General features: G+C 42.2%; 4 protein-coding genes across 7 annotated transcripts in view; 3 read left to right on the plus strand and 1 right to left on the minus strand.

The window, feature by feature from the left end:
• The first annotated feature begins 3,610 nt into the window (after positions 1 to 3,610).
• CNBP (CCHC-type zinc finger nucleic acid binding protein) lies at positions 3,611 to 13,013 on the plus strand. 4 transcript variants are annotated; one of them, XM_086469716.1, is made up of 5 exons: positions 3,611 to 3,727; positions 10,263 to 10,378; positions 10,641 to 10,736; positions 10,924 to 11,122; positions 12,041 to 13,013. In XM_086469716.1, the coding sequence occupies exons 2-5, from the start codon at positions 10,276 to 10,278 to the stop codon at positions 12,156 to 12,158; spliced, it is 516 nt and encodes a 171-aa protein (XP_086325842.1). In that variant the 5' UTR covers positions 3,611 to 3,727; positions 10,263 to 10,275; the 3' UTR covers positions 12,159 to 13,013. The 4 variants fall into 4 exon arrangements, with proteins under 4 accessions (XP_086325842.1, XP_086325841.1, XP_086325844.1 ...); XM_086469715.1 differs by having other exon boundaries at positions 10,641 to 10,735; positions 10,920 to 11,122; XM_086469718.1 differs by having other exon boundaries at positions 10,644 to 10,736.
• A 3,430-nt stretch (positions 13,014 to 16,443) lies between these two features.
• On the plus strand, positions 16,444 to 29,201 carry ISY1 (ISY1 spliceosome associated protein). The gene is made up of 11 exons (XM_086470457.1): positions 16,444 to 16,531; positions 16,987 to 17,009; positions 18,513 to 18,564; positions 20,318 to 20,383; positions 21,106 to 21,148; positions 21,317 to 21,429; positions 22,137 to 22,254; positions 23,047 to 23,169; positions 25,566 to 25,675; positions 26,815 to 26,901; positions 28,407 to 29,201. Exons 1-11 carry the CDS (start codon positions 16,529 to 16,531, stop codon positions 28,512 to 28,514), a joined length of 846 nt encoding a protein of 281 aa, XP_086326583.1. The 5' UTR covers positions 16,444 to 16,528; the 3' UTR covers positions 28,515 to 29,201.
• A 7,201-nt stretch (positions 29,202 to 36,402) lies between these two features.
• On the plus strand, positions 36,403 to 49,892 carry LOC104351722 (haloacid dehalogenase-like hydrolase domain-containing 5). The gene is made up of 8 exons (XM_086470456.1): positions 36,403 to 36,531; positions 38,999 to 39,208; positions 40,270 to 40,382; positions 42,014 to 42,107; positions 43,304 to 43,337; positions 44,237 to 44,411; positions 46,632 to 46,820; positions 47,613 to 49,892. The coding sequence occupies exons 1-8, from the start codon at positions 36,403 to 36,405 to the stop codon at positions 48,007 to 48,009; spliced, it is 1,341 nt and encodes a 446-aa protein (XP_086326582.1). The 3' UTR covers positions 48,010 to 49,892.
• A 12,027-nt stretch (positions 49,893 to 61,919) lies between these two features.
• The window catches only part of RAB43 (RAB43, member RAS oncogene family), an 11,252-nt gene continuing 2,965 nt past the window's right edge, over positions 61,920 to 70,206 (minus strand). The window contains exons 2-3 of the mRNA XM_086470537.1: positions 63,131 to 63,314; positions 61,920 to 62,238 (exon numbers count right to left, since the gene is read on the minus strand). Of these exons, the coding sequence (XP_086326663.1) occupies positions 61,985 to 62,238; positions 63,131 to 63,314 (438 nt within the window). The 3' untranslated portion in view covers positions 61,920 to 61,984. The remainder of the gene's footprint in view (positions 62,239 to 63,130; positions 63,315 to 70,206) is intronic.

Raw genomic sequence — 70,206 nt, forward strand, 5'->3', positions numbered from 1 at the left:
GCAAAGGCGGATGTGTATTCCTGCTCTGCTGTGGACTTCTGTCAGGGAAAATGAGTGGTTGGGGATGGGTGACAGCTACCACTTTGTTCTGAAACTGCTGCTGACAAGTTGTTTTCAACTAAACCATAATCCAAAAGCAGTTTCTCTTTTGAACACTTATGATCCATAATGATTATTTTAGCTCTCCTTGCTTTTTAAAAATCCCACATACAAAATGAAGATTTACTTTAACAACAAAAATACATGGCTGAGAAGCAATGACAATTGCCCAGCAACTGAAATAGTTTTCTGCCCACACGTCCAACCAGTCAGAGGAAAACAATGCAAGAACATCGGTTGCAAAAATGTGATTTATTGTTTTATTTGGTCTTAAAACGATTTGGCTCTTCATCCAACACTTCTAAGAACTGCCTGCATCAGGAAAGATGCATTGCTGAAACAATAGATTACCTTCAACTGTTACTGTAATTGAGCTCCTTCGAGCACAGCTATTCATAAATTGTTCTGGAGGTTTGGGATTTTTGGGGCAGAGCTAACACAACTGAGAAGTCTGGAACCGATGCAAAATTGTCTTTTCCTTGTGCGTAAGAAATTTAAAGACTTTGTATCTAGCTTGTTTTCTGTCTACTTTGTTTTCTATAGGAAGTACTAACTGAGCCAGGAACAGATGTCATGACTCTGACTTTTGTTCTTTAACTGCAAGACTATCCTTTCCCTAGATATCAAAGAGAAACCTGCAAAACAAGAATTGCAAGCCTTATTAAGATACACATCAAATTAATTCTTGAGGTAAGTACACAAACCAAAGACTCTCTTCTTACCTGCTAGGGGAAATATCATCCATTGTAATGAAACATAGTTTAAAATATCCTATAAGAACACTGGAACTGTATTTGAGGCAGTACTCAGAGGGGATGATTAATTGATTTCTCACCAGCAGTAACACTTCTTGAATAACACATTTTCACTCACAGTTGCACCCTATTTCCATTACAACTAAGGGAGAGTCCAGGATATGATTTGAAGTTTCCTCAAATAAACTAAACAGTTTTGATTTGTTCAGGGGAATTTACTGGCTGCATCAGTCACAAAAACTTTTGATGACAAGTCTACAGATCGTCACCAAGATTAAGCTTAGAGTTTCATAGTTTCATGGACAGTACCAGAAGTGCAACCAGCAAAATGCAAGAGAAAGCTAGGAAAGTTGTATTACAACTTGCTGTTGTGTTTTGTCAGTTTGAAATACAGAAGACAAGTTCTAGTACTTTAAAAAAAAAAAAAGTAAAGATTTGATGGAAAAAAAATGAGGATATATGACTTTCTTTCTGCATTCTTTCTTAGTGACGTGGATCTGTTTGGTTGTTTTTTTCAATGCAGTGTAGGCACACTCACGATTTAGAAGCTCTCAGCACTTCCTTAGCTACGCACATTATTTTTCTTCCCTTTACCACTTGGAAAAAAGTAGTAACTAAAACCAAAAGTATAACTACTTGTGAACAGGCCTGTAATGTATCTGAGGCAACCAAAGGCCAGGAAAATTATCCTGAACTATGACGGTAGAGATGAGAAAAGTAATTAATGGGAAGAAAAGTCTTTATGAGTTCAAAGCTTGTTGGCAATGTTGATGTTTTGACATCACTGAAAAACAAATACCCGAATGAGAGTTGGCAAAAGTTTTAGTAAGATGCTATAGCGTAACATGCAGAGATAGGCCTGAAAGGCCGGTCCCTTTTTGAACCTTGATGTTGATGCAATCCAGCCTGGTTTAGTTCTGTAGAAAATAAGGCGTATCACAAAACACACAACACAGATGTGCAAATACAGCACACAAAATCCAAATAAAACCAAGTCAAGACCATCTTAAACGAACTGCACTTAACAACACGGAGGAAATGACATACGTTGTTACTCATATTCTAATAAAAGAAACCTAACTATAGTCCTATAATATTAGATTTACAGCTTGAGGAAAGTTCAATCCAAAGCATCTCCATGGTCAACCTTGCATCGACAGTGTACCCCTGAGCCCAGGGCCCGGTAGGGCTCTCTTGCTCTTGTAAACCACAGGCAGGAAGGGACAGACATGAAGCTGAAATGGCAGAATTTTAAACAAAACGATGATGACCAAACGACTGGAGTAATTGTGGATATTGCCAGTGTTCCTAGGACATTCACACAGAAGTGGTTTTGGTGCAATACTTAGCCGCTAATTCTTTACGAAGTTCCTAGGCAAGGGGTTTATGTAAAAATTCTCATAGTGGAGTACTAAACTAAGTAGTAACATTGTGAAATTTGTGTAAGACACAGATTCTAAGAAACTAAATCTTGTTCGGTAATTCAATTAAAAAAAAACATTTTCCTTCTCGTGTCTTTTGGCTGTAATACGTGAAAATATCAGAAGCCTTGTTAACTGGTGTCATCAGCACTACCGAAGTTAGAGGAGTCTGGTAAAAATGGACGGTTATTTCGTGAGAGCCGCCACCAAATCCCAGCTTACCCGAATTCCGCGTCCACCATTTCCTAGTGCTACCGGCAGGACGGGAGCCAAGCCCTCCTGTCAAGATGGCTGCCGCTCCTCCGGGCCGCTGCCGCAGCCGGTTAGCGCGGGCCCCGGGCCCCCTGCCTGCTTCCCCTCAGCGCCTCAGGGCTGTCCCGGCAGCCCGAACAGCACTTCCGTGCTGTGTCGAGAGCGTCAGCGCAGTGCCGACGGCACAGGTGGCTGCCACGGCGTCCGCGGCAGGGCGACGTGGGGAGCGGGAAGGAGGCCAGGGAAGCCGGCTGCTCGGGGACGGGGGGCGGCGGCAATCCCGACACAAGTTTCGCTGGGCCTTGCGGAGACACGCGGGCTACCGAGGCAAACCCGAGGCCAGGGGCAGGCGGGATGCCCGGTGCGGCGTCGTGAGCAAAGGCTCCGCGGGGAGCGGGGTACGAGCTTATCTCCTCGAACTGACACGGCGGAGGCTGCGCGGGGCAGGCAGAGCAACGAGACGGGTAGGAGAGGCGGGCGGGCAGCTCCCCGCGCAGCGCCCGCCGGTCAGCCTGTCGAAGGGCGCGCCGTTATTTTGCGTGGGGCCAAGCTGCTCCAAGGCGGCGAACCCAGGGCAGCAGCCGTCCGACGTGTCTCATCCATGGCGGGATGTCAGCCCAGATCGCGGAACGGGTGGGGGAAGGCGGTCGGCGCTGCCCTCCCCTGCCGCCCCGTCCCGCTGTATCGCCGGGGCAGGCGGGCGTCCCCTCTGCCATGAGGCGTCAGGCGGGCACCGGAGCTCGCTGCGCCTTTCGTCAGGAAGCTGGAGCTGCCTGGGTGGTGAGTCACCGTGCGAAGGGCAAGGAGGTGCCGCGGCGCCTGCGGCGCGCTGCGAACAGCCAGCACCGGCGGCAGCGCCGCCCTACCCGCCCCGGAGTAGGCAGCCGGGCGAACTGAGAGGCCCGGTAGGCGGGCCCCTCCCACCGTTCGACTGCGATGGTTGGGTGGCCCCGTCTGCAACTCTGATTGGCTATCCGGAAAAGCGGTTTGCGCCCATTGGCTGAGAGGCGGACTCCGGTGAGCCGTGTGCAGAGTAGTAGGGAGGGGCGGGGTGATCCTGAGGGGAGAGCGTGTGGGTCGTGTGCAAACCGCGTGTGGCGCAGCCAGGAGGGACCCGGTAGCAAGGCGGGCAGAGCCGGAGCGAGCGGGGCCTACGGTCGTCGGGCGGGCCACTGCCGCAGAGGGGTCGAGAGTCCGCAGGTAACTGCTGGGCCGGCCTCGGCGGTGAGGGGAGCTGCTGGGGCCGAGGGTGGGGAATGAAGTCATAGCGTGGAGGGATGATGGCGCTGGCGCACTTCGGCTTAGTGCGCGGGAAAGTGGCGCCGAGCGGCCCGCCCGGGCTCGGCCGCGATTCCCTGGCCCGGGTGCCGCGAGGAGGGCGGAGGGAGGTGGGTGGGGAGCGCTGAGGAGGGAGCGGGGCGCTGCAGGCCCTGTGAGGGCGGGCGGTGGCGGCGGGTGAGTCAGGCTCTGGCGGATTCCGGGAGGCGCGGAGGGAGCCTGCGCTGTTTGGTGGAAGGGAGGCTGGGGCGGAGGCAGGTGAGCCTAGTCAGTTCGGTCAGGCTGGCCGCTACCCGGGAGCAGTCTATTGCTGAGCCCGCGGGCCGGTGGCGGTCCTGGGCCTATTGGCCGGGGTCCGGCGGCGGCTGCTACGCCGGGTGGTGCTTGCTGGGCCTGCAGCGCGGGGGCGGAGGGCGGCGTGGTGCTGGGGGGTGACGCTTCACGTGGCCGGCCCCGCGGCGTGGGGGGGGGGGGGGGGGGGCGACGGCTAGTCTGGCCTTACTGCGCGGGTTGGGCTGCGTGACTGACTTCCCCAGGGGTGAACGGCTGTAGCGAGTTTGGGGAAAAGGTCTGGTGAGAACGGGAACTGGGTGGAAGGTGGCTGAAATAAAACTGTTTGTTCTTCTCTTTCTTTTTTTGAATCTGCTGAACTGCGCTTGCTATGACTGAGTGGGGAGGCTGGCGGCGCGGTGGCGGCGGGGCCCGGGCCCTGGCCAGCGCGTGGCTCCCCGTGTGCGGGGCGCTGCCGGGGACCGGAGGGGCGAGGTGTTGCAACTGCTCGTCTCGGACCACAGGCATGGGTGGTGGCCTGCTCCAAATCCAAACGTGACCTATAAATGGACAGGAAAAATAGCCTGTGTTGTCTACAGATCGCAGGCTAGCGGAGCAGCCTTTTATTTAAGTTCTTGTCAGACGTAGTTCTCAAGTAACTGCTGTTACTCATTTAGTATCCTGCATTGTCATAAGGAATTATTAAACTTAATACTGGGTTTTATTTTTATTTCTGCACTTAACAAGATCCCACTGCCATGCAGCATTAGGGTGGCCTAGTCCATCTTTTCTTCCTTAATGCAAGCTTGCTTAAAGAAGCAATTCTGCATGTCTTCAAAGTGAGGAGGTTAAATGAGTTCACCGGGGCTTTGCAACAGCCCTGCGAGTTACCGGTGTAACCTACTGGTTTTTTGAACTGACTTTGTTGAATGTCTGGAGTGAATTTTGTATTGAAAAGTTCCTGTGTTGTTGAGGTTGCTTATTTCTCTTTAGGTTTAGAACTTTGCACAGATAGCAGTAAAAAATAAGAGGGGAAGATGCTAGAATGTGCATATTTGGAGATAATCTGTAGTTCCTCCCACTCTATATTAACTAGTATGGGTAGGCAGGAAGTGCTACAGAGTCACTTCTTTGAACTTTTGCTCTCTTGATTTGTGTCAAAGCTATCCAAGAATTACTAGTCTAACCAAAGTCATGATGTCTGTTTGACCTGGCTTCTGGCCCCTTGGTAGGGATCCATGTTCTTGAGTTTTATGGAGCGTAGGGCTTGGCTTTCCATGTTTGCAGGTTTTGAAGTTTCAAACTACTTCCTCTCAGAATTGGGATATTGTTACGTGGTGGTCAGAATACTTAATTTTTTTTTATCTTTTCTAGTGAAGACAAAAGCCGGAGTTGGGAGCATCTAGACTAACTCGTCTCTGTAGCGTGTTTTCAGGTTACAGATATGGAAATTCAGCCAGCTGAGTACTGAGTAGCTTTGCTGACAGTCACATGTCCTCTGTTCAAGAATTCTTAACACATGCTTATTGGGAAATAAAAACTCCTTACGGGTAGCATTTCTTTTTAAGTGAATAACGTTTTGACTTTTCTTTTGAAACTAAATGCTAATATTTCTGTTAGCTGTCTTTTCTGCCTTTCCATTTCTTGATCTCACAGGAAAGCAAAGCTGTGCTTCTGATTACAGAGGGGTTTTGCCATGTTTGGGCTGGCTCTGGGGTGGCTTGTCAAATCCAGGTGTAGGTTGGTCACCAACAGCCTGGAAAGAAACTTCTGACTTCTCAGCGTTTGCCTCTTTGATGTAACTGACTTGCCAAGGAACCCTCAAGTATGCTGGCTTTAGCAGTGGTTTTTATCTATTGTGTCCTCTGATTGAAGAAGGGAAGCCCTATTAATATTGAATGGGGGTGATACTTGTAGATCAAAAGAAGCACCTGGTAAGTATAATGAAGATAATTGCCCCTGTTTTGTTGGGTGGTTGAATTCTAAGGAACTGCTAGTAGCTGAGGAATTTTGAGTAATCTCAGAGGTGAAGTGCAGCCTCCTTTCTACTATGAGGAGCCCAAGTTTTACTTCTGTTTGTTAAAACCAGCTTCCTTCTCAGAGGGAATCTAGGCTGAAAGCTGTAAAATAAAGAGCATTACAGTGGAGCTTAGTGGTAGCTCTTTCCGTCATCAGGTCTGGATGGGCTACTAAAACAGGCTTGGGTTGAATTGCTGAATCTTGTGTGTGAAGACTGGAGATTAATAGCACCTCTCCCATTTTAAAAGTTCTGAATGTGTATTAAGTCTAAAGCCGCAGAAAGACATGATCTTCCGCTTCAATGTTTGATATAAGAAACTTCACAGTTTCTCATATCACTAGAAGAATCACAAAGAAACTTTGTTGCTTTGAAGTCTGGTGTTAAAGTTGCACTCAGAAGCTTCAAATCTGACTGGGGAAACCACTGTGGTGGCACCTCTCACTTGGGTCTTTGAGCTGTTCTCAGCCCATGATCCTTAGCAGTAGGGTGATCATACAGAACAGTCTAAAATTCATTTTTCATAATGTCTTGCCGAATAGTTGCAAGGCAATTTCTTTCAGCTTCAGACTACAGTTTGGAGCTCTGTAGGAGTTCAGGTAAATGACTGACATCTCCCTTTAGTAGAAAGGTAAGGTTTGAGGCAACTAGACTCGTGTTTCTTCACAAGTTTTGGAATCTAGTCTGAGGCTGTGGCTTAGTATATCTTGCAGAGTTTTACCTGGCTCAGAAATGCCAGATGAGGCCGTAGTTGTAATTTGTTTTCCATTATTACTTTTTCTGTCCCAGTGAGGTAAATATCTACTACTGGGATGCGAGGTGGGGGAGGCAGGCTGCTTTGTATAATGCACTTGAGCTGCAGGAAACACTGATGTTGCTGAGTGAAAACTTTCCAAGAAGACTTAAACAAGTGACCTTTGGTAGATAAAGGGAGCTGCTGGAAACTTGCCTGTGATATCAATATGCCTCTATTTTGTCTTAACAGAGGAGAACTTGAACTTGGGTGGTTTTACTGTGTTATTTTTTTTTTGTCTTGAAGTAACTGAAAAATGTAATGGTGTTCAAACTGCTTGGAGGCTGTCCATTTAAGGACTTGTCTTCTGAACCAGCCTTTTCTGGTTATTGCTCCTTAAAGGTGGCTGTTGGCTTTATCTGAAAATGAAATCCTTATATTGTTTTTTAAAACACTTATACTGGTGGGGAATGTTGTCCTGTGTAAGGCTTCTTAGATTGTGGGGTAAGTAAAACTAGTGTCAGCTGCGTCCACATCTAGCTGGTGAACTTGGATTCAGTTTCAGATCCTTTACAAGAAGAATGCAGAAATTAAACATCAAAATATTGAAAGAGACATTCCAGACAAGCTGTTTGGTACTTGCATACACTTAGAATATCTGAAGATGGAGCATTATGGCTGCAACTGCCATAGAAGTCTTCAAATATCTTTATGTTCAGACATCCTTTTTCCCCCTGAACTCAGAGATATTTAAATCAATCTCAGTCTTGAAGGACAGTTGTGCAGAGACTGTTGCTTGACTTTAGATTTCTTAGCTCAGTGTGTGTAATCTTACCCTGCTGACTTGCTGTGTACCAGAGGAAAAGAAACTTCAGTGTTTTCCTCTTGAAGGAGCAGTTAAAAAGGAGGCAACTTTGAATCAGATGTAAAACTTCTCTTTTCATGTTCCTTTGGGGCAGTGAGCTTTTGTCCATCACGCAGATCCTGACCCTGACTGTCAGTTTGGCAGACTAGATACCGGCTGACAGATCAATCTTTGTTTAAAAACTTTTCCACTGTGTATCTAAAGCAGGTCTAGCTCACCTACTAAACATTTGTCTCCTGCCACATGTTAACCTAACTGGTTACGTTAGGTTCTTCTTATGAGTAACTGCTGGCAATATTCCATCCTGTCACTTCATGCTGTGGTCTCAAGTTTGTGGTTTGGAATGAAAGTCTGGTAGCCGTTAGTCTCTGTAAAGATTTATTTCACTTCTGTTACAGCTGTTGGCGTACTATTTTGTTCTTTTTAACAGGTCTTATGTTGTTGTTCTGTAATATTTTAATGTGAAGACTTTTAAGAGAGTTGCAAGTTGAGTGAGGAATCTCTCACCCATGTTGTCTCTCTTGGAATTAGAAGCAGCATCAACTATTGTGCCCCAGCCCAGCTCCTGCAGCTGGCTTTGCTCGTGTTTTCCCTGTTCTGCAGTGTCAACACGGTTGCTATGAAAACAGCATCAACAGTGGCACACTGAGTGCCAGCTGCTGCCACCACCACAGCAGATGGCTCTTCACCCTTGGGTGTCCTAATAAGATAGTTTGACATCTTGAATTGACGTCTGAATTGAAGCAGAGGAGGCAGGATTATGTATAAAATCCAAGCATACCTCTTAAGTGCTCAGACAACCAGTTATTTTTATCCTTGTTAACATCTAGTTTAAGATCTTCTTGCATTCTTTCATTGAAGAATTTCATTTTAAGAGCAAATACCGTCACCTGGTCCATCCGGAAGGTAGATGTGGAATTACAGAAGTAGCATGCTAAAGTTTGTATCTCTTGTACTTTGCATTCCCAGGCTTCTGCTGTGGTTGAAAGGATGGGTGGTCACTTCTATGCTGAGGATAATTGGAGAGGGGGATACTGTTTTGAGGGAAGAGTGGCTAAAAAGCCATAGTACATTTGTTTGACATTGGAGTACTTTAAGAATAACCCCAAAAATTAAGTTTAGATACATGCTCTCTCTTTAAGAGCTAAATGTCAGGATGCTAATTCTGGTTCCTTCTTGAGGTCATGTGTTGTTCTTCCTGCTTCTGTAGTGGCTTTCTTCAAGACACAACTCATGAATGTTCCTGGTAATCTGGAATGTGGGATGGTTTGGAGGGGAGGGAAGCATTCTGTAATGTAGATAAATTGTAGGGTTACAGGAGGATTGTCTTGATTTGGGGGATCAGGTAAACTGACCAAACATACCAGATAATGATTCTACTTCTGTTGAGTTAAGAATAAGGAATTGGGAGAGAGCATGTGAGTATTTAAACTTAGGGAGACTTGATCAAAATGAAGGTTGACATGCGTATTTTTAAACTAGTGTACTTTAAACTTGTCTTCAGGCACACTTTAAAACAAGTCTCCAATTTAAATGTTTAACTTCCCTGTTCTTTCTAGTTCTAGAAGTCTTGTGTAACTGTTACAGCTTAGGGGAGGCATGGTGCTATCACTGCAATCTGTTTAACCTACCCCATCTTGACCACTGCTTTGGCAGTGGGTGGCAGACTGACTGACTTCTGCTCAGTGAAACACATACCTCCATTCCCCGATATGGGCAAAAGAAGTGATTTATGCTGTCTGGGACAGGCATGCCTGTCTGGTATTTCCCTAGCATTCTAAGGATGTTTTCCAAGTTAGCCTTCTAGGTATCTGGCAAGTGTCTGGTGTCTTTTAGGGAGGCCAAGTGTCTTAAAACATTTTCTTGCACGTAAACCTGGGAGTGAAGTATGCATCCTGAGCTATAGGTTAATGTATTGAAGTTGTAATTTTTATTTCTTGGAGTTTAACTATTTAGGTCATAAAAGAACTTAAGTCTTCAAATTTTAAGCTAATATGCTCTTTAAGGCTTTAGGTTTAATAGTGCCTGTTCTTACGGTTAGCTTCCAGAATGAAGCTTGCTTAGTAAATAAGTGTAGTAGTTGCCAACCAGACGGTTCAAGAGAAAGTATAACTACTAGGAAGAAATAATTTGTAGAGATAAGTAGCTGGCTTTTGAGTTTGAGGAATAAGGAAGAAGGTATGTTGCTGGAAGAGAACACTAAGGCTAATAAGACTATAGTTAAAGGAGTCATCTTTTTTTTTTCCCCCCACTCCTAAGCATTTTGTAAGTTTTTGAAGTGAAGTCTGGCTGCAAAAACTAATTAGAGGAAAAGTTATATAGCACACTATTTCTTTGGCTGTTCAAAGCTGCCTTGCTCCCAAGCAAAGCAAATACAAATTTTTATCCTCTGCAGAGGTTTTAGTAGTCATGATCAGATATTATACAAGGAAGTGTTGCGTTAGCCAGAAGTCTTGCTTGGTTGTCATTACCTTTGCCTGGAGGGTGGGAAACCTCTAAATCTCTTATTTTAATGTAGCCTTTGGTTGGTGGAGGGGAAGGTGCGCTAAAAATATCTTTCTTCCTCGGGCAGGTAATCTGCAGCCATGAGCAGCAACGAGTGCTTCAAGTGTGGACGTACTGGCCACTGGGCTCGGGAGTGCCCCACTGGAATTGGCCGTGGTCGTGGGATGAGAAGCCGTGGCAGAGGTGATTGGTGGCTGTGCTTTTCAGTTATTTGTACAGTAACATCTTTAGCTGCCTGTTCTGAATAGTATGTAAAACTGTCTTTGTTAGTCTGAAGAAGCTGGGAGACAAATTGGCTGGTTCTTACTCTGAATATAAGAATTTTGCCAGGGGCCTCTGAGAGTGAAGTTAACTTGTCAGTTCAGTTGACAGTGTCCTCGATTAACTCTTAAGAATACTCCGAACTTAGTTCTTAAGCCTTTTTTCTCTTGTTACCCGTTTCAAGCAGGCTTCCAGTTCATGTCTTCATCTCTTCCGGATATCTGTTACCGCTGTGGTGAGTCCGGCCATCTTGCCAAGGACTGTGATCTTCAGGAGGATGGTAAGTATCACTAAATATTCTGTCTCTTCAATTGATGGATGGAGATCTGTGGTTGGAGAGAAGGATACAGTACACTGGCCATAATTCACTGGCAACAAGCTGTACATGTCCTTCATTAGAAGCGTGCTACATCACAGTCTACCAAGGTTTTATAGTCTTGTTTGGTATGTTTTTCTTATTGTGGAAGCCTGCTATAACTGCGGTAGAGGTGGCCACATTGCGAAGGACTGCAAGGAGCCGAAGAGGGAGAGAGAGCAGTGCTGCTACAACTGTGGCAAACCCGGCCATCTGGCTCGTGACTGTGACCATGCCGATGAGCAGAAGTGCTATTCTTGTGGAGAGTTTGGACACATTCAAAAAGACTGCACCAAAGTGAAATGCTATAGGTAAGAAGTGACAAGGGACAACTGCAAAGTGTACCTTAAGTGATAGATGTGTTCTGTATCTAATTTTGATTAGGAAATGAGGCCTAAGGTTTGAGCAGGTAGCTTGTTTCTTTTAAATGGTTGCCTACTATTGTTCAAAATGAAGTTAGCAAAGTCAAGTGATAGATTCACTGGTCAGCCAGAGCAGTGCAGGCATTAAGTCACTGGAGCTGTACAGGAGAAAAAAACCCCATGTTTTTGTAGAAGGTAACACGAAGTACTGGTCTATAGCACAAACTTTAAAACTAGTGTCAGGTGCCTTGTGTCTTAAGCTGGAACTAACAAAGTTGATCTGTGCAAATCTGCTGACTGGCACAGTCAGCCCCAGCAGGAATATAAGCAGGTCTTGCTTATAGGAACCGCATGTGGAAGTGGATGTTGAATCAGTTTGAAGTGCCAGCTTAAAAATGCTGTGTAGTTTTTCAAAAGCAGGCTGATACCAGAAACAGCGTGTTTCTGAGTGCAGTATTCTTCACCCCCACCAAGGTTGCCTCCTGTGGAGGCAGGAGAGAGAACATGGTGCATTTGAGTTAAAACCATTTACTGTCAAAACAAGGTTAAACTGCAGACAGGAGCATTGGAGCAGGCAAAATCTGATGCAGTAAAAAAGCCAAAACAACCAACTTCCATATTTGATGTATGGTGGTTTTGGCATCTATGTTGATTAATGCGAGTTGGTCACTTGGGGAGCAGTTTCTGGCTGTGGTGAATACAGAAACTTGCCTCATGTCAAAGAATTCTGGAACACTGAAGCAGAAGTCTTGAATGCGGAGCTAGTGTTGCATGAAATTTAAGTAGATGAGGTACTTGACAGAACAGGATTGCTTTTCTGAGTAACTGTTCTGGATGGTTTTGATAGAATTGTTTGCTTTTTTCCAGGTGTGGTGAAACTGGCCACGTAGCCATCAACTGCAGCAAGACCAGTGAAGTCAACTGCTATCGCTGCGGCGAGTCAGGGCACCTTGCACGGGAATGCACAATTGAAGCTACAGCCTAATTATTTTCCTTTGTCGCCCCTCCTTTTTCTGATTGATGGTTGTATTATTTTTCTCTGAATCCTCTTCACTGGCCAAAGGTTGGCAGATAGAGGCTACTCCCAGGCCAGTGAGCTTTACTTGCCGTGTAAAAGGAGGAAAGGGGTGGAAAAATCAACTTTCTGCATTTAACTACAAAAATGTTTATGTTTAGTTTGGTAGAGGTGTTATGTATAATGCTTTGTTAAAGAACCCCCTTTCCGTGCCACTGGTGAATAGGGATTGATGAGTGGGAAGAGTTGAGTCAGACCAGCAAACCCTCTCTGGGTTACATGGATGTGAATCTATGCAGGAGGAAAGAAATTCTGGAAGTGTCTAAACTTCCTCATAACTTTAATTTTATTACAATGGCCTTGGATTGTCTGACCTCAGTAGCTGTTAACACCAAGTAATACTTGTATCGGGCCCTACCTAGAGCATATAGCCAAGTGGGAGTAAACAAACAAGATGCACATGCCTGTTAATGGCCATGAGAGAGAGAGAGAGAAATCAGGAATAAACTTTAACAGTAATTCAGTTAATGAATGTTCATGTTGGAGATAGAGGTTAATGGGAAGCTTTTGAATGAATATTTCAAAGTAAATCTGAAGCCCAGACATCAGTGCTCATAGCATATACAATTTGGAGCTATTCAGGAGTTGCAAATAAATGCATTTTCACAGAAATCAAGATGTTATTTTTGTATACTATATCACTTAGACAACTGAGTTTCATTTGCTTGTAATCAGTTTTTAAAGTAAGATGGTAAAAGCAATTGAAGTCCTAGAACATAGAAAATGTAATTTTAAACTATCAATAAAGCTGGAGGAGGAAGGGGAGTTTGGCTAAAGTTCCTTTTGTTTATTTTTGGTTTTCATGTACACAGTGCAAAATAACATATTAAAAAGGGGTATGTGGAGGTGTAAAAAGCTTAGTTTGGACTATTCTTTTCTACTGTCTTAAGTTTCTATGTGGTAGCATCACACTGTGAATCCATGGAGTGTGTAGTCCTTCCTCCAGACTGTTGTGTTCCTGCAGGTATTCACATGAATGGATTGTGTGGTCTTGGAGTGGGCTTGTTTTGTCTGTGCTGATGCAGCTAAAGCCTTTCTTTAAAAAATATTGTTGAAGAATGCACAAAAGTTGTTGGAGGTACAGGCAGTTCCAAACCTGGAGTAGTTTGGTGGCCTGCCAGCAGCACTGCAGCCTTCACAGATGCCACTGCACCACAAACTGTCCTATAAAACATCCAGTGTTAGGGGCACTTCCAGTACCTCGTGCTGGCTACAGGCTAGTAAACGGTTTCAAAGTCACAGGGGTGAGAAGGAAGCTGATGCTGCCTGTGTCTTGGGCACATCTATTCAAAAGTGTATTAACGTCCTGCAAGAAAAGCAGGGGGGATAGTTCCTGACTGACTGGTGCTTTGCTGGGAGGGACAGCTGTGGCAGGCGTGTCCTTAACTTCTGATGTTAGAGGCAGCTAAGGGCAACTCCCACTGGAGTGCCTCCTCTGCTTTGGAGAGATAGCTCACTAGTCACGGCACCTTCACGCACAAGCTAAAGGCTTCCCCTACTTTGAAGTCCCGGAGTGCTTTTTGCAGGCAGTGTGTGCTGTGGTGGTGAAGAGATTGCCTCTGGTGTTGGGGTGGTTGTGCGTGGATCTCTCTTCAGAGAGAAAGAAGGACCAGACATAATCTGCAGCTATGCTGGAGTAAAACTAAACTGGCCCTGTTATGTGTCTTCTAGACCTGTGTTATCAACCAGTGAAGGATCCCATTAGCACTTTTAGTTATTTTGGAAGCAAGGCTGTTAAACGTGGTGCAGGTGTGCAGTAATGCCCCTGAAGGCTGTGGCTTTCAGCAGACCATAGCACATGGGTGAGGCTTGCAGAGAGCAGTGCGAACTCCTCAGTTGGTGAACTGGAAGATCCCAATGAGCAGTCTTACCTGTGAGTGTTAGAAAAGCAGGCGCATTGCCTGATAATCTTCAGGTTGTTTTGGGAAATCTGATACCTAAAATGTGCATGTCCAAGAAAATGGTGACAGTCGTAGCTGTGGTGTCACATCAGGCGAACTCTGATCAGATTGTTGCTGTTCTGCTGTGGGCTGCCATAGCGATTCGGAGTTCCTTAACATTTAATGAAATAAAGATTTGTAAAGAACTAAAGCTTTCAGCCAGGGTTTGATGTTCGAAGCCTGTGGAAAGCATTGACCCATAGTTCAGGGAGAAAAATGAGATGACTCGTGAGAATAGTGAGTACACGGTGGCTGGAGCCCAGATCATCTGGCTGGCAGCAGCCAGCCTGAGCAGGTTTGAGACCGGCTGCGGTGGTACTGCTGTAGTGTCGGACGGAAACAGACTATTGGCAGAAGCCTGAAGCACTGAAAGAGGTAATGTTCTTGTACTGCTGTGCCTCAGCAGAAGGAAATCACAAGCTTCTGCCTGCTCGGGGTGATATAAAGAGGTAGAAGGCAGGTTCTGCAGTGTAAAACCAAGTGAGGTGGTGGCTGCCGTCGCAGTTTGTCCTGGTTCTTTGTCAGGATGCGTTTTGTCCAGCGTGTTTGCTGAGGAACAAAGCCTTTCAGCCCTGTTGCAGCCAAGGGGTGGGGAAGAGGTTCCTGCCTGACTAGTGTGGGGTTTTGAGTGTGTGTTTATTTCTGGTTTTGGGGTGTGGTTTCTTTTTTTTTTTTTAGTAGCTGCTGTTGGAGCATGAATGTACTTTTGCGCCTTACCCTCGAGGGTTGTCAAAACCCTCGCCAAATCCACAGCTGAAATCACAGAATCACAGATTGGTTTGGGTTGGAAGGGGCCTTAAAGATCATCTAGTTCCAAGCCCCTGCTGTGGGCAGTGGCATGAGTGGGTTGTCCTGGGGTAGTAGAGGTAGCCTGGTGCTTAACTGCTTTATTATTACTGATTAACTTTTGTGTGTCTGAAAAGCAGGATTGTTCTCTGAGGATTTTTTTTTTTTTTTAACAAAATGGGATTTGAAGGCTGAGAAATGCAAACCAGGATGTAACTTCAAAAAGGAGAAAATTATTCCAGCTGAGGTATCACTTCCTAGTCATCTTTATGCAGAGAACAGTCTGGAATACTGATGCTGCTACTTCAAGTGTCAGTTGCCTCAAAGTTAATGAGATGAACGAGCAAATAGTGATCTCAGAAATTGTGGGGATTTGGAAAAATCGAACCTATTATTTGTTCCATGTTAATCTTTCCCACTAATGCTGAAGCATCTACCCATTTGTTTTGAAGAGCAGTCCCACGAAAAATTCCAGTGTGGTAGTTTTCATGGATCTGGGGAATTACGTGGATCAGGAAGGTGAAGAGATAGTTTTCTACAACCAGGGCCTTGTAGGGCTGGCATTTTCTGGTAAAGGGAAATTTTATTTTATTAAAATTATCAGGAGTCATCGAATAAATTCTCACTGAAAACCAGGCTTCCCAGTTTGGCTTTTGGCCCAGCTGCAAAGGGCTGATGCAGTTGCTGTGCTGGCAGTGAGGTGCATGGTCTGCACGTGGTGAAGAGCTGCTGGCGTTGGGAAGCGGCAAGGCCCATGGCGGGGGCCGTGGGAGCTTGGCGGTCAGTGTTGCCAGTAAAAGCAGTGGGCTACACTGGGGGAGCAAAGGGGAGGCTGGTCTGTTCTGAATCCGTCTGGTAATGCTGTGGCTGTGCTGCACGTCTGGAGTGTGGTGTGAAATGCCTGCCAAAAAGTGCATTTCTGTTTGTCAGTGGAGAAACTAAGCAGGTGGGAGAATACAAAAGCGATTTTTACTGCCTTTTATTGTTCTTTTTTTTTTGTGTATTTTGTGAACATAAAAGAGCTGCAGCACCACCACAGGAAAGGAGCTTTTCCAGGATGGCTGGATACTGTTGGAGGAGAGCCCTGCACAGAGGTACCAGGTTGCAGGAGCAATACTTGGAGGTTCTGAACCATGAGCAGGAGAAACGGCTACTGGTTGACGTCAGGCCGATAAAGTTACCCTGCGACACAAAATCGCGTAGCTGGGCATTCACCATTTTGTATGTCACCTGCTTGGAGCACGGGTCAGGGCCGGTGACCCCGGCCGGGCCGGCGGCGCCCGGAACCCCCGCGTCCTGCCCCGCTTCCCGCCGGCCGCTCCAAGCAGCAGTCCGCCCTGCGCATGCGCGCCGGGGGAGAGCCTGCCCCTTGCTCGGCGGCGCGGCGAGGGGATGGCACATGCACAGTAGGGCGAGGTGGGGAGCTGCACGTCCCTCTGAGGCGCGTGCGCAGTTCGGGGAAGTTCCAGTTCAGGGGGGACGGCGCGTCTCCTTCCGGGTCCTCTCTGGCGCGCTCAGCAGTGGTCTGCAAGGCCGAGAGGGCCGTTTGGCGCCATGGTGAGTGCGGGGCTGCTGTAGGGCTGCGGCCGGTGGGCCCTTGCGCCCGCTCGCGCTTTTGCTCGGCGATGGGGGCTCCATGGATAGCTGTCCCGCCGTGCGGCCGGTCGCTGCCCTGCCAGGTGTCCCTCTGCTGCCCCGGCCGGGCTGGCGGCTGGTGCTGGTGAGGGCCAGGAGCGAGGTGGGGGCCTGGTGTCCGTTCCCACCTTCCAGGTGCTGAGAAGCGAGGGGAGAGGTTGTGGAGTCTCCTTCCCTGGAGATATTCAAAATCCGCCTGGGCGCGGTCCTGGGCAACCTGCTGTAGGTGAACCTGCTCTAGGAGGGGGGTTGCACTGGATGATCTCCAGAGGTCCTTTCCAACCCCTGCCATTCTGTGATGCGGGGGGGGGTGGGTGGGTGGGGTGAGGCGCTGCCGAGCGCCGTCAGTAACAACGTGTCTGTTTTCTCTCTTCCAGGCTCGAAATGCGGAAAAGGCCATGTAAGTACGGCCGGGAGTGCCGGCGGGGGCTCCCCAGCTGGGGTGGAGCGCTGCCCGTGCTCGTACCCTGTGGGTGGGCACTTCAGTACAGGCAGCACTTGCTTTGCCCTTAGGGCAGAGACCTTCCAGCCCTGCAGGTTCCAAAGAGCGATCCGTGTTATCTCATGTTACTTCCAAAGCAGCATGATCGTGCTGGTGTGTTACCCTGACCCAGAGACTCTGGCTGTATTTGGTTTTGGAGACATCTGTGCCCCCTGTGCTGTGGCTCACACCTGTAGAGCCATGCTTGCCTAGTGGGGCTCACTGTGCAGCGTTTTTTTGAAGCACTAGGAGTTTGACAGTGCTTTTTGGTACTTAGTTGCATGTGTTACTCTGGATTAGAGACAAGGTGAGTAGGAGGGATGCGAGGCATTGTGTAGCTGGTGCTGTGGAATGCGTGGAGCTGCGCTGGGTGGTGCAACACTGATCATGGCAGGAGGAGCAGTGGAAAGAGCTGGATGATAAATGTGGTGGAATATGTTACATGTCCTGTTATGATTTCAGGCAGTTCCCAGTTTTGGAACAGGCTAGATGGGAGTCTGTCAGCATTGGTTTAAGCGTAATTCTTCCTGCTTGGGAGTGGCTTGGCCTAAACCAGTGGTTTTTAAGAGATTTATTTTTATATTGACTTTCTTGAGTACTTTTCAAAAAGGTTTGCAGGCCAGATATCTAGAACTAATAGATTAGAGGCTCTTTAGTATATTTGTCTCATGTTCTTTTTTCCTAAAACATTTTCTGAGCTTGTAATAGTAACTTGGAGAGAGACTTAAGCAACTTCAGGTGTCTGGGCCTTTGCGAGGTGCTCTCCTGCTGTGATCCCCCTCAGTGCGCCTGGGACACTGGGTTGGACTGGGTGATTTTCCTTCTGGAAGTGCCTCTTACCCGCAGGTGGAGCCTAGATAATGGGTATAGGTATGCTGTTGAAGGGTATTAAATACTCTCTCAATTGTTTTGTGCTTTTTAATGGAACTGTTAAATGTGTAGTAAATAAATAAAATGGTGTATTAAAAGCCCGTAATCTGTGTAGTCTCCCCTCAGCTGCGAAAAAAAAGATTTTGGTAATATTAGTAAGCTTGGTTACTGACTGCTTGCCTTACTGAGACTTTTTTTCTCTTGAGATTTTTGTTTGCTTTTTGATGTATCACGGGCTAAGATATGTGAACTTAATGCTTGTGCTTATAACTTGTTGGTGTCCTTTTGCTGCTAGTATCTAACATGTTGGCATATGCTAAACAGAAAAAATAATTAGCTGCTTACCAGGATTTATATTTATCTCAGAAGTTAACCACTGAGGATTTCTAATGCTGAAGAAGTCACTAGCCAGGAAGAGCTAGACAATTAATATGTTGAAGCCTTTGTTTTCTACAGACTTTAATTAAGCCCATAGTCAACATCCAGAGCAGAACTTGCTGCTGGGGAAAGGTAGATTTGTAAAAGTAAATCTACTTCCTTTCTTTTCTTTAGGACAGCCTTGGCAAGATTTCGCCAAGCTCAGCTCGAGGAAGGAAAAGTTAAGGTATGATGTAAAAAAAACTAAGGCTTTGTTAGCTCTAATCAAGAGTGGAATGCATGCAGTGTTCAGAGCTGGGTGGCAGCTGTCAGAAAGGCTATATGCCAGTACAGGTGTCCTACAGGAGCATGGCATTAGTCGTCTGGAAAGCAGGTGAAGTAGAGACTGTATTTCACAGTGACACAGCACAGAGATGGCAAATAGAATTTTCTCAACTAAGTAACCCATTTAAAAATGTATGTATATGTATGTTTGAGAGGTGAATGGGCTTGGCTGCCAGGAAGAAAGTGTAGATTGAACATTGCTTAATTTCTTTTACATAATATAGGTAGAATATGCAGTAACCAAACTACAATAATGGTATAAATAGAGGCAGCATGCTAGGCAGAAAATGAAAATTTCCTTTGAGACTGAAGTTAACTCCTTCTGCAACTACTTACACAACAGTGCTCAAATACTTATTTTTACTGACAGTAATCACAAGGTTTGTTTGGATTTCTTCCCAGAAGAGGCAGAGAAATCCTTCTCATAATCTTGTTCATTGGTATATTCTGGCACAACAGTAACCACGGAACAGGGAGCCTTCAGGATCGTTGTGAACTCGAGGCTTGCATTAGACACAGCATCGGCATGTTACTGACCAACACATGATAGCGGTGCATCTGTTCATAATTATCTTCACTGTCGTGCAGCTTTTTTTTTTTTTGATTAGTATAAGATTGACAAAAAAAATGGACTTAGCAACTTTGTAATTTAAAAAAACCCACATCACTATAGTGAAAGAAACAGCACCCCTAAATGCACGCAGAACCTTAAGAGACTGATTCTCAGTTATCTCTGGGTCTCCCTGTTCATTTTCCACTGAATCATAATTCAAATGGCAAGAATGTTCATGCGGGGATCAGAGTGTTCTCAGTAACTTTTTTGTGGTCAGGTTTATAGTTTTTAATTTTTGGTAACTGACAAAGGAGTTCTGTAAGCTGAGGTGTCCGATGTTTGCATCTTAAGAAATGATGTTTTACACACGAGTGTGAGCAATATGAAACAGTAAAGTGGAAAAATAACAGTTTGCGGAAACTGTAGTGGAAAAGATTCCATGAACAGCAGCCAGAGAATGAGATGGGATAGAGTTCCCAGTATATTAGGTGAAGGAAGGCTTTTTAATATATAAAGGTAGCGCTGTGGAAGTACTGTAGGGAAAGGGACCAAATAACTGCACACAGAGTCCTGGAGGTAAGATGAAGTTTTAGTTTGTGTAAGCAAGTGAAAGGAATGTGAAGAAGGTTGGGAAAAAGGTGTTTTGGATAAACTGTTGTTGGGAGAGTACAAAACAAAATCATCTTGGAAAAAAATTACATTATTTAGGTAGTAGCAATTGAGAAAGAAAGGCCTAAACTTAATAGCTACTTGGAAGGTGGTGGTTTTTATTTAGATGCTAGTATATTGAAGATGATTTTATAATTCAGCTGGCCTAAATGGAACGTTGTTTGTATTGGAAAGGATTGTGAGGAGTTTTGAAAAAACAGGTGCCAGGTTTTGTTTTGAATAAAGTGGATTTAAGTAGACTTTTGTATTCTGTGATAGTTTAATTTGTCAGGGCTGTAAATTGTCGTTGTTTTTCACTTAACTAAAAATTGTTAAGACACTGAAGCTTGGTAGCATAGTTTGGGATTAATCAAGCAATAAAGTTTGTGTGAAATGCTGTGAATCTATTGGTGCTAGGTTAAAACTTCATGCTGTGTGGCGCTCTGTCAAACAGGAACGAAGACCTTTCCTTGCATCAGAGTGTAATGAATTGCCTAAAGCTGAGAAATGGAGGCGACAGGTAATGTCAAGCTGTAGATTTTTCTAATTCTATAGTAGGTAGAACATTAGCACTTCCTATTTAGATATCCTGCTTACAAATTTTTTTTCAGGCTTCTTCAGTGTGCTCACAGTAAAATTACAGAATAACTTAGATTGGGGGTTCATATTGTTCACCACTGTGTTCAGAGCAGGTCCTGCCACGTCAAGCTGCCCAGGCCCAACTGAGTTTTGAATGTCTTCAGGGATTTGGATTCCTCAGCTTTTTGGGGCCCCTGTTCCAGTGTTTGTTTACTTTCTTAATGATTCCCCCCGCTTTGAATTTAATCAGCATTTCCTCAGTTCCCACTTGAATTTGTTGCTACTTGTCCTATTGTCATGCACCTCTCACCTGGCTTTGTCGTCTCTGTACCCTCCATTAGGTAGTTGAAGGCAGCAATAGGTTATTCCCTTCTCATCTTCTCAAACCCAGTTCTCTCTCATCTTTTCTCTGTACTTCATGTGCTCCTGCCCTCATCACGTGTACAGCTGTAAAAATGTTGCCTTGGTTTTTTTAAGCTTCTGAGATGGTATGTATGTGGCTGAATAAAATGTGCATTGATATTTGAAATTGCTAGGCTCAGGTCCATTTTCTAGATCAAAAAGCCAACTTAGAAGTTGGATCTTTCCTGGGCTTTTTTAGCCTTTTCTAGCCTTTTTTTTTTTTTTCCTGAGAAATTCACTTCTCTATTCTTATTTAACTAGATCATTGGGGAAATTTCCAAGAAAGTGGCACAGATTCAAAATGGTAAGATTTTTCTAATTATGTTTTGGTTTTTCGAATCTCTAGTCCTAAGCAGTTGCGGTGAAGATGATGTTTCATGTGAACTATGTTGTTTCCATTGCATGAATTCTGAAATTACTCTGGTGCTTCTAGTAAGATGCCTAATCTATTGCCTTCTCCCCCCGTTAATAGCTGGATTAGGTGAATTCAGAATTCGGGACCTGAACGATGAAATAAACAAACTTCTGAGGGAGAAAGGACACTGGGAATTCAGAATAAAGGAGCTAGGAGGTCCTGATTATGCCGTAAGTGTACATTATTTTGTACTACATGGTTGTTCTGCTTACAAGCGTACTAATGAGAAAAATCAGTACAATGTTTAATTATCATGTATTACTTGGCTGATGTTTGTTAGAGAGGAACTTTATTCGGCCCCTGAAAATGTCAGGTTGTGTTACAAGAAATATTTGTTTCCATAATGAGCAAATCAGACTTTTCATTTGGAGCACAGATTCAGAGAGTCTTGCCTTCCTGTTAAGAGTTTGCAGCAGTGATCTGATTTTATCTGTCAGTAGGTGGTGTTTTTCTGTATTCTCTCGGTCTGTAGAAGGGTTTTCACTTGGCTCACCTAGTTACTGCTGAAAACGAAATACTGACACTGGCTCTCACTTGCCAAAATGTCTGCTTACTGTCAGATTTGTTAGTGCTTGTTTATCTGATACCCGAGTATACTACTGCAGAGAATAAGGCAGGTTTAGGTATTTTGTGAAGGTTAATCTGGTATGGGCACTCCGTGGTTTACATGGTCATTTTAAAAGTGTGATTTGCAGTGAAAGTAGAGAACCTGTATAAAAATAAGCTATGGGGGTGTTTTACTTGTGGGGTAGTTTGAACTGGTGTTGCATGTCTCCTTTCTCAATCCTTTAATCTATTAAGATACCCAGGAAAACAGGAAGTATAAGATGCAAGAGGAATACAATTTTAAACAATGAACTCTCTTGACATTTTCCAGCGGATTGGACCGAAAATGTTAGATCATGAAGGGAAAGAAGTTCCAGGCAACAGAGGTTACAAATATTTTGGAGCTGCAAAGGATTTACCAGGAGTTAGAGAACTCTTTGAAAAGGAGCGTAAGTAAATAGCAATTGTCCCCAGATATGAATCTGCCTAGTGGTATCTCTCGAGTAAAATGTCTGCTGTAGTGTGTGGGGAATGCTAGTGACAGCATATTCTGGCCTATGTCTTAGATCAGCTAGATGAAACACTGAACACAAATAATAAATTGAATGCTATTTCTTTGGGCAAAGAACACCTTTGTCTGTTTGGAATTAAAGAAATGCAGAAAAGAGTGAATGGTTTTCTGCTGAGAGTTCCAAATGGTAAGGACTGATATTCTTTAGAAACTTTCCAGTATAACAAGTTAACTTTATTGATTAGTTCTAAATAGTACATGACTTTATATATAGGTTTGTCATAGAATGAGTGGGAATTACTTGGACCTGAAAGTGAGGCAGGCCTACTGAATCAGCTCTTTCTTACTTGCCGTCTGCAAAGAAAAATTACGGGAAGTACTACATGATCTGGGGGAGCTTGGGACAGTTTTTTTTAGTTCCTTTCTTCTAGTGGTCTTGCTCAGTACTGGGACTCCAGCACAGGGCGGGAAGAATAACCATGTGCATGGCGGTGTAGAATTGCCACAGGGCGGGAAGTGTGCAAGGTGGAGCATCAGGTCATGTATTCAAACTGCTTTCTGCAGGCCAGAGTAAAATAGCAGTACTCCCGATACTAACAGCAGTTCAGATTGATATTGTTTCAAGATCATCCCTTGGTAGCTGTAGTTGCTGTGAGGCTGCTAGGAACCGGGAATGCACAGCAAGCTGTCAAGGTGGACCTGGGTGGATGACAGTCGTGTGTTCTTTTAGCCCTCCCACCACCTCGGAAAACTCGAGCTGAGCTTATGAAAGCCATTGATGCAGAATACTATGGCTACAGGGATGAAGATGATGGTATTCTGGAGCCACTGGAACAAGAACATGAAAAGAAAGGTATGTGAGATTAAAAACCTGCATAACTCAGTTCAAGAAGGGATGATGATGGACTTTGAAGTTGAGATATCTTCCGCCCCCCCCCCCCCCCCCCCCCCCGCGGGTGTTGCCTTGTGCTTAGCTGCCATATTTCATCTGTCACATAGTTCTCTGAATCACTGTTGTGTAAGGTATTTCAGGAGGGAGGGGGTGTGCTTTGGAGTTCGGTTTTATCTTTATTGATGTTAATGGTTTAATATTGTCAGCAAGTGATTTGCTATTGTAACAAACTCTCATTTTTTCCCCACCTTTTTCATGCTTAAGGATGTAAGAGTAGGTTGCAGCAGGGAGATCTGTGGAACTCAAGTGGTTATCTCCCCTCTTTGTGAAAACTGACTGTACCATCTGTTTCCTGTCTCACCTAATTATTTATCCATAAACATAGCTGTTTAGTTTTTTTGGAGGTTAGAGGGGACCTTCTGGAAAACCTGAAGTCTCGGTGGCCTATGTTAATTTATCCACAACATCTATCTCAGAACTTCCAACACATTTGTGAATAATTTTTCCTTTGAAACTGCTACTTTCTCAATAGATAACATTTATCCATGTGTTTGCTCACTCAGTTCTCTAGCTTTGTTTCTGCTGACTTGCTGGGTAAAGAAGTCAAGATTATGAGTCTAGTTCCTGAAACCCTCTTTAAAATACAGCACTGTGTGCCATCTTATGGTATTTGTGTAACTTTAAGCATCCCACCACCTTTAAGAGCTTAGATGTTTTCTAAGTCATTCTCCTAGTGCTTCTGGTGAGCATTGGCTGATTCTGGCAATTCATTGTTGCTGTTTGCATTGTATGTTTGTTTCATGATCTCTTCTTCTGTAGCTTCAACTGCACACAGATCCTCAGTGCTCGGTAGGAAAAGGTCCTGGTATAGAAACTGCTGGCAGGCTCTTCCACAGAACACAGCAGATAAAACAAGCAGATTTTGCTTGTATGGTGCTTCTTTCTGTATATGCTTATCTCTTTGGAATTAGGGAGAAAAGTTTTAAACAAAACTGCAGGAAGTGACTTGTTTAAATGATAACAAGTCGTTGAGCTTGTATCTGTTATCTTTACTTAGTATCTCTTGGTGTGGTCATCCATTTCTTATGCTTACCCTTCTCCATGTGGGAGAACTTTGTAGTATTGTCAGTTAGAGATTATGCTTTCCCAGTTAGATTATAGGATGGGGAGGAAGAGGGGAATAAAGAAAATAGTTCACTTATCTGTGTCCTGCAGTGTAGCCTAGAGCCTTAAACCAAGTGACTGGTAGCTAGCTGGCAGACAATTGATAGTGTAAGAAGGAAGTTTTGTGGTGCAGCGCTCCCAGAACAGCCTCCCACTCCGTGTTCATCTTTCACATCTTGCTAATGCCAGACAGGAGAGGTAGCTCGTCTGGATTCATGTGGCTGTTTAAGAAAATTGTCATCTTTGGTGATTGTGCCACTTGAAATATAACAAGGCTAGACATGCTAACAGAACCAGTAGGTGTACTATTAATGCACAATAGCTAAGAGTCTGTTAGGGTTGCTTGTCTGGGCTCTTGTGGTTTTTACCTTGTTACCAGAAGAATTAAATTTTTGTGAAATAAAGTTTTGAAAAAACTTCTTAATTTGGGGTACCTTTTCTGTTACAAAACCACACAAAAATGCAGCCATGTGCTCCTGGTTAGTTAGATCTTGCTTTCTCTGGGAGAGCATTTTAATGTTTAATCTTGGAGAGCTAGGGGGAATGGCTGCTGACTTGTATGGCTGTACTGCCTAGTTGCATTAGTCGTGCACCTCCCTAGGATTTTTATACACTGGCAGTGTCATCGATTAAGCCTCTTAAAACTTATTTTACTGCTCTTACTAGCACTCTGCTGTGTAGTAGAGATGCAGCAGCCTAACAGCTCCTAGCTAGCAGCGAGTTACAGGATTGGTATCGTGCTACAAAATAAAGAGAAATACACTACAAGGTGAAAAGAGACTTATGTGGGTGGTCACTGTAAGGAGTGTAATCATGGTTAATTAACTGCATGGTTATCAACATTGCTATAGCTGTTGAGATGCTACAGAGCTGCAAGAGCCATTTAGTGTGGTCATGTGAACCCTGTTACTCGGTTCAGAAAGTAGGTTGCACTTTATCCACAATATTCAGACTCTAAAATGTACCCAAAGTAACGCACTAGAGAGTAACATTTTCACAATGCTAGCACTGGGTTTTGCTCAGGCTACATTGATATATTTTGTTGGATACTACATCAACGTTCTACAGTAAGTGCGTGTTACTGACATAGAGGATTTAAGCAAGAAGTTTAGTCTGTTGGAAGAGCTTTGGAAATAGGACCACGCTGCTTTAACTTGCTCTCAGATACACTTGCCTTTTCCTTTGCTAACCAGTTATAGCAGAAGCAGTGGAGAAATGGAAAATTGAGAGAGAAGCACGACTCGCGAGGGGAGAGGAGGAGGAGGAGGAGGAAGTAAACATCTATGCTGTCAACGATGATGAGGTATGTGATGGCTAAGGCTACAGTTTCATGTCTTCTACGCTGCCGCCTTGGATGCAGAGTTATGTTGCCGAGAACCTGTCTGCTGCTGCGTTCTGCCTTCTCTCTGCCTAACTGCCCATACGATTGTCCCTGTTTAGTAAAGATCAGTAGTAGGTGGGTATGCTTGGTCCAAGTTCAGAGCGCAATGAAAGCTGGCAGCTGGGGAAGACTTATTACTCGAGTGAGAAACAACTGACAGCCGAGACCTCATTGCGATTTAACTGTCACTGCCTGAGATGCCGGTGTTTGTAAGGTAGTGTGTTGTTAACGCTGATCAGTCTTGCTTCCAAGTACAACCCTACATGAGTAAGAGCACAAGTGGATTTGTGTACAGTGTAATTTCACGCTGTCAGTGCATAGGAAAACCAAGGGTTCCCACGGTTGTCTTTGTAGCTGAATCCTGATACAGCAAGGCCTGGCTGATGCTGCAGTCACTGCTGTGATATGGCTCTTGTTTCTTTATTCTTCTGGCTCCCAGTGCCAGTAAGAGAGGTGAGGGATGTTGCCACTGCTCCCCAAGATCTGTAGAAAGAGTACTGGAAACTAGTTTTTATTTTGCTGTCCATACCTAAGTGGGTTTATCGCAAGAATAAAAAGCAGATAGTCCATAAGGTAAAACTGGTGGTTCCTTCAGTACCTTGTTTTATTTGTATTATCTCATGATTCTGAAGCCCAGCTCTCAGGTCTGAGAATGAAGCAGTACAGAGCTATGCAGGGAAGTGGTACATGTATTTTTAAAGCATTTGCTTGCTTCTTGGTTTGCTGGCTCCTCTTTTGTTTATAGTTTTGCTATGGCAGAAGAGGAGTGAACATAGCTTTACATTCATGCCCATATCACAGCAGAGGAAAAGCCATATGAGGAATAAAAGCAATAGTTCTGAAAATGTCAAGGAGCAGGATCTGAATGTGATGCTTGTTGTATTCCTTTGTTGTTCAGTCCTGTTCACCTACTTTTTGTGTTGGTAGCGTTGATCATGCTGTATCTGGTTCCTCCTGGCAAAGCAAGTAAAAAAGGTTTTTTGATGACCTCCTTAGAAAGTAAACTTGATGTGGCTTTTTTTTGTTTGTTTTTATTTTTTGTTTTTTTTGTTTGTTTTCAGTCTGATGAGGAAGGTGGCAAGGAAAAAGAAGGTGAAGAAGGCCAACAGAAATTTATTGCACATGTTCCAGTGCCATCTCAACAGGAGGTAAGACATTAGAAAATTAAGTTGCAGAGATGCACTCTGGCTTTTGCAAGACAGAGATCTTAACTTACGGCAGGTCATCAGTAAAAGTGTCCTTGATTTGTTGTTTGTGTGACTTGACTCTGCAACTGATTAATCCTTTTGCAAATGCTGTAGAACTGGCCAGAATTACGGTACCATTGCTATAATCCTTTTCACCTGATATTTCCCAAAACCTTCCTAAGTATTATAGAAATTGGAAAGTGTATGGTGTTATGATCAAGATAACCCTGACTGCCTACTATATCTTTACTGTGCTTTTCTGTTGTCAGTCTTTTTTTAAATTTAATGGGATGATTTCTAAATTGCAAGGTTTGCTCTCTTCTAAGTTTTCTAAAATTATTTTGGTGGCATGACCTTGAATTGACTTTTATATTTTGAAACTGCTATAGAGTGTATGTTACCTTAACAGTGACAGGTTGCTTGAAATATAATCAGGCAAGAAGGTTCTGGAGTCATGTATCTGTTGGTAGGTATGTCTTTAGATCACACAGATAGCATGTGGTGGTTTGTCCCCTGCTGCCGTCTTGTCAGATAACAGGGCTGGCTTGTCCTGTGACGTTACGATCCTGCACATTCAACAAAATATACATGTAATGCCTTGTGAAAACTCAGGAGAGAAATAATGATTAAAAACTTTGTTGTCTAGCCAATGGTCTTCTCTTAATGAAGACAGCGTAACTGAGAGTCAAAACTGGCTTTCTAATACATAACCAGTGATTTGCATAGCCATCTTTTCGAATTAGACAGCAGTCAGTGTAATCTTTTCTCTTGTTTAGTGGCAGATGACTCCATACCATATGCCTATGGGATTATGCCTTCTCGATTCTTAATTACAAAAAGCTAAGATTCAGGACACGTGTTTTTGAGAGATGCTATGTGCCTGTGTGCAGTTTAGACAAATATAAAAGCATTACTGAGATTAAAACAAGTCTTGCAGGTTGCTATTAGCAGATCTTTAAAGTACATGCTTGTTAAAGACTCATGTATTGCTGGCTCTTCTAGCCAAAATTTAGGTGAGAGGTTCATAGCTGTTGCTCATGTGAAAGGCATTCACTAAACTGTTCTTTCAGGGGTATGGAGTAGTGTGGCATTAACTCCACGTGCTCTGCAGTTGTTAAAGCTGTATCTGAGGCAGTTGTTTGAAACAAAATTCGAGTGACTACTGAATAAATAGTAAATAAAGAGTAAAATAAAATGGCAGCTAACATCCTAATTAAAAAGGGTAGGAGCATAGATCTGAAATGGAGGTGTCTATTTTACTGCTTCTTTTGACTTCCTTGAGCTTCAGTTCAGTGTTAAAAAAGATATTCCTGCCTCATCTTAATTCATCTGCGTTTACTCTAACACACACCTCTAACTTTCACAGTCTATTTCCTGTGGTTTTCTTCCTCCTGACTCAATAGCTAAGCATGCTAGGTTTTGCCATCTCAATTAAGCTGAATGTCATCCTATTTTTATATTTGCAGATTGAGGAAGCTCTTGTACGGAGGAAGAAGATGGAGCTTCTCCAGAAGTATGCCAGTGAAACTCTCATGGCACAGAGTGAAGAAGCAAAAACACTGCTAGGATTGTAACATTGCAGCAGTATGTCCTGGTTTTCCTATAATCCATCTAAAAGCAACAGGTTCATACGTTCTGGTAGCAACCGCTTTTAGCTCTGAAAGTCCCTTTGGGTGTTAAGACTAAACTAATGAACTTGCAGTGTATTCAGAAGAAAAACCTTCACTTTGGTTTATCCACTGGGATGACTTGCACTTCAGTGCTGAAAAAGATTGAGCCTAGGTTAACGTGTCTCTATATCTTCAGCAACTGTCTTCAATCCTTTCACTTTGTGAAACGGTCTGTGCAGTAGTGTCTCTTGCAGATAGAACCGCAAACCTGGTGACTCCTTAAACCCTGATAAAAAACTGACTGATGTTACTGCCCTCCTGTCTCCTGACTGTAAGGGTACGTGTCTTTCTCAGGTTGATTTTTGCTGAGCTGAGTCCAGAAGTAACTTACTCTATTATGCCTGGTTAGTTTACCAGAATAGCCTATAACCTGTCTAGAGGCACCTTGATGGCAGACCTTATGTGTGACTTTGAAGTTGATTCCGTTGTATAGCACATGCAATATGTCTAAAAGCTGTTACGCTTTCTGTGGTTTGTAACTGTGCCTGGGTGAATTGCTTAAATGCTGGATATTTCAGCAACTATTGTAAATACTTCCAACTTTGCAATACCTTGTTCAAATATTTTTAGTAAAACTTACTTACAACCTGATGTCTTGTTTCATTCTAGCTCAAAGGATTGTGTTTCCCTAATTGTAGCCAAAGAATGGGATCATAAACAGCCATCCATGCAGGGATTTGAAACTCCGCATCCCCTACTGCTCTTCGCTTCTGTATCCTGTGACAAGAGGCAGATTACAGCAGAGCCTGATTAGAGTCTTACAGGTGACTAACAGAGCTGTACAGGTCTGAATGAATGAAATTTTAACTTGGACATCTGCAGCCATGGGGTAGAAGTGCTGTTTAAGGAATATACAAGTAATCATGTCTGGGACTATTTAGAGTTTCTAGTTGCTCTTGGTATTCAGCACTAACTGTTGTAAATAATCCACTCCAGAACAATCAAAGCTCTGAATCATAAAGGCAAGCTTTGTCTTCCTTGATGTAAATAATCAAGCAAAAAAAAGCCTTGAAAAAGTGGAAAGCATAGCTGTCAAATTAAAATCTTAAAAAACAAACAAAACCCCCACAAACAAAAACCCAACCAAAAAACCCCGAAACACTCAAGTATTGATAGCAAGCAGACAACTAACATTACAAACACATTCTTCTCTCTTCCTGGTAGTGTAACTTGGTCTGCTTTGTAATAAAGCAGCAGATGAGGATGTTTATCACTTGTAACAATTTGTGTGCTCTGAGTTGCAAGCATCTCTCAAAAATTGCTGTTAGTTTTTGCTGCTGCCCCTTGAGTGTTTTCTGTTCCTGGGTGTAGAAGAGGTGAGATGCTTTTATCCACGTGCTATCTGTATTGCTGTAAAAGCCCAGAGTTCCTTCCCTGAAAGCCCTGGCCACCAAGAATGTTAGATGCGCAAAGAGGTCTGGTCTAGCAGCACTGGATCAGACTAGTGCGCTTTGCCTATGGAAGAGATTAGTGTGTGAAGGATAAAGGCTTTGTTGCCTGGTACTAAGCCACTAACTGAGTCCCTGGAGCTGAACAAATTGACAGGCAGTCTACTAAGTCTTCATCATGCTTCAGGAGTGTTGGTCACCAAACCGTAGTATGACCAGGGCAGTGGGGACATGACCCCAACAAAAAACTGGAGCAGCCAAATGGGCTTGCCGTGAAGGCGTTTAGAGGTAAAGCTCTGTTGTGAACAGCCCCTTGCCAACCAAGCTTCTGTTAGACTGTCCTTTTTGTTTGTTGGTTTGGGTTTTTTATTTTGTTTTTTTTTTTTGTTCAGTACAGCAGCACTCTTTCTTCTGGGGCACTAGTGCTTGGAAGAGGAATGCCAGTCTTTCTGTAGATTTACTAAGTTATATGCTGGAGATAATAAAACTAGATTTAGGGGGGAAAAAACCCAACTAGTTTTTATGGCCTGATACAGTCTGAGAGTTTGACAATACCTATGGTTGGTCCATTCTGTCACAATATGAATCTGTAACACAGAAAACAGAAGGGTAAAGACAGATCAGGGACAGAGTGATGCTGACAGAAGGCATAAAAAAAAAGAATAAATTGAGAGAATGAGAGAAAGTCAAGTTAGGATAGTAACTGGATTTGTGTTCAAAGGAGCAGCTACCTGCCCTGAGCAAGGCCAATATAATGTCATAAATAGGGAAGTCTTTAAGGCAGTGCTGATCTCTGCTGACCAACATAGAAATGGAGTAAATCTACAAAAATGCATTGTAGAACTCCGCAATGCAAATTGTGGCTGCTGCTCAAACCCGCTGTACTAAATACTCTGTAGCTCAGTGCGCTCAACATTTTTAAGCTGAATGCTCTTTTTGGCTGCATCTGAGCCAAGAAATTGCAAAGTAATTATTTGCCAGCAGTGGCCATAGCAAAATGCCTGCATTCTGCTTGTTGTGTGGGCTGGTATATTGCTGGTGGCACCAGGGCTGGGGAGCTTCTGTAGCCAAAGCCAGGAACCTGATCTCAGAGTTTGTCCTAGAGAAAGAAACAGTGCATAGGCTCGCCCTTAACTCTTTGAGTGCACAGCTCAACTTAGACGTGTGTAATGCCTCAGCCTTGAACATGTCAAGGTTATAAAATAAACATAATTTTATATGTGCTTACATGTAGCTTGTTCTCTTGTCTGCTGCAGAGTCCAGGATCCTGCGTGATCCTTGAGCTTCAAGGGGATAACTTCCCTGTTGGTTCCCTAATGGTTCTGTTCCCTGCATCAGTTTTGTCTTGCTTTTGTGTGTTAGAAATCATTCGATTCTGTTTCATTTAATGCCAGCCCCACCAGTGGTGCATGTTGGAGGACAGTCTGTATTGTCTTGGTGAGTGCAATGCAATCACTGCAGGATCAGTTCCTCCCAGGAGTCTGAGAGAGGGTGCTGAGGAATATTTGTTGGCAGTACTAGGAAATAAGGGGATTTACCTAACCTATGTTAGCAGATGAGCAAGATAAACAGATAGCTTTGCAGAGTATCCATTAACTACTGGTATTTTGTGCGTGTTTTCTCACTTTCAAGTCTAGTTGCTGGGAGATGCCTTTGCAATACAGATCTAAGATACCACTGTGCGTGTGTGTATATACACGATGCAGAGAGTGCCAGAGCCTTGCATTTGCAATGGAGGACTGCAGAGACAACGCCTGTGTAAGGTGTGAGCAGGTGAATGATCTGCTCGGCCTTGTGGCTGAGCTGAAAGAGGAGGTCGAAAGGCTGAGGGCTATAAGGGAGTGTAGAGAGGGAGGTAGACTGGTGGAGTCAGACTCTACCTTCCTTGGAACAGTCCCAACAGGCACACAGTGCTAAGGACACGGAGGGTTCCCTGTCCTCTCTCCATCTCGCTCAACATGATGACTTAGAGGATAAGGATCAGTGGCAACAGGTTCCTGCCAGGTGCAGCAAGCATGGCACCTCAGTAGCTACCGCAACACCCCAGGTGCCCTTGCAAAATAAATACGCTGCTCTGCAGGGAGAATCAAACACCAATGAGGATGAAGGTTCACCTAACTTAGTGGTGTCGCCAGTGCTAAGTCAGACTGAGCCCCGAACCAAAACAGCCTCAGTAAAGAATAAAAGGCATGTACTTGTCATAGGGGACTCACTTTTGAAGGGAACAGAAGGCCCTGTTTGCAGACCGGACCCGCTTCTTAGGTAAGTCTGCTGCCTCCCTGGGGCCAGGGGCAAGGAAGTAAAAAGAAAACTTCCTACCCTGGTTTATCCCTCAGACTGCTAACCGTTATTAATTTTTCAAGTAGGTAGCGATGAACTTAAATCAAGAAGTCCATGGGCAATGAAGAGAGACTTCAGGGCCCTGGGTCAGCTGGTTAAGGGATCAGGAGCGCAAGTAGTGTTCTCCTCTATCCCACCAATGGCAGGGAGTGATGAGGGTTTTGTCAGGAAAAGCCATCAGATGAATTCTTGGCTTCGAGCCTGGTGTCACCAGCAGAACTTTGGGTTCCTTGACTGTGGGTTGGTCTATAAGACACCTGGACTGCTAACTGATGGGGTTAACGTGTCTCAAAGGGGGAAAAGGATCTTGGGACAAGAATTAGCAGGGCTTATAGGAAGAGCTTTAAACTAGCTTCGAAGGGGGTTGGGGATGAAAGCAGGCTTGCCAGAGAGGAGACTGGATGCAACATATCGGTGCTCGTGGGTCAGTGTGCTGGTGTGTTCTTTAAGTCTGACATCTCAGTTGAGGTAGGGGATGGTGACCCATGCAGCAGCAAAAACACTAGGCTTGTTGATAAGTTAGTGACCATGGAAGTGTCTGAGAACGGTCAGGTAGGAATTGGGGCTTCTCCTCCCAAAATGGTGGCAGGATCATTAGCTCAGCTGAAGTGCATCTATACTAATGCACACAGCATGGGCAATAAACAGGAAGAGCTGGAGACTGTTCTGCAGCAAGAAAACTATGATATAGCTACCATCATGGAGACCTGGTGGGATGACTTCCACAACTGGAGCACTGCAATCAATGGCTACCAACTTTTCAGAAGGGATAGGTGAGGAAGAAGAGGTGGTGGGGTGGCCCTCTATATTAAGGAGACATGAGTGCACACAAATTAATGTCAGTGATGATAGGGTTGAGTCGCTATGGGTAAGAATCAGAGGAAAGGCAAACAAGGCTGATATCATGGTGGGAATCTGTTACAGACCACCCAACCAGGATGAAGAGGTGGTTGGAATATTTTATAAGCAGTTGGGAGAAGTTTCACGATTGCTCCCTCTTGTTCTTGTGAGGGACTTTAATTTTCCAGATATCTGCTGGAAATAGAATACAGCATAGACAGAACAATCCCAGAGGTTTCTGGAGGGTGTGGAAGATGGCTTCCTGATGCAGCTGGTAAGGGAGCCAACCAGGGAAGTACCCTCCTGGACCTGCTCCTTGTGAACAGAGAAGATCATGTGGGGGAAGTAGAGGTTGGAGGCCATCTAGGGCATAGCAATCATGAAATGACAGAGACTTCAATCCTTGGGGAAGTAAGGAGGGGGGGGTCAGTAAAACTGCCGTCTTGGACTTCCAGAGGGCAGACTTTGGCCTGTTCAGGGGACTGATTGACAAGAGTCCCTTGGGAGGCAAGGTAAAGGTGTAACCTGAAGGGTGAAGGTGTCTAGGAAGGCTGGACATACTTTAAGAAAAAAGTCTTAAAGGTGCAGGAGCAGGGTGTCCCCATGTGCCAAAAAAACGAGTCGATGGGGAAGATGACTGGCCTGGCTGAACAGGGACCTTTGGCATGACCTCAGGAACAAAAAGGAGAGTTTATGACCTTTGGAGGAGGGGGCAGGTCTCTCATGATGACTATAAAGCAGTAGTGGGGCTATGCAGGGAGAAAATTAGCAGAGCCAAAGCCCAGTTAGAACTTAAACTAGCTACACCTGTTAAGGACAATAAAAGGTGTTTCTGTAAATACGTCAACCACAAAGGGAAGGCTAGGGAGAATCTTCCTCCTTTACTAGATAGAGAGGGAAACACGGTGACAAAGGATGAAGAAAAGGCTGAGGAGCTCAATGCCTTCTTTGCCTTAGTCTTTAGTAGTAGAACTCTGTTGTTCCCTAGACACCCAGCCCCTTGAGCTGGAAGACAGGGAGGAGGGGCAGAATGTGGCCTTCACATTTAAAGAGGAAGTGGTGGTCAGTGACCTACTACACCACTTAAATGCACGCAAGTCTATGAGGCTGGATGGGCTATATACAGGAGCACTGAAAGAGTTGGCAGATGTGCTCACCAAGGCTCTTTCCATCATCTACTTGAAGTCCTGGCTAACTGGGGAGGTCCCAGTGGACTGGAGAATAGCAAATGTGACACCAGTCTACAAGAAAGGAGGAACCAGGAAACTACAGACCTGTCAGTCTGACCTCGATGCCAGGGAAGGTCATGGAGCAAATCATCTGGAGTGCCATCACGAGTCATTTACAGAACAACCAGGTGATCAGGCCCAGTCAGCAGGGGTTTATGAAAGGCAGGTCCTGCTTAACGAACCTGATCTCCTTCTATGACAAGATGGCCTGCCTGGTGGATGAGGGAAAGGCTGTGGATATTGTTTACCTCGAGCTCTATAAAGCCTTTGACGCTGTTTGCCATGGAATTCTAGTGAAGAAACTGGCTCCTCATGGCTTGGATGAGCATATGCTCTTCTGGGTAAAACACTGGCTGGGCGTCTGGGCCTAGAGAGCGGTGATCAGTGGAGTTAGATCCAGCTGGCGGCCGGTCACAAGTGGTGTTCTGCAGGGGTCAGTACTAGGGCCACTTCTGTTTGACGTATTTATCAATGATCTTGACGAAGGGTTAGAATGCACCCTTAGTAAGTTTGCAGATGACAATGAGTTAGGTGGGAGTGTTGATCTGTTGAGGGTAGGGAGGCTCTGCAGAGGGACTTGGACAGGCTGGATCAATGGACCGAGGCCAACTGTGTGAGAGTTGACAAGGCCAAGTGCCAGGTCCTGCACTTGGGCCACAGCAACCCCATGCAGCACTACGGGCTTGGGGGTGAGTGGCTGGAAAGCTGCCTGGCAGAAAAGGACCTGGGGGTGGTGGTCAACAGCTGGCTGAACATGAGCCAGTGGTGTGCCCAGGTGGCCAAAAAAGCCACTGGCATCCCGGCAGGAGTAGGGGGGTGATCATCCCCCTGTACTGGGCATTCGTGGGGCCACACCTTGAGTACTGTGTGCAGTTTTGGGCACCTCAATACTAGAAGGACACTGAAGTGCTGGAGAGAGTGCAGAGAAGGGCAATGAAGCTGGTAAAAGGCCTAGAGAATAAGTCTTATGAAGAGTGGCTGAGGGACCTGGGGCTATTTAGTCTTAAGAAAAGGAGGCTGAGGGGAGACCTTGTTGCTCTCTACAACTACCTGAAAGGACATTGTAGAGACATAGAGGCTGGTCTCTTCTCACAGGTAATTAATGGTAGAACAAGAGGGAACGGACTCAAGCTGCACCAGGGTAGGTTTAGGCTTGACATTAGGAAAAATTTTTTCACTGAAAGGGCTGTCAGGCATTGGAATAGGCTGCTCAGGGAGGTGGTGGAGTCACCATCCCTTAATGTGTCTAAAGGTCGTTTAGGTGTGGTGCTTGGAGATAACAGTTTAGGGGTGTACTTGGTAGAGTAGGGTTGTTGGTTGGACTTGATGTTCTCAAAGGTCTTTTCCAACCTGAATGATTCTATGATATGCTGTTTTCCAAAAAGCATTGATTCCTGAAGAACCAGAAAGAACATCTGATTGGTTATTAAAAAAAAATTTAGTTCTTTCCTCAGTAGAATTTTTGTGCAACCTTTGCTGCCGCTGTGGTGCCACCTCCCAATGAGTCCGAGGAGGGTCAGGCAGCAGAGCTCTCTGGGTGGCCCCTGGCCTCGCCACCAGTCCTCAGCCGTCTCGCTCCTCCGGGCTCGGAGCTGACCTCTCAGCTGCTCCACCACCCGGTGCCGGGTGCCTCGGTGCGAAATGGCGGCGTAAATCCTGGCCGCACATGTGCCAGTAGAAAGGCCTCCAGATTTCGTGCCGCAAGCCTGCTCGCTCGGTGGCTGGCCTTAGCTTTGCCAGGGAGGGGATGTTCGTTTCTGCCGTGACGTGCGTTTGACGTTGCTTGATGAGGTAATACCTGAGCACAGCGGCAGTGCTGCCGGGTGCGGGGCGTGCGGCCGTGCGGCGGGGCCTGCTTTCCCGGCAAAAAGGGCGGGGCGGGGCCTGCGCGGGTGGAGGGGTACGGCAGGGGCGTGGGCGGGGGAGGTGGCCGCCCGGCGCTGCCGCCGCTCCCCCAAAGCCCCTTCAGCCTCTCCCGTCTCTCCCGCGGCCGCGATGCGGCGGGCGCCGATGCGGCTCCGCGCTCTCCTCGGGGGCGCCGCCGCGGGGCGCCTGCTCTGGGTCCCGGCGCTCAGCGGGCTCTGCGGCGCGCCGGCGGCTGAGGGGAGTGGCGGCGGCAGCAAGGTAAGCAAGCGAGGGGCCGCCCTGGGCGGGCCGCGGGCCAGCAGTTGTGTACCGGGAGCGGGCAGGACCGGGTTGGGGTGCCGGTGGTTTCGTTTTCAGCGTCGGGCGGCGGCGGTGGCCGCCAAACCCGGCCTGGGCGTGGCGTGGCCTCCCGGCGCCCCAGGGTGTGGCGGAGCGCGGGCCCGAGCCGCAGCGGCGGTCCCTGCCCGGAGGGATCGTCGCTCTCCCGCCCCACCGGGACATGGGAAGCCGTTTCCTCGGCAGTGCCTGTGACCCCGCCCTTCCCGAGGGCCGGCTTTTGCTGGGCGCTGTGCGGGAGGGGAGCGGCGGCGCTACCGTCGGGCACGGTCGGGAGCGGGGACTTTTCCTCGTCCCCTCGGCTGCTGTAGCGCCGCAGGTCTCTGCTGTCGCGAAGAGACTGTTCTTTGTGGTCAAAAGGGAGAAAATAGCTACTAATGAAATAGCTATTAATGTCATTATTTCATAGAATCACGGGGTGGTTTGGGTTGGAAGGGACCTTAAAGACCATCTAGTTCCAGGCCCCTGCCATGGGCAGGGATACCTTCCACTAGACCAGGTTGCTCAAAGCCCCATCCAACCTGGACTTGAACACATCCAGGGAGAGGGCAGCCATATCTTCTCTGGACAATTTCTCTGTTGGATATATGCTGAATTCCTTTCCTAGCGCTTTTTTTCTTTAGATACTTAAGAGAAACTTTTTTGCTCCAGTGTTGTTCACTGTAAAATTCATGCTTGTAATCTACGTTGTTTACAGGTAGCAAAATTAATGTGAAAAAGCACATAATAAACTACTACAATATAATTTCAGAAATTTCACATACCAGTTTGCAAAGCCTGAGAAGGCACTGTATGCTTGTCATAAGCCAGCAACGTCATTTCTGTGGCAGTTGGGTTATTTCTAATGTAGCATTCCTAAAACTGTTGCAGACAACTTGGAGACAACGATTGTGGGGTTTTTTTGTTTTTAAACAGAGGACTGATGATTATATAGGGGGAAAGGAGGGGGCGTCAGGGGAGTTCTTGCACTTGAAACTGAACAAAACCCAACTGCCTAATTCAAATCAATGGTAATGCAATACGTTTAAAGTGTTGACTTTATTGAATTGGGCTCTGTGGGGGAAGGTACTCAAACTCATGCATTCTCCAATGTTGTTTGTGTGCCCTGATTTCAGAAAAGGCAGCGAGAGCCAATGTGTCGGGGCTATGTCCATAGCTGCATCGCCGTTCACACAGTGGTGGCAGTGGCAGTGTCCATCTCTGTGCTGTACCCAGCTGCAGGAAAAATGTAGCAGATGAATAACTGATGAGGAACAAAGTGCTGCTTAAATAGGCAAAATGCTCTTCTCCCTGTGAGGGAAGAACAGCAGGCTGTGTTGCTGTCAGTAAGTGTACCGAGACAGCTGGAATAGTGAAGGCTGTCCCACCTCCCTTGGCTGGAGTCATCTCCGCACCTGTTCTCCCATCACGCTCAGCCTTGGTGCTTAATCTCTTGCTCCATTTTCATCAAACGATGAAAGAGGGGATCATAAATCCTGAGAGTCGTGGATTCCATGTTAGGCTTGGGAGAGAAATGAATTTTAGATTATAGACCCTTTTTGGTCCCTCCTTTTCCAGCCATCTGTAATGGTTTCATTGCCACTCCCCTCTCTGCCTCTGCTGCTTAGGCTTACCACCCAGCTTATCTTTCTTACCCCCATGTAGCCTCGCTCTCCTTTTCTGGGCTCACAACATCCAGCTCTTCGCTTCTTCAAAGGCAGGCACCGAGACAGATTTTAGTAACTCAGACAGCATCTTTGTTTAAGGCAGTGCTGACTTTACAAATAGGCATCAGTCTGCTATACATAAAATCTCATAAATCGGAAGCGATGTATGAAGAGCACAACAGATCCCCAGCTGTAGTTGAATCTGTCATGGAACAGAAAAGTACAGGTGACAGCAGGGACAGCGTTAGTATCTACACATCTTGTAAGGGAGGAGCTAAGTACCGTATTTGCATTCAAGACCTACCTGCTGCTGAAAAATTTACTTTTGTTTATTTTGTTAGTACTTTATTTTGTTACTATTCTGTGTATTGAAATTACCTGTGAAATAGAGGGGGGGTACATCAATCAAAAGTGTGTCTCGCTGGCACAGCAGTGTGTATTTTGTACCTCTTTTTATCAGTTTAACTTGATTTGTCCCTGTCTTCTGAAACATTCTGGAACTACTTATAAAACAAGATACAACTCATGAGACTGTGCGCATAAGGAAAAGGGAGTTGTAGGGCTCTTTTTCTTACAGTAGGTATTTTGGCATATGACTGTCTGTAAGGCACATTAATATCTGCAAAGTTAAAGATCCATTCTTTCTGTGGAGGCGTCTGTTTTGGGCTTTGGCTATTGTAAGCTTTATCAAACCTTGTTAAGTAGGGGGATAACTTATGTACTCTTTCTTTTCCTTCTTACAGCGCAATATACTGCCATCCTTTGGTTTTCTTTTTGATATCGATGGTGTACTGGTACGAGGAAAGACTCCAATTCCTGCTGCAAAAACAGCCTTTCAAAAGCTGGTGAATTCTCGGGGACAGTTCTTGGTGCCTGTAGTATTTGTCACTAATGCAGGGAATTGCCTTCGCCAGAAAAAAGCTGATCAGCTGTCTCACCTACTGGGAGTTCCAGTGAGTAACTTAAATCCTATTTACTCAGTTACTTACTTATTTACTTATTTTACTTATTTAGTTACTTAGTTATTTACTTATGGTGAATGTGTTTTCCCTTAAGCCTCCTGGAATGCTTTGCTGGAGGTATTATAAAAGTAAAAAATGCTGTCCAAAGCTAGTGGTATTTCCACTGGTAGAGGTACTGATTTCTCCAGTGGCAAATGGTAATGGTATTTCTTTGCAACGTCATTATTGTTGGAATAAATCTTGCCTTCTCCCTCTGAATAAAGAAAAGCGTGTGCCAGTAACGTGAAACTCTGCTCTAGCAAGCTGAATGTCTTCTGTGATAATGTGCAAGACAGGAGCTTCTTGCCTCTTTTTGGTACAAGTGGTAAAACCTTATCCACCCCGATTTGTGGGCACTGCAGTCAGTAAGACTTCTCATGGTTGTAGCATTCCTAAGAGAAAGCCATAAAGTCCATTCTGTAGTGCCTTTTGTTCCAGGAAGGGCCAGCAGATGTGGACATACCTGTTTCAAGAAAATCCTGCGTGTCGTGGGTAAAATGACATGGGGTTTTTTAGATCTGTAAGGGTGATAAGTAGCAATTCATAATAGCATCCTTCCAGGATAATAATGTTACTGGTTTTATACCTATTCAAGGAAAGGGGATATGTAAACTAAAAGAAGGGCTTCTGATACAATTAAATCAATGCTGCAGTCTATCAAAGGGACCACAGTTGGAACTAGGGCAGTTCTGATTCTTCTTCCCTGTTTGTCTTCTAAATGGATTTGGTGATTCTGTAAAACTAGGAGAGAAAACCTGGTGTTCATGTTGAATAGAGTAATTCTGGAAGCTGAAAGGGGTGTGTATGACAATGTGTCAGTAATGTGTAGTTGTTTTTTTTTCTGGCATGTTATAGTCTGTGAAACTTAGGGGAAGATGATATGGTAGGGTTTTAGGTAGATATGTATGATTGGTTTGTAATTCATTGAATTTGTCACACCTGTTAATTAAATCTACATATAAATGACTTATCTGAAAAACAACAGACTCCTTTTGTTGTTAAATCCCAAACAGATTTCACAAGATCAGGTGATGATGTCACACAGTCCTCTGCGGATGTTCAAACGTTATCATGAAAAATGTGTTCTTGTGTCTGGACAAGGACCACTTCTTGATATTGCTCAAGAGTATCTTTTAGAAAAACAAAACAACAACAAAAAAACGAAAACAAAACCGCTTTCTGTTAAAGTATTTTCCTTAATCAAGTTCAGGGGATGCTGCAGATGAAGTGATGACCAAATATTTCAACGCTACAAATCCAGTAATAAGCAATGGTTGTTCATACTATGATGTCAAATTTATGTTTTGAAAATTGTTGGTGTGTTGATATTTGCTTCACTTTGTTCCATCTGTTTCTAATGGGAAAGGAAAAAAGAGAAAGAATTATGTTTTGACTCATATGTAAATGACGCTTAGGCACAAAGGGGTTGTGCTGTCTTGAGGTTGAGAGCCTTGCATTTGATCTGTTGTTTATCATGTCTGACTTCTAGCTCAGTGGCTCGAGATCCACTGGTAAGTTTGTAACCAACATCAAGAGTAGAACTATACTTGAAAATATTTTGCTGCTTCTACACTAACTACTAAAAAGAACTTGAATTATGTTGATTTAACGGTGGTATCAAAGCTTCAAACCATAATTTAATGACCTCAACTTTTGCATAATCTTCGCTTATGCTTCCAGTAACTCCCTTCTGCACTTCTTCCTTTATTGGGATTTTAATTAAAGTTGGTGTAAATGTTAAGTTGTGAAAAGTGTATATGCAACTTTTAAGTATAAGCTTAATTTCAAGTACAAAGATGAGAAAAAGTTACGGAAGGAACTGTCAAAATTTGTTAGGTGTGACTGAGAGAAAAGTGTGTTACCAGACTGACGCTAAATAGGAAAAACATCTTTCTGTTGGATAGCATTTTCATACGGGATAATTTTATCTTAAAATAACTGCACAAATGGCCTGTGGTGTTAGTGCCAATATAAAATCAGATGACTTAGTTTGTATAACTGATATATTTAAATAGCTCTTATTTTCATTTACTTTGTAAGAAGTTGTCATAGTATGGCGAGTAGCATCACAACTGCTTTTTATATAAACAAGCAGTTTTAGTTTGATTACCTGTTGTTAAGTTTAATCAATGGAATATATCAGCTTTTAAGAGCAGTAACTGTGCAGATCAGTGGGTTATTTTTTTCCCTTTTGGTCCTTCCCTTTTTTGGTGTGATTTAATATTTACCTTAACTACCTGTAGAGCATAATTAAACCTGATTGGTCAGTCCACCATTTTGCAAGCGACTGAACTTTAAGGTGTTTGCATGTCTGGAAATACATTTGCAGCTACGATGGCCTAAGGAATGCCAGGTTGTGGAGACAGTGTTTTTTCCTCAACTAGCTCATACTTCTTTCCTGTAATAATTACACAAGGTATTGTCATGCTGCCAGATGAACTTTTTGTGCCTATGTGAAGTATTGCTTTTTTTTTTGTATTGCAGGTGTAGAAAGGCTTCTTGCTTTTCATCTCATATTTTGAGAAAAATTTGTGCATAACTTCTGTCTAAAGATTTCAGACACACAGGTCTCCCATTTAGAAATAATGGGATGATCATCTTTTTATCTCACAGAAGAAAACGTCAGTCTTTGATATGTTGCATTCATTTCTAAATAATTTGCTTTACCAGAGAAACTGCATATGTTAAAATGGAATTACTGATTTTTAAAATCTTGTAATACAAGCAATTCTGTATCCTTAGCTGGTATTTTCCCAGCCTTGGTTTCTGTCAGCCTATTACCATTGAAACATTGTGGGAGAAACACCCTTTGCTAGATGTAGTTGATCATGACAGAAGACCTGATGTTCTGGTGAGTGTCTATTTTTGTTTTAAAATTCTTTGTTTGCTCATTGGAATACATTCTATAGTAGGGTCAATATTTAAACTACCAAGCTAATGCTATTGTTCTTACACTGTATTTTGACTTTGCTTTTCTGCTGCTTTGTTTTATTACAGCATTTTTCAGGAATTTTTTCTTTCAGTTGTAATTCTTTAACATAATCTTTGATTTTGTAACTTACTGTTGTGGGAAAACTTAGAATTTAGTACAGATACCTCATTGAAAGTCTGTCTTGGAAAGCTTATTAGCTTCCTCAGATGCGTGGAAGATAAAATAAGCTTTTTCCTTCAGTATTAGATTGTCTTGGAATTGTTTCTAGGCTGTGAGGTTGCTTTGATGGGAGATTAATGCTTTGCAGATAACTAATTTTTCTCCAAAGGACTCACTTTCTTGTTTATACCATTATTTAAATATATTTAAATATTAACAGTACATACAGTATGATTTCCACTGAATTATGCAGAATTTCAAGAATTGAATGCATACACAGTAAATACATAGTACATATTCAGGGTCAGTATTTAGAGTGGATTTTTCCCATGTGAAGTCAAGAAGTTCTCTGTGGTTCATAGAATCTGGAACTCGGTTATATCGCCTTTTGCCTTGCTTCTCAACCATGCAGATGTAGAAGTTCAAGAAACTGTTAATGTATTTGTCACCATAGGGAGTGAATAATGAAGCGCAAACTCTTATTGTTTAGCAAAAGTATTACGTGTCATACAATGTATTTTTCTCTCTTAGCGGTGTTAAAGAAATGCAGAGAAAAAAAGGAATACAAAGAAATAAAGAAGTTTCAAAACCTATTTTTCGAATGTCTTGTTAATACTAGAGGCTTCTTACCCCCGTGGAAAAATAAACATCCATACTTTCATACGCAAGTAAATTAAACAACAGATGCTTTATCGCTTGCCAGAGTAAGTTAATTAGCTTCAGGAGGATAGCGAATGTAGAATACACACTTGTCTGCTGTCCGTTGTCCACGAGGTATCACATGAGAATTGAAATACAGGTTTCAATGTAAACTGACCTCAGATATATACCGAAATAGTGCATTTCCTATCAGTGTTGCAGAAGGCAACTGTGGGAGCTATACTTGAATTTATTCTGTTAAGAATAGTAGTAGATGTTTAATCTTGCAGAAAACTTTCACTTTTTTCTTATTGCAGTACCCCTCTGCTGTGGAGCTTCCCAAGATTGAGGGTCAGTTATCTTTATTTAACTTGCAACTATCCATTAATAGAGGAAATATCTTTATTGTACTTTATAATTAGAATTTAATTTTAGATTGCTGGGCACTTCAGGAGGTTGGCTGAGACAATTCTAAAATTTCCTTTTTGATGGCATCTGTCATTAATTTGGAATGTATCCTGTGTGATATGGCTGGGTTTTTTGGTTGTTTTTTTTTTTTAATGAGTGCAGTTTTCAGCCATGTGTTTGAAGTTTCAGAAGGTAGGTGAGGTCTGCTTTCCTTTTCATCTTTCTTTAACAGGTTATTGCTGCCTTCCTTTCAAAAATGAATGAATTGACATGTGTTCAGAAATAATCGGTCTTGTTCTTACAGTAGTCGGGATGGTCACTTCAGAGTTGTAGTGTGAGAAGCATCTTGTTTCAGCACACTATATTCACTCTCATCCCATCCGAAGTACAGGAAAGTAGAAACTGGACTTCAGGGTTTGAAAAAATCCATGTCAGATTATTGCTGGAGAGCAGAAAAATGTCTAAAAACAACACTCAAATTTTTAAGATGAACAAAATAACATCTCTGATGCATTATTTTAAGTATTGTATGTAAAGAGAATTCACAAAGGTATGGAAGAATTAGAAATACAATTTAGAAGTTAATATTTAGTGCTGCTGTGGAGAAACTTAGCCAATAAAAAAAAATTCTTAAACCTGTAGATTTTTCTGTGGGGTCTTGTTACTTCTGAGGTTTTCTGTGAATGAATGGGTGTGTAACATATTAAAACCCTAAGTTAAAGTTAGTGTGACTATTTCAGCAGTTCATGGTTAAATCAAGTTGCTTGTTCAGTCTCTTTAGACCAAGTTTTGGTGCCCTGTTAACTAATTCTGTAACTGTTCTGTAATTCTTGTTCTTGTAGCTGTTGTTTTGTTTGGGGAGCCTGTCAGATGGGAAACCAACCTCCAGTTGATAATAGATGTTTTGCTGACAAGTGGCTATCCTGGAAATCCGTATCACCGTGAAAATTACCCTCACATTCCTGTACTTGCCTGTAATATGGATCTGATGTGGGTAGCTGAAGCACAGTCTCCGAGGTAAGTGCAATTATAACACATGTGTATGTCATGATATATTTGGGTCTCAGCTTTGAATACAATGTCTCTAAAGCAAAGCGCTTTCAGCAAATGCTGCCTTGTTACTGTCTACGTTGTTGCACTCGGGAAATCAGTTACTCAAGATAAAACTGCTTTTAAGCCTAGATCTTTTTGTTTCCCAGCTCCCAGAAGAGTGGGGAAAGACAGGTTTTTGCCTGAGGACCTCAGAGTCTCAGTTTAAATGAAAAAAACCCCACAAACAAAACTATCAGGGCCATTGTTTTATTTCCTTAGATCCTTCTTTGGTGTTTCTCCATTCCACCCTACAGTTTCTGGCAGGGTGAAGAATTGATCCTGCTAGTTGAAAGCAGTGAGTGTTTTTGAGCTGAGGACAATATAGTGAGCTCTTTAAGGAACCTAAGAAAAATCGATTGGAACACACAGAACGAGGTGGCATGATCTCTCATAGTGGTTTTGTTTGATTTTGTTTTCAATAGAAGGTAGTTCTTTGATAGTTGTTTCCCCTCCCTTCCCCTCAGTCTAAAATTTGAGCATACACTGAAATAGAAGTATTTCTTATTGTGACTTGATCGCTGTCCATGATCTTGTCAGATATCCTTGCCTGGATGCAAAGATGTTTAGCATGTCTGATTAGCATGTTGGCAAAAGACATAAACACAAACATAAAAAAAAAAAAAAAAAGACATATCAGCCAAACATATGATAGTTTCAGGATAGAGTAAGGCAACCAGTATTTCTACAGTGAATAAGATAGTTGTTTCAGTTGAGTCCTTGGGAAAGATCCAGTATAAAGTTAGGGGTTTTATCTTTGAGTTTGACAAGGTCGCATCTGTCAGTGCTGTTACCTTCACTATTGGAATATAATGCGATGGCTAAGTTGTTTTAAGCTGTTGCTAGTAATCACTGGCAATAATTTTATGCTTATTTATTAGTATTTCACAATGCAAAGCGACAAACAGGGTGGAGAGAGGGAATGAAGGGTTAATTTGGAATTCATAAAAGCTAATTCTGTACTACATTTGAAAGTGCTCCAGCTGCTTCCTTCTTTGTAGCATTTTTCCTTACAAGACTATTTTGATTTCTAGGCAACTAGAGACTTAATTTCTTTATTAGTACACCTCGTATATGTCTACCAGCTTCTGATGCACATTATATTGGTGTTTTGGGTGTTTCTTAGGCTGTAAATACCGGGTTTGAGCAGATGCATTAATCTGTGTGCATTAGAAGTTACCTAGCAGCTCTTCAGAAGTAGTACGTGTAATTTATTACTATATATAGAATTGTTGCATAGCAACTTTTTATTCTTGGGGTGTTTTTTGTAATGTGATATTCTCAGGTGATTTGTATTAGTTCACCCCTAATCCCACACCCTGACTTCAGTAATGAAGTAAAACTGCTTTTTTCCATCCTGAGATTACATCTTCTAAATTACTGGTTTACTGGCTTGGTTGATGACCCATCATCACTGTTTGCACCTTGATCAAAATAACTGAGTTCTCAAAACCGTGCTGTTTGTTCCTTGATCCTCCTTTGCCTCTGTTTTTTTTAGAGAAACCTGTGAAGGTACTTTGTTTCCAGACAAAATATGAACAAAATAACATTTCTGATGCATTATTTAAATACCGTATGTAAACATAGAATTCACAATGATATGGAAGACTTAGAAATACAATTTAGAAGTTAATATTTCGTGCTGCTGTGGAGAAACTTAGCCAATAAAAAAAAGATTCTTAAACCTGTAGATTTTTGTGGATTTTGGTATACCTTTGTGTTTAAGGAGAGATCATTTTCCTTCTGTCTGCTAACTTTCCTTTTCCATTTCTCCTCTTTGTTAATTCAGCTGATTCTGTTAGGGCACTGCAGAGAGTAGGTCACAGACTAGGCACTATTTCAAGAAGCATGGGTTTTGTAACTAGGGTATCTGCTTAAATGCAAGTAACACTAACACAAACCGTTGCTACATTTTAAAAATTAGTATGTCCATTGTGCTGTCCCAGTAACGTGTATATTGTGGTGTTTATGGTCCAGCTAGTCGGCACTTAGTTTTCAGTGAAATAGCTGTGTAAATGTTGCATGAAAACTGGGGGAAATTTGATAGTTACAGGATATTATCTATTCCTATAAGTTCATGCAATAAAAAAGCCTTTTTTTTTTAAATCTGTACTTAATATCATTTCATTTGTCTTTATATCTGCGTAGGTTTGGGCATGGAACATTCATGGTTTGTTTGGAAAACATTTACAAGAAGATCACTGGCAAAGATCTGAAATACGAGGCCTTAATGGGCAAACCTAGCAAACTGACCTACCAGTATGCGGAATACCTCATCAGGGCGCAAGCAGCAGAGCGGCAGTGGAAGCAACCTATCCAAACTCTTTATGCTGTCGGGTAAGATACTGCGCCTCTAATGAGGATTGTGGGAAATGATTCGCAACATAAATACCAGCAAAGAAAAAGTTTCTTTCTCATGCCGCTGGGACCACCTAATGTTCTGGGTGCTTTGGTGTACTTTTTATGATGATTTTGAGCCTCACTGTTTCTAATCTTGAAAATTAATACTTGCTCTTTCTAGGTGTTACTTCTGCAGAAGCACAAAAAGTGGTTTATATGCAACTAAGATTTCTCCTGATTTTTTAAATTTTTTTTTTTAATTTCTGTAGTAGGCTGTGTAAATCTAACAAAAGGATTTGCATGCAAAAAAATTTTGTTTTATTAGGTTTACTGGTATAACACTGGTATAACAAGCTTTGAGTAAATGGCAGTTATTAGGGAATGTAGAGCTAGAATTTATTTGTGAGGTTGTTAAGCTTGGTCATATGCTACTATGTGTGCTGTCACATCACAGAATCCTTTCCATAGAAAGAGATAAAACTGTATTGTGTTAAAGACTGTTCCAGAATCTCCAAGATGTTGGGAAATATAATAAGCTCATTCATGGACTGCTAATACCCTCCCCCTGCTGCTATCTGCAATTTCAATATGGAGAGTTACTTTTATCATGTGTCATGCTTGATGAAAGTGCTGTAATAAAATAGCTATAGGATTGGATTTGTTCCTATCTGCATAATTCCACATAAAGTATAACATAAACTGTTAAACTGGAACTGTAAAAATATCTTTCGTACACTGAAATTGGACGACTACAATTGCACTGCTGACTACACTTTCTTATATTTCCAGAGACAATCTGATGACCGATGTCTATGGTGCTAACCTTTACAATCGTTATCTTGAAGAGAACTCCAGAAAAGGTTCAAAGTCACGGATTCAGGCCAAAGTCGCCGGTGGCAGAGGACCTGTGACTCTCTCTCAGGATGATGAAGTAGGCAACAGCTGGGAGAATGAATTAGCATCTGCAGCTGCTGCCAACTGTAGGTCTGTTCTGGTTTGTACTGGGGTTTACAACCCTCACACCGAGGTGCCCTTGGATACCTGGGAGAGTGTGACTGAAACAGTGTTCCATGGTCACAGAGATTTTAGATTTGATCCTGGTTTAGTGGAACCGGATCATATTGTACCAGATGTTGATGCTGCTGTAAACCTGGTCTTCCAGCTGGAGAACTTTGCACCTGATTGAGGTGACATGGTTTCTTAAGGACTACTCAGTGCTATGCTTTTTTTTTTTTTTTTTCCCAAAAAACAAACTGCTGCTTTCTAAAATTTTTAACTTTTAAATTAATACAATCTTACATTAAGCATACTTAGTATACTTAGGTATATTAATATACTTAATATAAGTATATTAAATATCTATAATGCTTTTTAAAGTACTTTGAACTATGTAATTTCTTGCTTTAGTTGCCCTTTATTGTCCCCCTATTCATTATGTTAGGAATTTTAATAGCAATTTTTCATAGTAGCCTATGCGTGTTACTGGTACTTAAATTCCCACGTGCCGGTACCTTCTTTTGTTTGCTGAAAGATTTAGCTTCTAGGTACTGGGGATCTTCAGGATATCGGATTGTGCTGCTGGGGTCAGTCACACAGTTACAAATTGGCTGATACAGAGCACAACATGTATTACTGCTTGATATTCTGCAAGTAATGAGTTCTCCTTCAAATTCGAGCAAAGTTCAAGCCTGTTCTACTACTTTATACTTGTTCACTATAACTCTGCAGCCTTTCTTTTTGTCTGTTTTCCCACGTGTCTGGAGCTGCTACCTCTCCTTTCTGCTCTGACATGTGAAGCCTTTGTAGAAATGCCCATGTAAGGTGGAGAAGGCTGACTTGTTAACACCATTTTTGGAACTCCAACTGAGCTGAACACGGTCATGCAAGGACAGCGGCTAACATTGGGTATCCAGTGTGGCATAATATCTGGCCTTTTTGCCTTGGCCTTTTTATCTGCACTTTTTTTTGAGAAATTTAGAGTCTTAGCAAACTTTAGCAGTTACATTTCAGGCATTTCTGTTAGCTGGACTTTTCCACTGAATGAGTGACTACTGTTTGGGAAAAAATGCCTAGTAATTTACTTGAAACTTCATACCACTGTGGTAATTAACCAGCCTTTAGTGTGATAGATTTCATCTTGTGTCAATGTTATATCTTGTTCAGTTATGGATTTTATAGCTGTTCATTAAAAAAAAAAAAGTAATGTATTTTACGTTATTTTTGTAAAATACTTTAAAATGTTTTCATCCAAAAGATGTCTTTGAAAATATTTTTGTGTTAATTTGTTATAACACAGTATGTGGTGTACTTGTGAGATAAGATTGGAAAACTAAGCCAATGAATTGTGTTTTAAAAACAAAGTCAACTTACACACACGTATCACATCGCATCACCTTGGGGGCTAGTCAAGTTTTTATGATTGGTTTGGGGTTTTTTTCAAATTGGAAATTGTACAAACAAAAACCTGTGGGTCTTAAGTTTTCCCAAGCTCTTGCAGATCTAGTGGAACGCTAGCTTAAAAGCATCTGTAGACAGATGGTGGCAGTGAAATGACTTCCTGGCCGACTTCTTCACTGCTTATTGTCCTGACATCAAAATCTGAAAACTCAACGTCATGCAGAGAACATGCTGCTATAAACCAGATTTTTTTGTTGTGTCTTCTCCATTTGCAAACCACTGTAATGCCGTGATTGTTGATTCATTCACTCATCATGTTTTTTAATTAGCTTTTGGCATATCTTCCAGGATCCAGTGTAAGGACACTGCTCTAAACAGCCTGTTTGCTGTTTCTTCACTGGGAAAGTATTACAGCAGTGTATTTTTACCTTCTTTTATTGGTACAATAAACAGATACATGCCTATTTCTTTATCACTTTTCTGTAATACGCCAGCTATTTGCAAAGTATGCCAAATCTTTCTAAGTCAAGATTGTAGTTTTGTAAAGTGTCAGGATGCTGGAAATTGCATTGTTTCAATACTGAAGCACGTTGCAGAGCTCTTTGCTGGAAGCGGTTTCTGGCTGTCAGTGAAGCAAGGAATAAAATGTGGAAGTTGGTGAAGAATGGAAAATGTTCAGTTTTTCTTCTTTTCTTTTCCTCAGAATATGCATGAACGCTTCAAAAGGTTCATGAAGGAACTGTGTATATAGTTTTTAAACTTCACCCCTCATGGAAGCATTAACTTATAATGCCTATGTAGAAAAAAATACTGTTCGGCTGCTAATTGAGCTGCTGCTGTTTTTTAACTGAAAGGAAGACAGGTTTTAGTCTATCTCCTTCTTAGACCATTTAGGCTGTGTCTGCGTTACAGGGCTGTGAGTGTTGCCTGGTGAGTCTGCTTGAGCTGTCTTTACTGTGATCCTTTGTGTGAACGTATGACTGATACCAGGAATGGACGAGGGTGCTGCTAGATTTGGAGCTGTGTCAGCACAAACCAAAAAATAGGCAGTTGTTGCCACAGGTGGTGGGCAAAGATGATTAATGTACATGGGTATGACTATAAAACACAGAGAGAAATGTTAGTGTAGTAGAGACTTGTGAGCTAGGCAGATATTTTGGTGACGTATCATGAAAAGTATATTTTAAAGGAAGGATTTGAAGGAGTATAGTGAGTTCCTGTTGAGGATGTTTACCTGGAGCTCTTGCCAAATGTGAAGGACCTTGTAGCATCCACTTGCAAGATGTTCCCACGCTTCATTGCAGGGCTGTGCTAGGTACACTGGGATTAGATCGTGTGTTCCCTAGTTAGTACTGCAGCCACACAACACAGATCCAGCTCTAGAGCCTGAAAGCGAGACGCTTCCTCAGTGACGTGTTCCGAGTGCAGTGAGCAACTGCACCACAGTCAGAATTTTGAAATGCTACTGGTGTCAGTAGTGTAGCAAACTCCTCACACTTTGCAAAATGAGCAGAAAAGCATGGGTGTTCCTCCCTCAGTAAGTCCTGCTCCAGTTTACATTTCTGCTTAAACTTCTGGTGAAAATATTTATGCTAAGGTGCTAGTATGTGACTCAGGCAAACCTTCCGTTCCACCTGCTCTACTCTACACTGAATTCCAGCAAAAGTTTTGTCATCTTATTATTAATGTGACCCTTTGAAAAGCAGATACTGTATATTATTATTTAATGTCTTACAAATGAAGATGCTGCGCTGACAGACTTTTAATTTTGTGCCTCCTTTTCACTCAGGAAGTAGTACAGATGAGAATTTTTTTTGAAAAAAGGTGTCATAATTGCGTCAGATTTACTACTGTAATTTCTAACATTTCCTGCTATGGTGAAACTTAGTAACAAGCTAACATATGGAAATCCTTAGAAGAAATCTGTCTCTAGTACTGGCGAGGTGTTTTTTCAGAGTTCTTGAGGAAAGATGAGTTTAGTAAAAAGATCTTTCCAATTATTCAGCTAAGAGTGAGATGAAGGAATATTATATTAGGTAAGAAAAAGACTGAAACTCAACATTTGCTCTTCTTTCCTTGAATGTCCTCATACCTGGCTTTTCACTTAGTCTTTAATGTGTTTTCAGGTTTGACATTTACCTCTTTGAATTAGACAGTATTTCCCATATGTTATGTTCAGTGTATTTCAGTCATAGCATAGGTAAGCCATTGGATGTTACAATACTTCCTTCAAGTTTAAAATGTACTGCTGAACCACCTTAGTGACCAGGATATGCAGAAGTAGATCACAGAAATCACTTTTAAAATACTTCTAAGGATCTTGCAGAAGTTTCCTGTAATAGAACATGCCCTTTTTGTGTACTAGTGTTTTTATTTTTGATACCTTTCGTTCTATTAAAAAAACACACCCTCAAAAACAACCTTCAAAAATACAACCTGTTCTTATTTTTGCTAATACAAAATTGACAGTATTTTAAACTCCAGTCATGTATTGTCTTCAGTATCACATGTTCATTTTAGAACCAATTTTCAATTAAAGATAGTGGAATGTATGAGACATATTTGAAGAAAAGCAAATTTTCATATACCTCCTCTTCGACATAAAAAACCCCACTTGCATTTAAAATGAAATTTAGCATGTCAAAACTTGAATACTCTTAAATGTAATGAAAGGAATAAATATTCTGTAGCGCATCCTACATTTATAAAATTGGTCTACTACACCTATTGATACTACTTGTTATGGAATAATTTTTCAAATTGCAGATTTTTTTTAGTAAAAGATCATATCCAGGCAGCCTGTCTTAGAGATGTGAGTAATTCACACTAATGTGTTGCAGTGTTTTGTAGTAGTTTACTTCTTTCCATAAACTGCTCGATAATTTCTTTTTTTCTGGGACAACCCTCCTTACATTGCTATATCTTACATTCTTCAGCAACACACTTGTGATGATACGCTGCAATATGGTGTAATTGAATCATATCTAGAAAAATGAAAAATATTTCAGCGGTACTCAGCCTCTGCAATGTGGCAGGATTGGCAGGTGACTGTTGGTAAGAGTATTGAAAAAGATCCTCTAAATTGAATGTTTTCACTAAGCTTGCTGGCTGTCAGTGTGGTACTGAAACCCACCACATGGTTTTCAGAGCTCCATTGGGAGTGCATTCGGCTTCATCCAGCAGGAATCCAGCGGAGGGGCTTGGTGACTGCTCTGCAGAGCAAGTGGAGGTGATCAGAAACTTCCCACAAAAGACAGCTTGACCCATACGGGACCACGTGCTTTGCAGAGTTGAGGTATTTAAGCCCAGGATCTATTAAACTGGAAGAATACAGAAGAACATATGTAGGGTTTGGGCTGGGCTTTGGGGGGGTGCAAAGATGGTATTATTTACATAAATGAAACACAGCTTTGTGTAAACTGTTACATTTTGTCTCATATCACAGCCTTGGAATTCACAACTTGCTTTTCCCTTTGTGTTTTTTGGGTATGTTGTTTTTTTCCCCATCCAGATTTAGAAACTATACTAGAGATGTGTGGAACGTATGTGAAGTACATGAAAAACAAAGGTCGATACCTATGAAGAGTAGGTAGATGTTAAGTATGACCCTTGCATTGTTTCTCTCTTACACCGATTCTCTCCAGTGCTGTGCACACCACTGACGTGTATGGTTACATCCAGAAGGTTTCAGTAGTAATGTGTCATTTTAAGATAATTAACTACTGAATTCAGCTATATCCAGCACTCGAAGGAATGGATTTAGAGCACGGCCATTTCATTGAAAACCACTGATTGCTGGTTTGGAATCTGAGGCTGTTATTGAAGCAGCAGACTGAATACAGAACCATGTAATTCAATATTTGGCTCCTGCAGATCAAAAATGCTCACCTACTGACATTAGAATTTAAGAGCCAAGCAAAAAGAAAGGGGTGTTGCTTTGTTTAATTTACAGCAATTAAATACCATCCAGGATCTAAATGTTCCCTTGGGAAGGTACAGTTGTAACTACATTGTTTACACTTAATTGTAAGCACTGAAAAAATTATTTGCACTTCTCCAACACTGAGGACTTTGGTTTTCATTCTTAATCTTCCAGCCAGTTCTGCTGGAGAGCTCACTGATTGGAAACAGCTTGATGTGCATGCATTTATGTACATGAGGGGCAGTGGTAAGGGTAAGAGGAAGAGAGTTAAGCACTGTTTGTTTAATAAAGAGCACATTAGATTGGATCTTGTGTAAAAGTAGAAGACCATGCAGCACTGTACAACAGGATACATAATTTCTTAAGGCTTGATTTTGTTTCTGATAATAAACCACAGCAAGGTACATGCATAAAATAACAAGAAAAGATAGTTAATTGCCAAATGTTTACTTTAATTAACCTTTTTAATGATACACAGTACAATGTATCCACTACTTTGCTAGAATTCAAAACAAAAAGCAGGTTTCATATGTTTAAAAATATTTTTCATAATAAATTCATAAATAGATGAAGTATAAAAATTACTGTAGTATGCAAGCTTGCTCCCTTGTCTCCTCATATTCCAAATGATCTAGTCAGTATTGTGATAGGAAAGTTTAAAAGCAAAGTAGTTACTGATGATTAGAAATGTAAAGCCTGCATCTCTTGAAGAAACCTTGAAAAACATCAACAGATTTGTCCTAGAAAATGCAGAATAATTTTAACACTGTCATCATCCAAACCCCTCAAATAACTTTGGAATGCAGTGAATTAATTCAATATGAATTAGAAATTTTTATTTTCTCCCCAACAGGTGTGTGAGCCAGACTCACTCAAATGCGACAGAGTCTCTGGGGTAGCGGGTTTCTGTCAGATATCGGTGAGTGAGGCACGAGAGGGAAAAGCTGGCTGATGGCACGGACCTTATCTGGCTATCTTCACAATTCTCCTTACAGCCTTATAAAATAGAAATCTTTAAAAATTGTTACCAATAACTATATTCACCTTCTGCTCGGTGTATGTCTGTATCTGCCTTGTGGCTGGCAGGCAGGCCAACGTCTGAGCTGGGCTGCTGGCTTCCCCTGGTTTTGGAACGGTCAGTGTATGTAGCACCATGCCAGCACTTCACTCTACCTGCTGAATCCCTTGTGTGACACCACCAAACTGTATGAGCAAAGTTACTCTCCTCATCAATATTATCACTCGCTTAAGAAAATGTATATAGCACTTTATTTTGTCAAGTATCAAAGTACTTTTCACCCATAAAATAATCTATTTTAATACCATTTATAAAGGGAAAAATTGCTTAACTTACGCACAGCATTGAAATCAGGAATGGACATGAAAAATGCAGAATAACCAGGATGCTCTACCTTTCATATTCATGTATTTTTTTTTTTCCCTGATAACTATTTCCATGGAGTGCAAAACCACTTTAATGCGAGTTTTGTGCTTTTTTTGCAATGGTAACTAGATGCTTTTGAAGGCTTTGGTAGACATCTGTCTGCAGCTTTGTCTCTGAAAATTCAGCTCCTAACTCACTTTTAAAAAGAACCTTCAAATTGTAGAGACAAGTTTCCATGCCATGTTCAAAGGACAATCTGTCATACCCTTGTTTTCACATACAATAGTTCAGATAGATACCCAAAAATCACTCCCTCACATTTTCTATGTTGCTCATAGAATTTATTGCAGAAAAAATGGCTGTTGACATCACATGTTCTACAGCACAGGGCACCGTATCAGGCTGTTCCTCGGTGATTACTGAGGAGAGACCGGCTTTCAGCAGTGTATGGCTTGTGTTGGTCAGGTGCCTCAACGAGACAATTTGGAAGTAAATACAGTCTTCCATTTACTGTTTTCCTCTGCTTTTATCTGGAGAACATAATTTTTGTGTGATAAGGTTTGGGTTTTTTTTTAATTGATTGAACAATCAGAAATCATAACTACTAGCTTACCCCAATTTTGGTCACGCATAAAGTACTTTAAGTTTCTAATCTAAAATTTACAGGAACTTGGATCCTTTTAGCTAGCTGTTACATCTGAATAGTGTGTACTTTAAGATGTCTGACTGAGTTTATGGGGAAATTAAGGTTTAAACTCCTATTGAGTAGTCAACGATAAGGTATAGGTTCTTAGGAAAGCTTAAAATGTAGGTTACTGCTGCTCTTGGTATCCTAGTCTAGGCTTTAAAATTAAAACATACAATGTAGGATTTGCTATGGTTATGTTCATGACTAAACCAAAAGGAAATAGTTCCCTTGCAGTAATTTAGCTGCAATAGCAAGTTTGGAATGGGTAGGTAAGACTTAGACAAAAGCGGTCAAACAGAAGCAGCTTTGTGCAGCTGCTGTACCTACCCAAGACCTTGCCGTGACCCACACTGCCTACTCGGGTGAATGACTGCAAAGCTGGACTTGACTGGTTTGAGTACGGTGTATTATACACACATGCTACAGACATGAAGTAACTGTCACAGGAGCAGGAGACTGATAGCTATACAAGTGCAAAAACCTGTTGGCTGTAGCCTTCTGGGTGGCCCTTCAGTGCTTTGTGACAGGAAGGTTAATCCTTAGTTTTCTGTTGAATTTGAGGTTGAAAGAAAGTAGAAATCAGTGTCAGCAGTTCAGCTGGGTAATCAAATTGGAAATAACTCAATTGAAATCTAAAGATCTCACAAAAGAAACTTGGTAAGTGACTTAACAATAAAGAGAGTCTCAATAAATTTTTACCAAGGTATGATCTTGGATCTTCTGAAGGTTTTCAAATGGTGTCCTGACAGAGTGAGACATACCTTTTACCTCATGATGGAAGGAACAGGTCCTAAATACAGCTTTAAGCCAATTTAACAGCTTTCCAAATGTTAAACTGTGCTGTTACCATACACTTAACTGGTTTAGCAGTCCACACTTCTTCATTACAGAGAGCAGTCAAATTTCTGTTGTGCCAAAAGCAAACAGGAAAACCCACAACTATTTGTGTAGTGTATTATTTTACCTTTGGGAAGGAAAGTACTTTCTTTGAACTGAGTAACATTGATTAAACCTTACACATTTAATTGGACCAAACAGAAAATCTTCCCTGAATGTTACTCAGGCTTCACTTTTTTCTTTCTTGTGAAGTTGTTCTGTTCCCTTGTTTTCCACTGGCCGCTGACTCGTGGAAAAACAAGACCATTGTTGACACAGTCTGTCTTCAGTGGCGCCTAAAGTTACAAATGTAATACAGGTAACTGCCTTTATAAATCATAAAATCATTTGGGTTGGAAAATACTTTTAAGATCGAGTCCAACCATAAAATCAGTATTCAAGTAATAGAAACCCTTGTTAAAAAAGACACAGCGGAAAAAAACCCAACCATACAAATCTTGTGTGCTTCAAAGAATTACTTTTAAAGTGCACTTTAACATTTTTCAGCCATATTAAAGAAATGCTATTTAAGGTCAGGATAGAAGAGTATGCTGGCTATTTTTATTTAAGCTCTGGCAACAATTCCACAGACAGCAAATATACATTAAAGTTGGTCTGTTTGTTTTGATTTTGTAACCCTGCTCTTTTCCAAGTAAACTAAAATGAAATTATAAAAAAGATGCAGAGGGCTAAACTTGTGCTGGAAAGCAGAACATCCAGTTGTGAAATAGTTTGTTGTTGGTTTTGGTTTTTTTTTCCTAAAGTAAACACTGGGGATTGCAATTAAATGCTTCCATCTGAGATTTTTTGCTGCTTTGAATAGCATTATAATCCAATTCAGTAGAGTTAAAAGCAATCTAACGTTACCTGGCTGGTAAAAACTAAGGAGGCTGGTTCTCCAACTGAAATCTCAGTGGGATGATCAGCACCAAAAGATACTACAAAAATAAAACTGAGATGGTAGTTCCCAGATCTATGGATCTCTTTTTATAGCATGGAAAAGAATTGCCAAATCTGAGAACAGCCCAATTATAAAGGACTCTGCTCTGTGACTCTGAAGTCCTACACTTCATACAACTGTAATAAAATATAACTAGTAATCCACATTAACAATGTGGCATCTTTTATTGCAAAATTTGTACAGCTAGAATGCCTTTTAGTTGATGAAACAACCCCGTATCATTTGAGAAAGGATAATTATGTGGTTAGGGTGATTAGCCTAGACTTTGGGATTCATTTCCTTTCAACGCCACCAAGAACTACACATGTCCTCGCCTCTGTTGCTCTTTCATTGCCTCAATTCTTGTACCGCAAGGGTGGGAACATCAGCTGCGGGGGCAAAGCGAGCCGTGTGAGAACCACCTCTTCACAAGAGAGTGCACACTTGCTCCTATTGCCTTGGATTTTCCCTGTTCACTGGTTGCATGCACTGCCTGTAACCCAGTTTGTTTCTGTGGAGCCCCCACAGAGAAGGACTGGCAGGGGTTAAACGGAGCTCCCCAAGGCTGCAAGATATCAAAAGGAGAGTAACTTTATTTTTCAATTTCACAAAGCATGTATTGTTCTCACGTAATTCTCCTCCAGCACACTGTTTACCCAAAATAAAGCAATAAGGTGAACTTCGGTGGTCTGTTAATATATAAATGTTTTGGAAGCAGGATAGGTAAAGTAAACAATTTCTATTAATGAAGTAACATCTAAATTCATTTAAAAGACACTCATTATAACACTGAGTAAAACAATCCCATGAAGAGAAACTACTAATGCTACTACCTCCCAGTTCCTTCAGGACTGGTGTGAGGTGGCAAAAGACATTCAAATGGTCAACTGGCTGGGACTAGGAGATTAAGTAATGGAGGTCTAAGTCTTAGTGAGACTGGGGAAATCAAGGAAAGGCTTTAATGTTATTTAAATGTGCTACTGTGTAAGTGTATGCATACTGTCAGGTACTCCTGCAGTAACACACGTGTATTGCCTGTGACCATCAGCTCTGTTCTTCAAATAAATACTATCTTCTTTAAAGGCAAAGAAAAAACTGAGCAAGAGTTCCACTTTTCGTGAAGATCTTAGAAATCTATGTGGTATTAGCTGGACTTCATTTAGTTCTGCAGTCTTCCCCCCCAAAAGTGACCTGCTTTCCAGTACAGAGAGAGTGATAAAATCATAAGGACTCTTCCTCTGTTCTTAAATATTTTCATTTTTTTTACATTTTGTTTTGCAAAGCAAATGTCAGCAGGTTTCTGGGCTGACATTTATTTGGTATGATATGTAATTATAAATATTTGTACAAGTTCCATCCATGATGATAGACTGGATGAGTAACTAGAGATAAAATTTGCTTAAATCAAAATCAAAGGATAACAATGCCCACGCTCCTGGGAACCACATTCTGCTGATGATTTCATTTCAGTATCTGCCTCTGCATTCCATTCCTAAGTGTTACAAGGCACGTATCAATGGCTCCTTCTGGGGTTTTGTTAACATTCTGCACACTTTGGGTACTGCCAAAAGTAAATGATAACTACTAATGCAAATACATGGTCAGCCAAGGAGATCTGCTTAAAAGCAATTACCGCACCATAGTCTTGTTAATGTTCAACTGCCAGTAAACAGGTTTCTTGGCAAATGTTTATGCCATGAACTCTGATCACGCACTACTGAATTATTCACTTGATGTACACCAGTGTGCATTTGTAACCTGAGATTTGAAACTCAGGTTTTTGCCCATAAATCTCAGTAATAAACTACTCACTCTCTTCACCCAGGTCTCCTTTTAATTTCAATAGGATTAATGGAATTAAACCAACAGGACTGTCCTCCTAATACTTGAATTACATAACTACATGTGTGAATTACAGATTTAATAAAAGTGTTCAGAAGGGGAGTGAAAAGCTTTAAGTTACATTTACTGTTTAATTTATTTCTGGTCAAGAAGCTCTCAGCCAAGTGAGCACTGTGCTATTACTAATAGACAAAGAAAGGGTTTGGTAACTGAAATAATCTCTTACTACTGACAGCCCAAGCACTGTCATTCATATCTGCTACTAACCTCAAAAAATAAGCCAGGTCTTCAGTCTATTTCATTGTTTCCTTTTGTTCAGTTCAGCAGGACATGCAAACTTGTATTACACTTGTAACAGCACGGAAGAAGCAAGAGTTAGAAGAAAGACAAAGCTGACTTAAAGCCATAGTCTTAGTTTTCTACAGCAAAATTAAAACTAATCTGAATCGGTGCCTTCACTTGAAAAGACAGCGAACAAATCACTGATGCTGTATTTCATGTTTTCTGACTGAAACAGCCTAACCTGCAGACAGAGTCTCCACCTTTAAGACTAGCTTCAGAGATACATGGGGGCAGGAAAATTATAGTGTTTAGTCTAATTCTACTTGTTTGCTAATCAAACCTCAACACAAAGGAAATGGCTCAATAATCCCTCAGTTCTCCATCTACTGTAAAAGCACAATCATGCACTGGGAGCAGTATTTATGTTCATTTTGCATCTTGCTCTGGTTTTACGATGAGTTACTACGTAAACCACTGATTTTAATCTGCGTAGTAGCAATACTGTTCTTAAATGCATGTGAATTTTTATCAAGCAGGGCTTAAATAATTTGGCACTAATCCTGCAAATAGTGGGAGGCTGAGCTTAACTGAGAGTCTGCATTCAAGCACACAGAACTGCAGGACTGCGACCTACAGATGTCAACTATAATATGTCGTGACACAAAGCCACATGCTTGCCAGTATTCTGTGTCTTAAGGACCATCTAACCAGGGGGGAGAAGCAGTGATCAGGACTGAGTTTTAGCTTGGACTGTCTTCATAGTTTCTCCCGAGAAGGGGATACAGGGTTTGCTAATCAGTAACAAATCTAGAGTTCAGAGTCTCTCATTTTCAGTGTCTAGCTACTGCTGGACACTTATTGCCTGTTATCTTTGGATGTAGGAGAGCTGGGAATGTCCTGGAAAAACTATCCAAAAATACTACTGAGTACTGCAGCTCAACCTGCCCTTTCATATAAAACGTTAGAATTGTGAAATCTGTACTAATGGAAAAAATTTAAGGCCCTTTCACTGTTACAACTATAGAAGTTGAAAACTAACACTTTAGATTTGAAGCAAATGGGCTCAAAGTAAACATAATTCCTCAATAACCTTCCTCATAGTTTTAAAAAACCAGAAAGACCAGAAAATGGTTTAATATTTTCTGTAAAAAGATTAATAGCATTGAGATTAGGATCTATTAGCCCTTAAATCTTCCCAATTTTCATGATACTGGATATGTTGAGTGTATTAAAACTAGTATAGCCCTAGTAGCAAACCAATCCAGGTCCTTTTTGATCAAGACTTTCAAAAGGGACAAGTGACTTCACTTCTAAGTGGGTGGTTTCTGAAACTGAGCTCCTTCAAAGTATCAGGGATTGCAAAAATCACTTGTCACCTCTGAACACCTTTGCTTTAACTGCAGAGTTAAAAATAATCCTGCTTCTGCTCCCTCTGCAAATCCATTTTTGTAAGGTGCTTGAGAGCGTAAATCCAGAGAGGACTGCTGCCATCAGTACTTCAACTGCATCCACAACACGGAATACAGAGCTGAATCTGAAGGACAACTATATGCAGTTGAATTATGAAATCCATTTTACTTAACAATGTGGACTTCGGATCAACAGCAAAAGATTTTTCCTGCTGAGTGTTTTCAAGGAGTAAAAAGCAACTGATAACTTGTGATAGGGAGAGGGAAGCAGTTGAGTACATAGTTGGGAGGGAATCACTTGGAAAGATGCTGGTTCCTTACAACCAAGAAGTTGCAATGCATGCAGTTTTCAGCTATTCTGAGGTCATCTGTCCCATTATATGCCCAGATTGTATTTAAAGAAGTGGTTTAAAAAAACCCAAACAACCAAAGCAAAAACCAAATCCACTTATCTTAAGCAATAAACACTCTGGTAACATAATGTTAAACGTATATGACCAGAATTAACCCTGTGTATGACTGTTAGGCACATGGCAGGAGATCACAGCTACCAGTCAGTTCAAGGTTTCTCCAGTTCCTGTTTCCAGTGGTGCAGGTCTTGAGTTGTGGAATGAAATTGAGAGACCTGAGGGCAAAACCTCAATGATACCCACTTGGAAAAGGGCGCTATCACTGTGCAAACAGTAACAAATGAAATGCATCTACCCTCTCCTCAAGGCTGTATTTAAAATAACTACACTGGTCCAATCCTGCTTGACAGCAAGTCACGTGGTACTGCTCAGGCTGATTTTGCTTTTTGTTAAAATTATAATTTAAAAAAATTATAATAAAACCTGAGAGAAGGCTTCCTCACCTAGGCCTGTTCCCACATGAACGAGCAATCCATATGCCCTAGGCCAGGTGACTGCTATTTGGTCATGCAATCAAAATGCTGGGTATTCTGACACTTGAAATACCTTCATCAAAGACACTGTCACTTTCTGGTCACTCTGGTGGAGTGCCGAGGATTTAAAGAGACACTGTCAAGACTGCCTATTCCAAAAGTCACCTCCTTTGCCAAGAGTCCCATGCCAAATGCTTCAGAACTTTGGGCGTGCATCAGTCTCTTCCCCAACCATCTGTCTCCCCACCCACGTCACCAGTTCAAGGTTGTTTCCTCCACTTTTGTAACTTGTGTGAAGGTTACAGAAAAGAAAATGGTGGAGACAAATGTTGAGTAAGTTTTTCAGAGGGTTTGACTTTTAGGACTACCTCTCAAGAGTCCATTTTTAAAAATAAGACACCAAAGCAAACAGGATTGTGTCTAACATAACAAATTGCTGGTTTCACAGGAGGAGGAGAATATGGCTACTGTGCTACTCAGCATTAGGGTGAAGCACCATCTAAATTCCAGTAAAGTTAGGGATATCACCTAGCTCATATCAGCAACCACACCCCCAGCCTTCTACAACATCTTTGCTGTCAAGCTTGATGCTGTCAGTATTCTTCTCACTGAACACAGGGCCTCCATGCCTCATCATGAGCTCTGTAGCCATCTTCACAAAAGCCTCCTCCACATTGCTGGAGTCTTTTGCAGAGGTCTCTATGGCACAGATGATATTATCATAGTGTTCAGCCAGACTCTGAGCTTCTTCCAGCTGAACCTCTCGAAGATCACTTAGGTCAGACTTGTTTCCTGGAAGAAAAAAGAAACAACAGAGTAATTTGTATTGACTATGTCAGACTAAGTATTCTGCAGGAGGTTCTCAGGTTTCCCAGGGAAGCTGCAGAACTTCCGTTCTTGGAGATTTTCAGAATTTGACTGAACAGGCCCTGATCAACCTGACATTAGCCTCGCTTTGAGGAGGAGGTTGGACTAGACAATCTCCTAAGCCCCTTCCAACCGGTATTTCTGTAAGACTCATACAGGTAACAGAAGAAGTCAGTAAGTGAAGAGTGGTGGCTGTAGACCTTAACAGAAGACAAATGGGCTAGAAATTAAAACCAAAACCATTTTGTGAAAACAACAGCAGTCTGCTGGTACCTAGAGAAATCCAGAATAGTACTGATCTGGTATTAGTGGGTCTGCAGGCCCCGAGAGCCATGTCCGAGTCAGAAACATTGGGCTGGGAAGCACAACTTCTAGCAGAGAACTGACAAACCCCGATTGCCCCGAAATCCTTCTGAAATCGCACGTCTGCTGAAGTACGTGGGTGTTCCAGTTTTCCAAAACACATTGGCTTGATATGATGGAGATTCTCTGAGCCCTGGAAGGCTTATGATCCTTGCAACAAGAACAGCTCCACAGCAGCTGTGCCTCAGAACCTGGAAATCTTGGGTAGCCAGCTCTCCATTGAGTGGGATGCAAAGTCTTCAAAGCTGTCTTCTGATACAAAGCTCTCTACTTCTTCACAGAAGTTAAGCAAAGCAAAATATTTGTTTTTATGAATCAGCACTTTCTAATAAAAAAAAAAAGTGGGAAAATTTCTAATTGGATCTATATACATCTTAACTTCAACCAAAAATAAAACTTCTAACCATCTTAAATATTGCAACTAAGTACATTGGTATTAATATTTTTAACTCACCAATCAGTAATTGTACTATGTTCGAACCAGCATACTTTCTCACATCCTCGATCCAGCGAGGAATGGACAGGAAAGAGCCTCTCTTGCTGATATCATAGGCTAGGATTGCTCCATTGGCGCTGCGGTAATAACTCTGGGTGATGGTTCGGAATCTCTCCTGGCCAGCCGTGTCCCAGATCTGCAACTAAATACAACAAAGCACATGATGAGACGCTGGCTGGCAAGTTTTCCTGAATAAAAGACAGGACTTGATTCCATAGGCTTGTTATAAATCTGCCTTATACCTAACATATTCTGGCATCATGCTTTTCTAGTCCTTTGTTCATGATTTAAGGACAGCCACATACACTGGAGAACCTTTTCACACTCGGCTGCTCAAAGTTTATATCTGTATGAGTTGAGACCCTCTGGAGTCCTACAGGTGAGCTCTGATGAATCCTTCCGTGGCAGATTATGAAATTATGACTTGTCACCTTCTCTGGCAGAGTTTGCAAAACAAGATGTTAGCCCATGGCCAAGCCTCTCCAGCTCACCATCTGGTGTGTCACTGGAACTACAACCAGCTTTTTGCTGGCACATTGTCTGCAGTACTGATGTAGTTCTGCCAGTTCTGCTACAGGGGCAGTACCAACTGGAGTAGGAGGTGGTAGTAACATCTGAGAGCACTGACGCTGTTTTATAAGGAAATATGAGACAATTAAAAGAATATATATATATAATACATAAAAGAATGTATAAAAGAAATATCAGCAATTCTAGGTTTCAATAAAATCAGTCAAAGATCTAGTCACCTGTCCTTTTTTAGGTGGTGGAACAGACATTACATCTGAGCAGGAAGGAGAAACACTTAGCTTACATACTTTTGCCTAAATCTGGCAGCGTAAGAATTTTAAATATCAGGGTTTGAGTTCCCAGTACTAGATGTTCCAGAGGAAGAAGCCAAATAACTCGGAGTGGACAAACACAATATCTTACTCATAGGGAAAATTTCTCTTTAAATCCTCTTGTTTTATAGGTTGTCTAATGTCCTGGAACATGAGGGCTTATATTGCAGAAGCCTTTAATCTGAAGTAACTGTGGATGTTCTCATCCTCCATATAAATCTTTAATCCTTTTTGAATCTTTCAAAGCTCTTGCCTACAATATATAGTAGCAATGAAACAAAAGAATTTCCTTTTATAAATTTTATATTTTCTGTCCTGCTGTTGTACTTTCACTTCTCTATCCCCAAATGATAAATGAGAGACCACTGCTTGTCTTTTTGTGCCATTCCTTATATTCTGCATCTCCTCTTAAATGAGACAGGATATAAGCAAATACTCCTTTTTAATCTTCCCATATTGTTTTTTAATCTTCCCATATTGTTTTTTAATCTTCCCATATTGTGGACCCGTAATTTATTATTTCCCCTCTCTCTGAATCTCTTTATTTTAAAGAGCTGACAACAACTTAACAGTGATAATTTACACCAAATAATACAGAATCAGTTTTCCATTTCTTTCGCACATTGGTATTTTGTTTTTATCTTCTGACTCTGCTGCATGTCTGAGCAGCAGCTTTCACTTTGGGAAAGGCTGTACTGATCACTTTCCTGGGCTGACCAAGCATTTAGATCCCAAATTGTATGCATACAGCTTAAAAGGAGTCAATGCAATGAAAAAGCATTTCTTGGTCCTGGTAAGAGTTTTCTCAGTCAAGGGAAAGGGACTGTAATGGACTCAGAAAGGAGAAAACAACAAAGCAATGATTATTAATGGAACAGATAATTATTTGGAGCAGTCAACAGACAATTACGAGAGACAAGGAAGTTCACGGCAGGTTTATGTATGATATTCTCTGTACTCAAGTCTCTCTCTAGACCTTTGTGTCTGTTACAGTTTTAAATCTCAATACTTGACTAGGTCAAGTGCAAAACAAGGCTAAGGATGATTACCCAACTCTTGGGAGAGATCAGAGAGATTCTGTACATACAGAAGAATTATAAACTTTTTAAATTAAAAAAAAATTGTTTTGCTTACACTTTTCACATAAATAAGAGTGGTTTACCTGCAGAGTGACTGAACAAGCCAGTCTTGGGCCTTGTACTGGATTCTGAAAACCTCTCTATAAGTACACTCCATGGAACCACAGTCACTGAGATTGGGACAGGTTTTGGGAGGTGACAAAGCCAACTGCCTGCTCCAGGTGGGGTCAAAACTTAATTCTTCCAGGAAGAATTGCTCCATGATTTTCCCAGGGACCAAAATGAGTCTGACCAGCCTGTAGTTCCCAGGATTTCTTGCCCTTTCTGAAGAAGAGTACAGTATTTGCCTTTCTCTGGTCCTCCCCAATTGCCACAGCCTTTCAATAGTGATAAAGCAACCTCAAAACATCACCAGCAAGATCTCACAGCACCCACACACATTTTTGACTCAAGCACTTATGGCTGTGTGTTCACAGGACCGCATGTACAAAGTTGCTGAAGCCCCGAGTGTCCCGCTGGGAAGAGCGCAGACTGCAGGTCTGACCTCAGGAGCTCTAACAGCAGCCTTTCTCCCAGCCCATATCCTCCAGGTAAGCTCCTTCCCTCAGGCATTTGAAGTTCATGCTCCCCTACTTGTCACTCCTCTTTTGAGTAAGGACTCTGAATCATTTGCCTTTTCACATGATCTTCAGTTTGTTGTGGTTTTGCTTCCACTGTGGAGACTACAGTGTGTACTAGACCTGTAAGCAGATACATCCTTTGCAAACATCTATCCCAACGCACACACCCGTTTGTCACCGTTCCCATCACTTCTGCTGGCAGAATGAGCCATGTGAGCGCTCATTCTTTCTGTCAGGCAAAGCCAGCCGCATACAGGCATGGTTTAATGACTTGCTTAAACCGAACTGAGACAACACTGTCATCAAAGCCCTGCCATCCCAGCTGCATAGCCTTGCCCTCTCCCTGCACTGAAGCTACCGCCTGTTAATCTGATTCACCATATAGCTTAACTCACTGATGGCACTGAAAAATAGGGTTTTGCCTTTTATTTGAAGGGCTAAATTACACAGACACACTGTGCTGACAGCACACAGACTGCACCGGTCCCTCACAGCAATGGCAAAGTTGTCCTGACCGAATCAGGGACATGCCCCTGCAGTTTAACTCCTTACTGAAGGTGGGGGTGAACGGATCCAACAAGCTGACCTGAAGCTGAGCGAGGGTCCTTGTGCAGTCTCCTCTGCAGAGCAGGCAGCTCCAGCTAGTAGGGATCAGCCTGCCTTGTGGCGTGCTCAGCGGGCAGAGGTACTTTGGGGGCTTAATAACAACTTGCTCCATACAGTTCGGAAGCTTGAAAACCTGTCCTGTCACATTGTTTGAAGCTTTAGTATTTGTCTTATTTTAAATCATTAAGAACACACACTACAGACAGGCACAGAGTACACAAGTAGTATGAACCAGATTACCTAATTTAAAGCAACATGTATTCCTCAAGACAAAATATAGCTAATTTGCTTGACGGCATCTTTAGAAAACTCTAAGGAAAATACTTCTGTATAGCATGAATCAGTCTGATATATGAATAAAAAAAGATAATTAAAGTCATTACAAAAACACCAGTTCTGATCCTAAGTAAATTTTCTCCAGTGGGTGTACAGAGACATATTTCAGACAACTCTATTGGAAAAGAAACACGACAACTACATATAAGTACCAATCACAACTGTAATTTAAAACGACCGTTTTATAGTAAAAATTTTATATAGTCTCTCTGTTAAACTGTATTTACTAGTATGTAATTCTTGACAAGAAATAACAATTGTAAATTCATTGGAAATAAAACCTTCGTATTTCTCATCTAAAAGCCCCTCAATGCAAGTTAGATGTTAATATCAAAATACCAAATGAACGGTACTAGCCACAGGTTACAATAAAAGCTATGATCATATACTCTTTTGTATTGAAGAAGTCTATCACATTTGCAGTATAGGACACAAAGTTCGTAGTTATTCATTTCCTCCATTTAAGCGCCCCAGCTTTGTAAATAACGTGATGGAAGCCATATCTGCCACTTCATAACCTCTTTAAGCAATTCCTGATTTTGTAATTACTTTGGCAACAATTTTGTTGTGAGAAAGAGAAGTTGGAACTGCTGGAGAATTGTGTTAAATTCATCTGAGGATATGAAGAAAAACCACCTATGACATAAGAGGTCGGCAGCAGGCCTTCAGGGGGACCACCTCTAGTAACAAATGAGGGTGGGATAAAGAACAGAGAATCCACACCCATTGCTTGGAAGGAATGTGACAGAATACTCTTAAGTGAACAAAGACAAGGAGCCACCTCTCCTGTGCTAATTGTTGCACTACTGAATGCCCATTTACTTACAAGAGCTGGTTATTTTGATCTGCTTTTAGCTTTGAATTTTTTGGACAGCAGAGCCCTTAGCACTGGCTGTTGCTGAACAGCCAAGCGCTAAACCAGCTACAACCTCCTGTGAGATTTTTCATGACTCCATATAATCACCATAGAATTGGAGCTTTCCATAAGTACATTAGACAAAGTCTTGAACAACCTTTCGTATTTGCTTTCTTACCTTTTCCTGTTGGGAAGGAGTATAGCAGGAGTACATGTCGCCCACCCTTCACAGGGGTGCAGGTGAGGGTCTGACTGGCTGGGGAGCAAAGGCCCTGGGGTCTGTGCCGACAGCAAGCTGAGCAGGAGCCAGCAGCGCATCCAGGCAGTGTCCTGAGCTCTATTGACAGGAGTGAAGCCTGGGAGGCGATTATTCCCTTTTATTCAGTATTTACTGCATTCCAACTAAAATAGCATCCAGTTTTGGGCCCCCCATACAAGAAAGACATTGAAGAACCGGAGCAAGTTCAGTGGAGGGCCATCAAGATGGTCAGGTAATCAGAGTATACATGCCCTGTGAGAAGAGCCAGAGGGAAACGGGCTTATGCAGCATTGGAGAGGGGTTTGAGATGATCTGCGAGCGGCTGTCCAGTACCTATGAGGAGGTCATCAAGACAACTGAGCCAGGCTCTTCGCAGTGGCACATGATGGGAAGATGAGGGACACCAGAGAAAAAGGAAGAAGGAATGTTTCAAGTTGATGTAGGAGGAAAACAGACAATGGTAGAATTTACAGTGGGTCTCCGGAAGATCATTCTGGGATGTTCGATTAGGCTTAGAGAAAGCAGATTTTCAACTACAGAAATAGACAAAAGTGTTGAAAATGGTGAGTGACAGGCTGACCAAAGACCACAGTAAGCGCGAATTAGCAAATGGTTTGATGTGGATTCTTCTCACATTGATAAACATACTGTTTATCAAAGGATAATGCTCAACAAATGGCCTCAAGACATGTTAAATAATTTCTCCCTCTCTTACTTCCTACATATTTATTAAGTACTTTCCTGATCCTTCTAAAGAATCACACAAGTTCAGGTTTACTTCTGCTCATGAAGCAACACTAATAATAACTGAGTACACCCTATAGCTGATACCTTCCTTTATAAAGACAGAAGTGCCACTTTTGTGCTATGAATTCTTCAAAACACAGCAACTTCCATAAAATTTCCAGGTGAAAACGCAAAGACCGTGCTAAATGATTCTTAACCAACTGACTGTGTCCAAAACCTGTCATCTCAAATGGCAAACAGTAATATACATTTCTGTACACCAGCAAACCACAACACTTGCTCCTAAAATGACTTACTGAAACAATCTTGCAACTTAATCTGTACAGCCTTTGCCAAAAGCAACAAAACTACTATCTGGATGACAATGTATTTCAATTTAAGTGTTATTCACACACAGAACTCTATTCAATTGTTTCCCTGCAGAATTTTTAGAGAATGAGGAATCCCTTTTTGCTGGGAATGCAGCATTACCGTTTTCTCTAGTGTTATGAGCATCAAAAGTAGTTGACAGAGAAGAGAGCTGTATTTTCCTCTGGATATCAAAGAATATTGCTTCCATGTAATAACCAACAGCTTCATTTGTATTCACTTAGCAATGTTATTAAATATGACAGTCAGGAGACAAGGCAGTTAACAAGTCACAATTTCGTATTGCTTGCAATTTAGCCAGATAATGACACATTATGTTTTGGGCCATTCTGGAAGGAATATAGTTACAGCCACGAGGCCTGAATAAAAGCCAAGAATCTTGATATCATATGGGCTGAAAAGGCTTGTAAATTAAAAAGTGCAATGATACATAAAGAAGTATTTGTTATAAAAGGAATGTGTTTGTTTTCAAGTGTTCTCCTCTCCTGCTGCTTTCTGAAAGGTATAGTATGAGAGAGAAAAACTATGGCATCAAGGAAAGAAATATTCAGTATATGTAAAACACTATGAAATGACAGCATGAAGTAGACATTTAAGAAACCAAATCAATTTACCAGTTCACAGGAGGAAATTTATCAAAAGAAAAGGAATTTTGTTATTACTAACCACGATTCATGGACTTGGACTTAGGAATGTCCTTGCCTATCATTATGTAAAATCTTAGTTCCACCGTTTTATAAATATCTTTTCTTACAGTGACATAACAGTTACAAAACGTTTTTGTTCTGTTTGCCACATTCTTTCTGTCACTCAAAGAACAAGTAATTATTTATCAACAGGACTTTAATCACTATGCATTAAGTCAACAACCACAACTTTTGGGAACTACAGTCTGTACCCTAGGATTTAGCCAGCTAAGAAGGATGTATTTTACAGAGAGTAGTACATCACAATTTCAACCTGTTAAACAGCATATACTACAGCATTTTTTAAAAATGAAGATAGACTGCAGACATTTCCTAAAGATGAAGGGGGGAAATTCTGGATATATGCTGGTCAGAATGTGCCTTTGTGATAAAAATCAAGGTGGTCACTACAGGTAGCTTTGACTTTGAAGGTCCACTAGAATCCAGTGTCCTAGGCCTGCCAAAGCCCTGCCTGGCTCTGTGCCACACGACCTGCCTGCCTTTGAGCTCCAACGCCTCCAAGAGCCCATGGCTCACAGCAGCCTGTCCCAGAGGCACTGCCTTGTATAGTCCCACTGGACAGTACCTCAAATTGCAACTGGAGAGCTTAAAGGAAGAACAAGAAGAGAAACAG

Source organism: Leptosomus discolor, chromosome 9 (assembly GCF_034619465.1).
Source record: "Leptosomus discolor isolate bLepDis1 chromosome 9, bLepDis1.hap2, whole genome shotgun sequence".
Taxonomy (NCBI): Eukaryota; Metazoa; Chordata; class Aves; order Leptosomiformes; family Leptosomidae; genus Leptosomus; species Leptosomus discolor.

Bases quoted from the DNA above. Each gene is read 5' to 3' on its own strand.
- ISY1 (XM_086470457.1), top strand. The intron at 17,010-18,512 runs GTAAGTACGGCC...TCTTTTCTTTAG, and splicing joins CGAAATGCGGAAAAGGCCAT to GACAGCCTTGGCAAGATTTC. The intron at 20,384-21,105 runs GTAATGTCAAGC...TTATTTAACTAG, and splicing joins CTGAGAAATGGAGGCGACAG to ATCATTGGGGAAATTTCCAA.
- CNBP (XM_086469715.1), top strand. From the start codon at position 10,276: ATGAGCAGCAACGAGTGCTTCAAGTGTGGACGTACTGGCCACTGGGCT. The intron at 10,736-10,919 runs GGTAAGTATCAC...TTTCTTATTGTG, and splicing joins ACTGTGATCTTCAGGAGGAT to GAAGCCTGCTATAACTGCGG. The intron at 11,123-12,040 runs GTAAGAAGTGAC...GCTTTTTTCCAG, and splicing joins ACCAAAGTGAAATGCTATAG to GTGTGGTGAAACTGGCCACG.
- LOC104351722 (XM_086470456.1), top strand. From the start codon at position 36,403: ATGCGGCGGGCGCCGATGCGGCTCCGCGCTCTCCTCGGGGGCGCCGCC. The intron at 36,532-38,998 runs GTAAGCAAGCGA...TCCTTCTTACAG, and splicing joins GGAGTGGCGGCGGCAGCAAG to CGCAATATACTGCCATCCTT. The intron at 39,209-40,269 runs GTGAGTAACTTA...AATCCCAAACAG, and splicing joins CTCACCTACTGGGAGTTCCA to ATTTCACAAGATCAGGTGAT.